The following is a 72,089-nucleotide window of genomic DNA, read 5'->3' on the forward strand; positions in this document are numbered from 1 at the left end:
TTTGAACTTATATAAAACAGACATATCAGTTCCATAGGGAAACAAGAATCTTTTGTAAAGCTCTGTCATAGCTGGAAGTGCGTGATCTATTTATGTATTTATTTTCCCCTCGGCTTCTGGGTGGTTTGAGTTAGTTGATTTTAAAAATGATTCTAACTGGAAAACTGCTACTACAGGACAGAAAACCCTTGTGCAGCTGTGGGCTTTGTATGGACATCCACAGATAACAAATAGTGGGATTAGTAACAAGAGTGTGGCATAGGCTAGAATATCAATTGAATCCTCTCATCTGCTCTTCTCTGCTGGCAGAAGTGTGGGTCGCATGTGGGAGTGCACAGTGAGTGGGAAATTAGCAAGAAGTAAAGCTACAGCCATACCAGCACAAAAAATATAGGGAAAGTCTACACATCAGGAGCTTGCGACTTGGTCCAGCTGATAAAGCAGAGCTTAGAGGTGTGAAAACAGCACTGAAGCACTGAGCCATACCATGCCTATGCAGACTTGTATGCTATGTGCGATTGTTTGATCCTGTGGCTAGAGAACAGGGCGAAAAAATAAAATAAAAATTGACAAGTAAACAGCAGAAATGTCTGGGAATTAATACAGACCAAAAATTTATTGATGATTTAATTTAATCTAAGAATGTGCACCTACTCACAAAAAGCCCACAAAACCTGAGGCAAAGAGAAGTCAGGCGGCTGGTCATTCTGCAGAAAATCCTAAGAACAGGTAATTGGTTACAGGAATGGCTATGGTACAATGGGACTGATGATTTGCTTTAACAGGATGCAAGGAGATGTACAGTGACATCCACTGGCAAAACAGATTCTATTCAAAACAGACCCTGTTCTATTCGCAACTTTCAAATCACCATGCCTGTCAAAGTTCATTGCAACCTCAAAATCAGCCCTAAATATTTGGATGTATGTGACTTTACACTGGAGATCCTGCTGAGCACAAAGCTCATGCGTGCACCTGGGACCAGAACTATCTGGATGAGCATACCACATATATGAACGGCACAGCAGACAGGGAGGTAAGGGCCACTCCGCAGCTATTTTTGCCTGCAGCCAGCTGAGCCCTGTAGCTTCTCTCTTGTTTCGTTGTAAAAGCACTGTTCACAAACTTCCTGATATTGTATAGTTTAAATTCCAATCTGAAAAGTACAAATAGGTCAACATACTCAAAAAGCTTTGAAATTACAACTGTATTGCTGGGGCTTCCTGGCAACACCAAAGCTGTAGAAACAGCAAAAGAGTGAGCCCTGACATCATTATCTCTGAAACTATTTTGCTCGTAGGTGCACTCACTGAAAATTAGACAACTTATTAGCTACAGAAATTCATGAAGTAATGAATTTATGTACTGTTGTGTTAGACTAGTCTATATGAAGAGGATTGAGCCTTAGTTTGATCTTTCTTTGGTTTTGGGTAGGTGTATGCTTTTATTATTTTTTTCACCCTCAATAGGTAATGAGCACGTAAATTAAAGTGCAACTTACAGGGTATATTTTTCCTGTAAATACTAGAGATTTCAATGGACAGTGACAGTGTATGCACATTCTCATATTTCAACAATCTGAGTCTGAGCAAGTTAAGAAAAGTGTTATTTTAATACTGAAAATTAAAGGTGGTGATTTCAATATTTCTGAATGTATAGCCAAGGATCATTGCGTTTATTTTTTTTTCCATAGCTATAAAATATAACAATATTAAACCATAAGGTATATTTTTAAGCAGATGATGTTGTCTCCAAGCATTATATTCCTTACATGTGTCAAAACTAGAAATCAGCCAAAAAACATCCTGAAATAAAGACACATGCGATGCAAATTATTTCCTGTCATAAATTATCTGGACATTTTTTTTTCCCTTTTACACTTATGTAGCCACATTTTTTTAAATATAAAATATTTGATGCAACACTCACTCACTTAAAAATTCCTATAGTTTCTACTATTTTTTGATAACTAAATCAATTAAACTGCAAAAATCATATAAAGTTGCATTTCTATTTTCGTGAAGAGAAATGTCTTACAGGTTTTGCTGCTTTTCATTTCTTTTTTCCTTTTGTTTGATTGTAAAATCTGTAAGACATACAAAAATAAAAACTTCTCCCACTGCATCACTTCAGTAATTCAAGTTTGTTAAGTACATTTTTGGAATCAAATTGAAATCACAACCACAATTTGTATTATATTGTGTTATCTTGAATTCCAATATCATATTTAGTAAAATTAAGTTTCCTTTTAAGATCATTGATGCTGCTCTGTCTTTAGGCCCAGATCCCATTTCCCCATTTCTAAACTTTTTTCTTCTTTAAACCATTTTCAGACTGCAATGATTGAAAGATAAACCCAGACTGATTGTTTTGTTTTTTGAAACAACAACCAACAACAAAAAACACCCCACCAACAAAAAACAGCCGAGTTATCCTTACTTATTATTCAAGGGGAGTAATACGTTTATTGCTTTTTACTTATTTTTCTTCCATTTCAAATGCAAAACAGACAGACAAACAGCAAAAATCACCACAAAGCACGCAATGATGGATTTAAGCCAGCTACACTCCTCAAATCTTCAATTGGATAAAAGTTGATATTTTTATGAGATTACGTTTATATATCTTCTGTGAGGGCCTACACACTCATCCATACATCAAGTACACAGATTTTAGAAAGAAATGCATTTTCTAACTTACTGAGATATGAACCTTGATTGCACATTGACAACATATGTTCAGTTGTGTAACTTTTCTACTTCTATTACTGCAAGTTTATTTGTTCCTTCTTTCCAAGAAATCAAAATGCTGGCAAGTGAAGAAGAAAAAAGTTCTTAAAGTGCACTTGCAGGATGCAAGAGAAACTCAAAGAAATCAATATGTGCTCTGCACAAGCCAGTTGAAATTTGAAAGTATAAATGTGATGAAATATTTAGTTTTTCACTATTTGGCTACATTTGAATCAAACAGCAAGCAGACAGCAACAATGGAATGTGCAAGATCAGAGAGAATCAATTAGTTTGGTTAGCGGGGTGGTGTAATCAGAGTACTGAGAGAAAGGCTGACATCCAGAGAGCCCAAAGAGAGACCAGATGATGAGTATTAGTATAGTGATGAGAAAGAAACCCCACAGAGAAAGACTTAAGGCTACCGGTTGGTGAAAGACCCAGTATGAGTTCAGGACATGTGCTTGCAGAATAAAAAACAAATAACAAACAGCACTATTGTATACCTGCCTTCTTTCATGCCTTATATGCCTTCAAATCAGTTGAAAAGTTTCCAGCAGATGGAATAAACTTTTAATCAATAAATTAACTCCTAACATTTTTCTAAAGCAAAGAGGCTGGTTAGAAAGTTAATTAAGTATCCCTTTGAAAAGAAAAGATGCTACATACACTCAAAGATTATTAGATATTTGAGAAATCCACACAGGTTTTCATAGCACTCAGAAACAGTCATAACTTGAATGGGGGAAGGTGGGGGGTGGGGGCAGGAAGGGAGTGTGATATTCTCTCAAAATAAATAATTACTATTACATTACTGTTGTCAACTGTTTTCTCAGTGGTTCCTGTTCCGAATAAATCACTATAGTTCTTTTTCATAGAATTACAGTGTTTGAAGGAGAACCTTTAAGATTACCTAATTCCACCATCCCTCCCACTGGCAGGGATTACTAGATCAGGTTGCCAAAGCCCCATCCAGCCTGGCCTTGAACACTTCCGGGTATGGGACTTCTACATCTTAAAAGGATGTGCCAGAAGAGAAACAGACTTCACTTCTCTGCAATCCTACCTGCTGTTCTCTTTTACTATTTTTCCCTAGTAATGAATAGGTTTTACTGTAAAAATGGTACATTTACATTACAAAACCATGACAGTGGTATTTCATTATTTTTGTGTCTTTTTAAGTGCAGGAATATATTTTATATCTTACAATAGAGTGAGATCCCATGCACATACAGATTCATAAAAAGACAACTTGGAAGGTAGTCACAGATTATAATAAGGCTAAAGACTGAACAAATCCTACTCTTTTTCCTTTTTGGCTGTCACTGTTAGTATAAGCAGTTTGTAGACTTCTTCAGGATGAGAGCCAGTATTATATACTCAATATGATTTAAGCTTATTGGTTAACATTAGTCATTACATATCATTTCAGTATCTTCCGAATTCTTTTACAGAGGCAAGCTTATATTTCTTTATGTCTCTGAAGTTATGTTCAAATACTTAGTGTCGAATATGGACAACATGAATTTGTATAGAGATATTGTCATTTAGTACCACTACTAGTCCACAAAAAGCTCAGAAATACTTCAATTGTTTACAGTATTTTCTTTCCCACATGAATGTTTTATTCTATTACAAATCTTCACAACATTTTAACCATAACTTCTCTATGCACAAGCCTGTAGTATTGATACTAATTTATTAGTCACTACACATGGAAAGAAAGTGTACAACAAGAGTATGCAAGGAGTATAGAATGTCACCGGTTTCCTAGACAAGCTCAAGGAAAACCTAGTATTAGACAGAAGCCAAATCAAGCCTTATCCCATACATCAGCTATTTGTGGTTTCTGTGTCAAGTTTGATTAGCTGGTTCACCACTGAAATTAGCTTTTAATAGAATAAAAAATGATTAAAAAATAAGGCAAATTCAAGTTACCAGGTAATTAGGATATGATTGAACAAACAGTGTTTTAGACGCATTTAAAGAGGTACACAAAATCTAGTGTAAATTTATGGACTACACAAGTAGCCAAGTCACCTTAGTTCTAATCTAATTCCACTTATTCCAAGTATAGGCACCTAGTCTTTATTAGTCAATTGAAAATGCATTAATTCTGAACAATTTAATATTCTCACTTTGAAAATGGAAAGTGATTTTTGTTAATGACCAGTCCAGCAAACTTTATATGATTTTCTGCTTTTGAGAAGACATCTCTCCATCTTTCTACAGTATCCATTTTTACTACTGTGACATCAACAGATGCATGAACAGAATAAATGCTCTTATTTCATAGAAGTATCACCATGGTTCACTTCCAGTTTAACAGCAAACCATATTTGAGAACAGTTACAGCAGGATAGACAGAACTTTTATAATTGTGGTTACATCAGACAACTGGTCAATGTCTGAGGGAAAAAACATCTTAGAGGTTAGACCATTTGGACTTGTACCTATTCCTTTTTCAAAATTCTTCCATACTTTTAGACAGGACTGGCTTCCTGTCTTCCCAGTTATCAGTGACTGATTACTCTGTCACCTTGAGAGATTTCTCCCTTTGCAAGGATAAATGACAAGACAAAGAGTTGCTACTGTATAATTAAAATTTCTTTGGTTATTATTGTGCTGAAAATAATCAGGATCTTGTGATGAGTAAAGCTGCCTAAAACCATAGGTTAATTTTGATAGCCGTTTGATGCGATATTGATCACTTTTTGTGGATTTTCCCTGAACTTTTGAGGGAAAGCTCCCTCTCTCCCAGAAAGAAATGTAGAAGGCTTCAGAAATGTATGGGAGTACACATCCAAGACATTCATCATTCACAAGGCTAGATCTACCTTTGGGCATGATATTAATAATCTGTTCTAGACATCTTTTTAAGACTTGCAAGCACTAAATTCAACTGAATAAGTAAAAATTGAAGGAGAAAACTAAAAGTCTCCTTCATTTTAATTTAGTAAGCCTATAAATGAATCTGAAGTAACTGGAACAAATATATTCAAGAAAGCTTTAAATAAGTTTATGGTAAGTTATTCAAACAGAAGATCGTTGTGTTGTGGTTTGGTTTTCAATAATTAGTTCCCTTTATCAGCCATTCATAACCTCAGCAATATACAATATAGCATTTTAAGATGAGTAGGAAAAATGTTAAATTTATCTTGGTGATTTTGTGAGAACCTCTGTAGTTTGTGATTGTTTACAGCCAGAATGTAAGATATTCACTTACTCCCAGACAGCTCTGAGAGCTTAAGAGAAGATCTGGTTTACTTTTTTTCCTCAGATTGTCCTATAAATCAGGTTAGTGGGCTTCTTTGAGTTTCAAAAGGATGGTGAGGCATTGAAACAGGTTGCCCAGAGGAAGTCTGAATGTCCCATACCTAGAGCTCCTGAAGGCCAGGTTGGATTGAGCCTGTTTCCAGATGCAACCTGTTGGATAATTAAAAGTATCACAAGTTTATATCACATCTCTTTACATTTTATATATTACTGAGTTAAAAAATGAGTTTTATCTGTATAGGTCCATTTTCTTCTATAGGCATTTTCCCCTCCCTTGTAACAAAACACTGAGTGGACATTATTTCCAGTGTGAAGATTAAAGCTCTGAATGTCCCCCCCGCCAAAAAAAAAGTTTAAAATCCTGCTTTTTAAAAAGCTCTCGGCAATACCTGGGAAGTATATAATGATATAAGATAACAAATCATTATGTTATACTTGTAATTATTCGTGATCTTTTTGTATGAAAAACATGACCTACTTTCAAAAGCAATTTCATAATACTGGGAGAAGGACAAAATTAATCACAGATATCTGACACTTTTTTTCCAGATAAAACATTCCAACAGTTAAGATACAAAACAATTTTTGTTCAAAACACTCACCAGTTTCCTGAGTGACACTGAGCAATCTCCCACCCACATAAGAATGCTCAAGAATATTTTGTTTTCTCTGGGTCAGAGCCTATTTCTTCAGCTTGCTCAACCACTCCAGTTCAGTTGGATAATAATTAACAGAATTCTGCTGTACAGAGATTCACTCAGTTTAATTGGAATAGTTTTAGAAGCCATTAGGTCTTTATAGAATTTTCTTTAAGGGGATTAATTCTTGGACATTTACACGTAATTAGTTTCAGTTATCCTTAACTATTGTAGTATATTAACATTAATAATCTTTTGTCTTTTAGTAGTTCAAGGGTTGGTGTTTTTTAATGGTGTCACATTATTTTATGATGATTCAAAACTCCACAAATATGAAGGAAATGTACTAAGAGATAATATATATCATCACAAAGGCCATAGTTCCACTGTTACAAGAATTATATAAAATAATCCATGAAGTACTGCGTATTATGTGGTAATGGTCACAAACATAGAGAAGCATGAATATCTTTATCTTCCCACTGCCTATAGAGGTAGGTAACACCAAAAGAGGTAAAAATCAATTGCATACGAAGTTACTGATCCTGGCTCCACTACAAAATTTATTTTGAATATTTTACTCCAGTCAGAAGAAGCTACCATCCTTTTGCCAAAAATGATACCTACCAAAGTTAAGGAGAAGCATTCAAGTAAACTGCAAATAGGTTAAAAAGCATTAAAGCAAAAACAAGAAGAGCTTTCTGGGCACTTCTTGCCTGGTATTCTTCCCTAGTATTCCTCCAGTTATGAGATTGACATTAAATATGGGATCTGGCATGAAACTTCTCTCATTTAACCTAATGTAAATCAGACCTAGAAGCAGCATGAGCCCAGAGAATCAGGCTGTTCAGGGAGGATCATTTTCACAATAAATCAGCCAATGATATATTACCACATAGACTAAAAATGGAACAGGAATAAAAGCGTACTTAGCTCAGAAACCTGCTTTTCCAGATGAACAAGGAATATGGTTTCTATCATGCCTTAACAGGAAATTACTTTCTAGATAACATTTCATTTTCTATATGTTAATATACCTCTATGTTATGTCAGTAAAATTAGGAACAAATTGACTTGCACAATCCTGTTAATACTCCATAAAAAAGTCACAGGAAAATGTTTGTTTTTTTGTTTTTTTTTTAAACAACTTAGAAAATTAAAGACCAAGTCCAAGCCCTCCAAAAAGGTTTGTGCAACAGGAATGGATTATAATAACAATAGAAGTGGTATTTAAAGCAGAAGATTCAAAGCTGAGAAATTGAAGAGTAAGGGCAAGGAACAGGCAATCATTACAGAGATGGACTCTATATAGGCACATGAGCTACAAATCAATCCATGCTAGGAAAACAAAACTCACAAACTGAAATTGATGATTTCAATTTCAGTGTTACCCAAGAGTTTGTTGTTTTCTCTATTTTGCTACAACATAGTTTAATATAAATGCAAATAAAGTCTTTATCTCTGTTTTCCAAGATACGTCCTTTAGAACCACTGCTTCTAGATGCAGTTTTTTTCTAGAAACTCCATCACAGAAGAATAATTACCTTTAGATCTACTGACACCTACTTAAGAAATGGATCGCACTTATGGGAGTGAATAGTACTGAATAATCAGGCCCCCAGTAATGATAATGACATAAGTAAAAGCAGCTTTCACATCTATATAAACAGTTTACAGGCAGAGAAGGAACTGCTTCCTCTTCCTAGAGGAGAGGAATGTTCCTCTCTAAAATAGCCCTCTGTGTTGTGTCCTGTGTTGCACAAACATGGATCTTTGGAACAGAAAGTTCATGCTTGCACAGCATTTTTAAAATTTATATATAAAGTACAGAAAAACTTTTAGTGCTCAAGGGGGGTTTGTTTGCAATTGGATGAAAATAAACCAAACCGTGAAAAGCTGCACAATACACTTCAGAGCACATGCTCATTTACATAGATAATTAACAAAGCCTGAATATTAATGTAAGGTTTGTGTTTCCCTTGGAATGTTGCTGCTAAATACTTCATTCAAGTGTACCACTCTAGTGACTTGCAATGGATATTTTAAAAAGTAAAAGCAACACTGAAATTCAAAATGTATACCTCATTGTTACAATATTTTTCAGCAATCCAAATAAAGCAAGATGAATTTAAATCTGCACTAGTAGTTTATCCTGATAGAAAGTTGCCCTTAATTTTTGTACATACTCACCAATGAACGTTCAGAGGAAATGTGTTAATTAAATTTTTTTTGGTAAAAATGTCAGTATTTTTTATTCTCAATATAGTTTGAAACATGATTTTATTGTTATTATTTATCTTTTGCAGATACTAAAGGGATAATAGTTATTAGGATGGAATTATTAATGTTGATCACAATTGCTAGTCTCTTGAGCCAACAGATTAGCCAACCAGCAGAACAGTAAATTTGTATGGTTTAAATGATTCCAAGATCAACACCCTTTGTTGCTGAACTCAGTGACAGTACTTTCAGTTTACCCATTACCAGCTACTTTATAGTATTTGTTTTCTGATGAATTTATACCTCAGGTCCACCTGAAGTCAATATTTAATTTGAAAGAATGGCCTCAGTTCAAAGCATACTACACACACATACATGAAAGTGACAGACATGTTAATTTTTCCTCCAATTTTTTTTTTTTTGCAGAATTATCAGGAACATTTAATGATATTGAGAGATATGCCTATTTCAATTAATGATACCAATAATTCTATGGAAATAATTTTATCTTCAGTATATTGTGTAAAGAAGTATATTCAAAATATTTCAGAAATGTAAATTTTTTAAACATAAATAATCTAGAAGAGGAGTTAGGCTTATAGCAATAAGATTACTGATACTAGAGTCTGCTTTACAAAATGGCTTTAAGAATTACTTCAAAGTAAGACAGACAAAACACAGCTAACTGTATATTCAGTAGGAGGGCTGTTAATCCTACTTGCTATATACATTTATTGAACTCATCAGAATTATTTTTGAAATTTGGCTCCTGGTTCTCAGTGGTGACAGATGGTCCATGCATTCTCACATCATCTGGGGTACAGCCTTTCAAATAATGACAAACTAGACACCTTTATCCAGAATCAGCAAATTGTAATACTAAAAAAATAATAATTCAATTAAGTATGATTATGTTGTATTTCCCACTTTTTTCTTATGCTATCTGATATTTTCTGAAGGAAATGAGGATTATATTAATTAGAAAAGAGAAATACTGAGACCACTTCCTAACAATAACATGCAATATGAACAGCTGCAAATAGTTCTCAGACACTAACTTTTAAAACATCAGTGATTAAAAACTATTAAGGATTTACCAGCATTGTCTACTTCAGGCATATTTCACAGAGTGATTCGAAAAAGAATTTCAGTATTGAGGTATACTTTCCTTAGTAAAGGGGTGGGGGGGAGGAAGCGAAAAGCTATGCTTAATAGAGTGTTAGTATTAATGTTACTTGGTGTCAGTATTTTTTACTGAATACTGCAGATTGTTTTCCTCTCCACTATCAGCATGATAGTAACCCAAAAGAAATATAAGAATTAATTATTAAATCCAATCTTAAAGACCCCTTACCCTCTGGATTTTCTAGGCTCCTCTTGCTTCTCAGAGTTACAGAAACGTGTATAAACAACAGAATTTCCTGCATCCTTTTCTCATCTGCACAGTATTGGGATTTGGCCAACAGTATTATTTACAACCTTAAGGCCACTTCACACTAACTTGAAAATGACTCCTATTGGCCAGGCTTTATCAAAACTAAAATCAAAATATTTTTCTTTTATGAACAAGTCATTTATCCAACAAAACATTATGCCATATTGTCCTTTGCTAAATATTACTTTCTTCAACTTGTATTCCTTCATATCTTTCAAAACTGAAGACTATGACCTCCTAATTATGCACAAGCTAAAATTAACTGTTCTAATCCCATTAATTAAGCACATGCACAAGACATAACCATAGTTTGTGAATTTTTATGCTACCCCTCACTCCTATTCAGATCCTGAGTTTCAAATACCTGATGATATTTCTCTCTGGATGACTATAATCTAGCAAATATATATATTTCTGTAATTAACTATGTAATTAACCAGACATTATGCAAATATTTATCTTAGATTATCATTTATATGAGAATGCAGCAAAGATGAAAAATTAAAAGCTTATTTCTGAAAAAATGAAATAATAATGAAATAATTCACATTAAAGTTCAGGGTTGTGGTATTAATACAGAAGGTAAGAAATATTCCTTCAAATCAGCACACCAGTTTTTGCAACTGACATATAACAATGTATGATGCCTCTGGTGTTCTGAAATTGATACTACAGGCCAACTACATAGCATGTGCTAGAGGTATAAAACTGATATCATTTCACATAGCTTATATTGTATTTGCCATAGCTTTGAACAGCTAAATATTCTCAATTACAAAAATCTCATTGTATCCTTTGCCAGGATTTCAGACTGAGAAGCCAGATTTCCTTATACACAGCTTTAAGGAACATGTTTACTTCCCTATTAATATTTTAGCATCTATTAATAACAAAAAGCAGTCTTTTCAACAAAAGTAGCAGCTATAGACACAAGACTCTTCACTTAAATAAGAGAATTCTCTGACAGTACATTTACTTTGAAGAAATGAACATACCTATCCTCCCACTCCTATCAATAACACTGTCACCATATGACATCCATGATGCAAAAGCTCTGCTACACTGACTGCAGAGAAAGGGCACTCAGTGGGACAGGGGTGGGGGGAGGAAATTGGAAAACTTAGATATTTCTATTAAAAACCTGCATCAAATTAAAAAAAGACTACTGTCTTATTGTGTCTTCCATGGCTCTTCCTACAGCCATATCTCATATCCCACTGGAATATTCTCTAATAACATCACCCATTCAGTCCTCATGTACAGATTATTACCTTTTTTTTTTCCCCCCACAGTAAATGAAACCTCAAATTACCTGTGAAACAGTTTTTACTAGAAAGCATTATTGTATATACTCAATAGTCAAATAGCAAGATCTTCAAACACTGTAAACATAGTTACTGCATTTAAAAAAAAAAAAAAGTATTTGTTTTTTAAAGGACATAAATAACAGTATCACTCTGGCATTACCATTCTCACTAATGTGAACAATTTGTGCCTTCAACATTTTGAGTTACAAAACTTGGCAATACTGAAAGCACTATGTTACTAATAAAAAGAGTATTTTCATTTAGGTTTCAGATTGTCTGGATTTCATCTCTAACCATTTCAGAAAAGGAACTCTCATAATTATGTCTTTAAAACAGCAAATTATATATTAAAAAAAAGAAACACACAAACAAGTATGTTTCTGATTTTTTCCTGTAGTCCAAAAACAAGATGAACATTGGCTGCATGCAGATGGTGAAAGTGTCTTAACAGTACTTATAGGCTTACAGCAATTAAAGAGGCCATAAAAACTATGAATATATTTAAGACCTCGTGCCATGCTATCGTGATGACTTTAAGTCAGTTGCCCCTACTCAAGATTAAATCAGAAGTAAAATCCAGATCACAGGGTGCACTTTTTTTTCCTGCTTTGTTGTTGTTGTTACAGTTTTTTTCAAAGTGATCATTGTACCATTTTTTCCCTTTTTAATACACAGTAACTACAGGAATGCAATATTTTCTCTTACTGTAGTATTTTTTATTTGTATCTACTTATCACCTCTCAAGTATTATAAAAAAAATATACTTTTGGATAATTCAGTAACAAATTTCAGTTTTAAAGCACTTTTCTCAGTTAGCAGCCCAAACAGAACTGCAGGAATATCTCCTTTACTTGCAAGCTGTTCCTCTACTTGCTTTTATTTTTTCTCTCCCCAGTTGCAGAAACTCATCACAGTTTCAAGGCAAACATTATTAATCACCCAAGACGATCATGTACAGGATGAGACAGTGCCATGAAGCGATATGCACGTTGCTCCCAAAATTATGGAGCATAGAAAAAAATAACTTGATCTGGGCAGAGTGTCAGGGAAATGTCTTGAATTAAATTGTAGTGAAAAAAAAAATAAATAAATAAATCACTTTTCAATTATTGTAGAAGGAACAGCATATGTGGTTATACTCAACTATTACAAATAATCTACAAGTATTATGCCATTGCATATCCAGGAATTGGTTGTGAAGAAAAAAGGGTTGATGTTAGTCTAAAGACAACAACGTTTATAATAGTTTTAAAATGCTCTCTCATTAAAGTACTTTGTCCAGTCTATTTGGTTCTTTACAAGTTGTCTCAAACCAACTGCCAGCTACAGTCTGAACTGATAAACACCCACTGCAAAACTGAGGGTTAAGATCATTGCAAATTTCTTGCATCTAAGATAGTTCTAAAGAAATTTTAAAAATCACTCACTAGCATAATCCTTCAGTAAGGAGAAGCCCCTTGGTAAATTGATCCATTCTAACTCCATATAACTGCCCAAAAGGTTAGCACATACTGAACTGACTGCAGATGGGTTAGCCTCATACCTACATTCACCTCCACAAAATTTACTAATATTACTATAGAACTTTACTTTTTCACTGAAAAGGAAAAAGACATTTCTTACTACTTGCATTTTGGGCTTAAAGTGCTTTTGTCATTTATAAAAGCATAGGAAAGACTGAAGTGTATAACAAAAATATTTACTCTCTCAACACTTTTAATTTCATGTTTTTTCAGTAGCACACTGCTCAGTAAATTTACTATCAGTAAATTACTTTGCTTAATCTTATTCTTTCCCTATCCTTAGCATTTTGTCATGCTTAAACACAAGAATACCTGGCAAAAAATGAAAAGGTGCATTTTCCCCAGTATCCAGGACCCTATCACAGATAAGCCAGATACACATACATACTGTACCATTTAACTTGATCCAAGTTGATGGCACAGATTTCTTCAGAAGAAAACAAAGACAGCAACATAAGAAAGCAGCAGAATAAAAGCTGTTATGCATGAACTTCTAAGTTACTGTAACTAAGACAAAATGTGAGAAACTATAAAAATTCAAAAATCCAAAATATTAATGACAACCCCTTAACTACTGGAATAGTTAAATAAAAATGAGAACAGCATAAGCGTATTGGAGGGAAGCAAAAAAAAGAAAAAATTACTGACATAAACATCTCAAGTAAGGTTTCCTTCACATTTATTCATTTGTATTCTATATTCATTTGTATTCTAAAAATACACATTTTTACTTACTGTGCAAGTGTCCACTCAAAAATAAGGTATTCTTAGGCAAAACTTCTCTTGTTTCTTTTTATGCTAAATCTCTGCTCCTTGCTTAAAGAAAGTCATTGCTAGAGTTGAGAGATGTCACTCTCTAAGCCTAAAGAAGTCGTTTCTCCACCCACCAGGCTTCTTCCAGAATTTATCTATGGCAATTGAGCTTCAACAATTGCTGAAAACTATGATGTTGTGGAATAAAAATAGGCTTCAAAAATGTAATTTTGCAATGAGAGAAAATATGCAAGCAAATTCTGATATCAGAATTAGAAACTGAAATCATCAATAAACTGATTTAGTAACTTCTGTAATCTCAGATTATTGTTGTTTTGTGGGGTATGTTTGTTCTATTTTTCTCTATTCTTTATTTTTATTTTTTCAGATGGGTGGGACTACCACTAGTCTGTCCCAGTAATAAGCCTTAAATATTTTACAGGCCTTAAGAACTCAGCTGCTCATCTTGTTTACAGACAGACTGAAAAATAAGGCTTGCCTAGTATCTGAGAAGGTGATCTGCCTTCACTTGTTAGAGTTCAGCAAGGGTTAGCATCCTTATGGATGTATTGCATTAGCCAAGAATTAATCAACTATAAGCTTCTAACACAAACTTGAAATTTTCTAAAGAACATAATCTTCATGGAATCATAAAATGGCCTGGGTTGAAAAGGACCACAATGAACACCTAGTTTCAACCACCCTCCTATGTGCAGTGTCACCAACCACCAGACCAGGCTGCCCAGAGCCATGTGCAGTCTGGCCTTGAATGCCTCAAGGGATGTGTTAAGTCACAGCCTGAACCACTGATTGATCACCTGGGGAAAGAACCCAGTCAAACCTGGGAGCACAGGTGAAGGCAAGATTCAGCTGTGTGACCAGAAGGGGTGGAGCCTGGCTGAACCTCTCTTAGACCCCATTTAAGGGCTGACTGCCCCTAGGGAAGGATCCCCAGGTGGAGATCTCACCTTTGTGGAGTACTTTCTGTAAGCAGAGATCTTTGGAGTAGCAGTGATCACAATTACTCTTCCTGTGAAATATCATCCTTTGGAGAGTAGTAAACACAATTACAATTCCTGTGACATATAATCCTATTTTTGTTGGTCCCCTTGCTTTTATATTGCTATATCCCTCTCCCACTTTGTTAATCTTTTTGATTGTAACTGGGCTCATTCGACTCATGTCATGGGAAAGTGACAAGATAAGGAGATGGGCCTAGGAGGAAAACAGTAGCAACATGCTAGAGAACAAAGCTTACTACATCTAACAATGATATGTGAGATAATACAATATAATACAACTGGAATTGAAGTGAATAAATAAAATGAGAGAGTTTCCAAAACAGAAGTCCTTATACTAATGCTGTATGCAAAATGACTAGGGAATACAGAGAGCAAAAAGCTAGTCTTGTGACTTACTAAGTCAGTTTTATCATTCCCTCCAAATGGGAAATGGAAAATGAAGTCTTCTGGGAAGCTGTAGTTCATTCATTCCCTTCTGGAAGCAAGAGACCAGAAATACTGACGTTTCATGGAACTACAGCATTAACTCTTTCAGCTTATGATGTGGAATACAAATAAAAATCACAAAATCACTATAAACTGTTTGGTATTATTATGTATTACATAACCTATTGTAACAGCTGTTTATCATCGTCAAAAGGTTTAGTGACAATATAAATTTAGTTTGAACAATTAAAAATCTAAACTATGCAAGGGTCTATAATGAAAATTAGATGTAATAAAATGTAGGTAGAATTGTGAAGGGATTTTATCAAGTGAAAAGAAAATTATGGGTTGACTTCACAAATAAACAAAACAAGAAACAGCTACAATTCTGCTCTCATAACAGAGAATATAATAACTTTTACCATAAGAGAAAGAAGAAATGACACTTTGAGTTAAATTTTCAGTACTAGCTTTTATTCAGATGGCAGTAAGTCACTGCTGAGAAGCGGAAGCAGTAAAAATTCCATACTTTTTCCTTTGACTAAGTAAAATCTGAACTTCAGTGGCTAATTGCTAACAGACCCATAACTGGAATAACAGATATACAGATAGCGCATTTTTTTTTTATTTTTTTTCTTCCATACGCACGTAATTTCTATGGTGGTGGGATTATTTTCTTTATCTGTGGCTGATTCCAGTCTATTGAAGTTCTTCTGAAGAAGGCAACCTGAATTTCCTTCACCTGTGTTAAATGGCTGACTCAGTCCTTACCCCAGATGATCAATCAGTGGCTCACGCCTTGACTCAACAGTTCCCATAAGGATCCACAGGAGCCTCAGCAGCCTGCAGAAGCGACTGTGCAGCTTACACAAACCACTACAGCCTGACTTACAGAACAAACTCTATCACCACAAAGTAGTTATAAAGCAGGTATGTTTTATTTGGAGACAGGTGCAGGGGGTATAATTTCTTCCTAGCCTGCACACTGAAAGCAGGTAAACATCTTTATTTATAGAAGGAATACATGCATATTCATGGTATTTCTAAAATGAGTGGATTTTTAACAATTAATTCTAGAAATTCATTACAATATTTCATGCCCAAACTCCACCCCTAATTAATGCTTCTACAAATGCATAGTACCTCCTGGTGTTCATGAGGATGAAGGCTGTATGTCATCCTTGCGGTGTTCTTCTGACCCTAGTGTAGTTTGAGGAAGTATTCCATCTTCAACTGGTTCAGTTTCTAGGATGGTTTCTGGGATGTGGCTCCTTGGACAAATCAGCAGGCTCCTTGGGTTATGGTTGAGGTATCATCATAGTATCATAGTCTCGTGCGGGTTGGACCCCATGTCTTTCCCACTGTTCATGCTTAACTACTTTTACAATTTTAACAGTATAACAAAATTAGCCCTTTATTCAGGCCCACAGTAGCTACGGCAGCCCACTGATGCTGTACCAGCTCATGGAAGCCGCCATGGTCCAGAATGTAGTAGTGGGGAGAAAACTATATATATACACAATATAACATATATAAAGGATATAATATTATATGTATAATATATAATAATGTAAAGATAATTGGAACAAACTAATGTTCATGCAGGAAGGGATCTACAATACATTAATTGATCTGATGGAAGATCAGCGCACACTGCTGATGCAGGGAAAATAAGAATGCAGGAGAAAAGTAAAAAACATGATGTAACACTATTCTTCCAATAATATCAGTACAAGCAGCTATAAGAGGAATGGATTATAGTGAGAGATAATAGGAGATTTAATTGAAGAGCAAATAGTCAAAATATCCTGTAAACACATGAGGAAAGCAATCTGCAGGACACAGCTCTACATAGTGTGGCTTTTACAGCACTTACTAATATAGATAAGGAATGGAACCAGGAAAATTGCAGTTTTGCAGCAAAATGAGATAACATATCTATTCTTACTACATTTAATATGTTTTTCATGCAACTGATAGAATGAGTGTTTTAATGAGATGTTGCTTCATTGGTTTGTTCTATTTTGTTGTTGTGTGTTTTTTTTCCCCTCAACAGTTCTGCAATATTGTTTATTGTTGACTGTTGGATCAATAAACATTACATTTTTATTCTTGTTTGGAATGTTAGAAAAGGGTAGTAATTCTAGATTTGTTTATAAAATGAAACGACAGATCAGGAAAGATCTCAGAAGAAGTGTTTGAAGAATTAAAAAAGTTCACAAAAACAGAATACAAATGAAAATGAATTCAGTCACAGAAGCCCACTTAAATAGAGCACCCGTATCTCACACTTTCTAGTGACTTAAAAACAACCTGTAGATAACCAGAAACAGGAACAACTTACAAAAGTTTTATGTTATCACAGATCACAAGAGAATACCATTATCACAATAGGAGACTCTTTAGAAAAATACTTTGTATTCTTACTGTTTGTTTCATCCCACAGCTGAAACACCTTCAAGAAAAGAAAACAGCTGCCATGATGATGCTGGGAAGGAGGTGGGTACAGAATGGGCTGGTCTGTGCTGCTTATGGACTACAGGTTGTGGGTTGGACATGCTAAAGCAGGTTCTGTGCAGTAGTTTGCACAGGGAAGTGTTAAGGTGAGTTGTGAATATCTCCAGAGAAGGATACTCCACAGCCTCTCTGGGCAGCTTGTTTCAGTGCTCTGTCATCCACTTTGCATAGCTTTTTTATTTTTTATTTTTAAAATTTTATTTATTTATTGTCTTGTGTTCATATGGAACTTCTTACAGTCCAGTTTGTACTCATTGCTTCTCGTTCTGTCACTGGGCATTGTTGTTAACTGGTCTCATCCACTTAACTCCTGCCCATTTGGTATTTATTAGCATATATGTTCTATTCTTTTTTGCACATTTATGTGGTACATTCTGGGTGTAATTTTTCTAGGTACTTAAGTAATTTTTCCAGTATTTTTTTCTAAGCATTTAGAAAGATATTGTCAACTGTACTCCTTGTAAGTTTGTATGGAAGAAGATCAAATCAACTCCTGTATCAAAACTTCTGTGATTTATTTAAGGACTTTCCCAGTAGGCTATTCTAATTGGAGGTAATGAAGTTTGAACAATGCATGCTAAAGGCATGTGTGCTTAAGAATAACTTGTATCAAACGAAGGGTAACAAAGAAATACAGATAAATAGTGAAATTACTTAATAAATTACTTATCCATAATGATGCTCACAGGACTGAATAATCAGTAACAAACACTATTCCGTGGAACATAATGTTCTTTTTGCACTGTGAGTCAGACTATAGTGTCCAAACTCAACACTACTGTATGATCACATACATCTGTTGTACTGTCAAAATAAGATGAAAACTCAAATGAATAATAAATAAATTAGCCAGGCCAACTCCTACCAACCCAGCCAGAAGCAGAGCAGATGGGTGGTGCAACAGGGTCACCCTAGCACACGGCCAGGCTAAGAATGGGCAAGAAGAGACTGTGGCTGGGCCCAACAATGCTTTGTGGGGGGGAGATCATAGCCCAGCTCTACTGCAGCCTCACTGGGTCTGTGGAGGAAGGCAAGTATGGGAATGGCTTGCAGTGCCTCAGAGCATCATCTAAACAATGTTTTTTTCTTTTCCTTCAGTCAATATTGAATATCTTAAAGAAATCAATATAAAACACAAAAGTGTTTTAGAAGTGAAATTTACTACATATGTGAATTAAAACAGAAAAAATTGTCTTTGATATCCTCAAATTCTCTTGGTAATTTGATGCCAACAGTATCTTTCATATATTTGATTGTTATCTTTCATCATTGTGCCATATTGTTCCCCATACAGGGACATGAAATTCAAAGTTATACTTTGATTAGAACCTATTCATACAATTTGGTTTAGCATCGTAAACCATTCACAGCATGATCTTCTGCCCATTTTTCCCATATCTAACTTCATTTCTCTGTTCTACTACTTTCTTGGCTTCTCTCTTGGTACCTTCTCATTCATCACCATATATTCCTGTGGTAGGGTTTGGCCATCTGAGAGAGTCATAACCCCTCCAGCTGACCTTGGCTCTAGCTTGCTGGGAAAATACTTGTTGAGATGTGAGAAAGTAAGTGAGTGAAAATGAGAATTGATAAGGAAAGTGAAAACAGATGGAGTGTAACCATTGAAACAGCAACACTTAACAGCCCTGGGACTTAAAGGAAAAAGAGCTGACTTAAAAATGTAAAACCTTTCCCCTGCTTTGGAGGAGCTTGGCTCTTCCCCAGCTGACTGATGGAGACCAGGGGACTCAGATTCTTTCTCTCCTAAGTCCAGGAGCTTAATGCTCCTAACTGATCATTACATATCACCCAACAAGTAACTTCTTCCTATTCCTCAGTATTGTTCAAGGAGGATGTACTGTTTCTTAAAAGGTTGCTGCATCCATGGCTAAGCTAGTGAAAACTTGGGAGAATTTAGACTAAAGTATATTGATTATCCAGAAAATAGTAATGTTCAAAAAGAAACAGAGGAAACATTCTGAAAGGATGAAATGCTAACACTGACTATCCTAATGTCATCTCAAATGAAAAAAATAGTGACTGAAAAAGTAAATCTATTTTATTCATTTTAAAAATTGTAAATTGTCCAATTGTTTAAAATTTAGTGTGTCCTTCCCCCCCCCCCCCCCCTTCTTTTCTTTACATGAATAAAAATCTGGTCTAAAACAATGCTTTTGCACCAACACTTCTGTTGATGTGTATTTTCAGTGCAAAGCATTTTGCTGAAAATTCCTGCCTAGGTATTTGTGCAATGAGTATTCCATTAAAGTAAAGCAGACTATGGCATGATAGCTGTAGAAAACTGAAGTTTTTAAAAATTGCATATTCTTCTAGCAACACTGTCAGAGAGTCCACAGAAACTAATTCACAATTACTGGCACCAGTGTTCTCAGTGTAAGCAGCTAATAAAAGTATACATAAATCAGCAAGGAATGACAGAAACAACTCTGATTATATCTGGCTAAGAAACTCCTGCATATCTCTAGAAACATAAGTTTCTCAGAATATCTAAATTCTTGCAGATTTATGTTAGCACATTATTTTTCTTCCTTGGAACTATGACATTAAAACACATTGGCTGTGACTTCTCAGAAAGAAAGTCTCTGGTAGAGCAGGATATTAAGTTCTGTCTTTTGATTCCTACTCCAGACCCTGGGAGTCTTCCTCTCACATTTTCCTTGATGCCTGTGGATGCTACAAATTCATTCATAATGTATGATGATATTTAACGTTACAACATTTTTATAAAGGCATTTTTTACAAATACAAAAATTATGCTGAACTACATTTTATAAGCAATGATATGAGGTGAAAATTAGTATTTCACATAAGTGAGTAGAATGTAAAAAAATTACTTCATGCAATATAGCTTATTTAACTCTAACTTGAAGCAAAAGTAAACCTTCCCAGAGTGAAGTTTTTAATTATATTCTTAGTTTATTAGATGTCCGCATTCTTCTGAGGTAATCTTTAAAATAATACACATTTTCTCTCATGAAACTTCGGACTAAAATAATATAGTGTGTGCTTGTCATGGTTCACAAATATTAGATTTCACAACATCCTTATAATAATTACATGTAGGTCACACTGACAGAAATGCCTCCTGTTTATTTCAATGGAAAATACAACAGATACAAAGAGCACAGTAACACTATTTGATTATTAGAATAACTCCTCAGCTACAAAACACCTCTTTTCAACATATTCACCATCATCAACTACGTATTTTCTCCAGCAATGAACAAGAGCTGGCATTCTATGCTTGTAAAAATATATGTGGCTGTCCAGAACGTGGCTTATCTTTCTCATTGCTGTCACCACTACTAAAATGTGCCACACATCACCTCACTGTGATTACACAGTTGGTCTCCATGAAAGTTCAGCAAGCATCAGTGAATGTCAATGGGTGCCATTTTTTCTATGTGGAGGAATTCAATTCCACACCTTCGCTTCATATGCACTCTTCAGTCAGATACAGTTTTGTCAGTTTGTGTGTGTGTATGTGTGTGTTTGTCCCCACCCCCACTACCATTTGTTACAGGGCAACAAAATGGAACAGAATATTGATGGGAAGGTTCAACCTCTACTGTCATACCACCATCTGCCTCTGAAATCATGGGCCAACATCATAATATAGGAACAGTATATTTTATGGGTCTTTGCAGATGAAGTAAATGCATACAATGTATGTAGCACAGGAAGTCAGTGACATAGATGATATGGAATTCAGACTCTTAGTCTCTGTTAGATTAGAATCTTTAAAAAAAAAAAAAAACAAAAAAAAACAAAGTGTGGAAACACAATTCTTAGATATAGTAGAAAAAGAGAGTGCCAAAACAAGCAAATAAATTTGAAAGAGTTTAATAAAAATGCTGGGAGCATTGTTTTTTGTTGTTGTTGTTTGTTTTAAAATTTAATCAAGATTATCTGACTGCCTACCATAACATGTTTTCAAATCAATAAAAGCAGAAGAGCTTCCCAAATGCTACAAGAACTGGAACAGACTAAGAGCAACATTAAAAAATATTTTTACCAGATATGTCATACTGCTGCTAATAATAATCACAAGATGCTGACATATCTACAAGTAGTTTCTGCCAATTCAAGCAAACTGTAGTAAGTACGCTGTAATTTACAGTCCCAAGATGTTGACAGACTGATTCATAAGCCAGCAAAAACCATTTTTTTTTTTTTTTTCAACTTTAAAGCCCAGAAGGAAGACAGAGAGTTCTGAGAAAATCAGTGAGATGCTGGGAAGCTAAGGAATAAGTTAAGCTCTTGAATACAAAGATGCTGGCCACCATTCCAGAGAGGAAATCACAGAACTGACTTCAACAAAGTATCTGACAACAGCATTGTTTTCTACACAGGCTGAGAAAAATATAGTGTATATATATATATAGTATATATATAGTATATTAATAATTTTAGATGATATTAAAGAAAAATAAAAATTGTGAGCCATGGGAAAACATTAACCTTAATTCTAAGACTCTAACCTCAGGACAATGGGAGATTACAAAATTAGGGTGGAGCAAAGGTCATGACAGCCCAGCACTGGATGACTACTGGCAGAAAAACTGTCTCTAAAAGAAAAATAATTATACTGTTATGTTCACTTGGATGTTTAATATACTCAGAATGACCTGTATGAGTTCTGCTACATCCTTCAATTCAAACAGAACAATCAGATTTGTGTACTGGAGCCTTATTTCTATCACAGAGCTGATGTAGTCTGAGGTTTATTTTTGAAATAATCTGTATACTTGAAGGAACAAAAATCCTTATATCATTAAAATAAATCTTACATTTACAACCTAACTTGTAATAATAGTAATAATAATAAAACCAATTACTCTTAATATTCTTTAATCGTGTAAGTTAAGTGGCAAAATTCCAGAAAAAATAAAAAAAAAAAAGGAAAGTCATCACAAGGTGGTATAACCTCTGCAGTTAATCTTCTGTAGCTCAGGAAACTCAACACCAATCCAAAAGAGGATAATGTTCTCTATGGGCAGGACAGCTATTCACTGTGCACCATGTGTGAGATCACACCAGTCTTGGTTATTGCTCGAAAGTAAGAAGAAACATCAAACTGTGATTTCCATGTTACATGGTGTTTTTTTCTTTTTTGGTCCAGAAATTATGTTGTGGCATGTATCAAAGAAATGGCAGGCATGATCACACCTTGACTTCTAAGCATACTGAGGTCTGGTAGAAGTTACTATGCATGTATTTATACACATAAGCTTAAAGCTTTTGGGAACTGCCATGGCCCTGAGGCTCTCAGCCCTGCCCACTCTGGTGTTCTCCTCAATCACCCAAACCTCAGCCCCCATGTCAGTCAGAAGCCATCAGTCCTAGTAAAGCTGTAGAAGGACTGGACTGGGTCCAGTCTTGCCTTGCTCGGGTCAAGTGGTTGACGGAGATCCTGGTGAGATTCACTTTAGCTGCCCATGGGCATCTATGGAAAGTCATCAAAGCTTTTGTTGATATACTGCATGAAAGATTATGAATGTAACAAAGTTCTNAGCTCCTTCAAAGAAGACAACTTTCCTTTTGCAGACAGTACACAGACAGGGATGCAATACTGAAATCAAAGTAACGAGCAGCCAAAGAAGTTGGTTTTCTTTAGTTCACTATCTGTTTTTTATCACAGCAGACTATATTAGTACCCCACAGACTACTTGCATCCTGCGAGCTCTCCAAAGAGATGTCTACAAGTGCTTGCTATTACCCATAATTTAGAAGGTATTTCACAAAAACAAAGCAAAAAAACCAACCCTGGGAAAAAAAGCACCCTCTTTGTCAGTGGGCCCTTGAAGAAACCAATCAAGTTATTTACCCATATCTGAGATAGTATGTTAACCTCAAATTGCAGAAGTACATGTTTACAAAAAACTATCTTATATCAGTAGCTTTGATATTTATATACATTTGCTTACTAATGACTATGAAATTTAATTTGGACACATAAAAATTCAAAACTGGTTCAAGTATATTTTAGGCAAACTAATTAAGAATGAAAACTAGGAACATTGTATTTTTCCCCCATAGTGCATATTGTTTTAATAGCTTAATAATTAGAAAATTTTACTAGCTACTTAGCTGCTAAAGCAGTCTGCTCAATTTCATAAGCATAAATAATTTATGCAGATATAAATTCTATGAAATTATTGTTAGCTTGACTCTTCACGCACAAAATATCCTTATTACAGAACAGGAGCAATAAGAATGAAGTAATATATGGCAAAAGCAGTAATTCAAAATAGGAAGAGCAGTCTTCACACTGCAAAATGTATGTGTGTTCAAAGTGGTATACTTAGCACCAGGGAAAAGATCTTTCCCATTATTTTGAAGATTTCTCCCTTTCAAATAGAACTCCACCATCTCACTTGTGTATGTATATACATATTTTTTTCCCAATGAAATGTATGTCTCAAACACCTAGCTGAGTGGGAACTTGTTAGAAATAATGCTAGTTCTGCCTATTGACATTTATTTATTTATTTTTACAGGGCTTTCTTACATACATGCTATGCACAGATAAGTTGCTTTCTATCTTTTGTGTCTCAGTTTCTTCATCTCCAAAATGGGAAAATGCGTAAGGAGATTCTGAGAATTTTATGATGTAGAAACCAGATTGGTCTAAAACATGTCTAGACAGAACATTCCTCAGGCTGTATCTCAACACTACATGATTGTTAATGTATTAACCACCATGCGTCAACTGGTTAGAGCATGATTTTTGCCCAGAGGGAATTCTTGGCCTCTTGGTGGAACTAGCTGAAGTAATCCTGTCCTGATTTGTTCCTTGTTCCTAGTATATACAGACTGGAATTTTTATGTAGTCTGCAGAACATTACATTTAGTCTATTTGTTTATTGCCCTAATGATCACTCGAGTGTGATTTGGGACTGATACTTACAGATACAGGCTACTGCTAACAGAAGCAGCCGAGAGCCACAGCAGTGGACACCAAAAGGCTGACAAGAGCATGCCTGTGCTCAGTAGTGGTGGTGACATAGTCCCCAGTGTCCATTGGAAGAACTACGCCAGCACAACAGAGAATTTGACCTGGAGCAAGCTCCCAAAGGAGCTGCAGCTCTGTGGGGTTGTGGCTTCAGAGATACATGGGGCCTCTTGCTGATATTGGGGCAGCAAAGAGTGGATGCCTTGCCTGCTTGCTCTTATCTTGGATATGTGTGGAGGATCTGTGTGTTGGAGTAAAACTGGTGTAATGGTATATGGAAGGGGAATGTGCCTACTTCATTTTGGTCACCTGATCAAGGACATTTTCAATGCAAAAGGTGATAATGAGTAAAGGGAGAAGTAATATACAGAGACACAAACCCGGTCACAAATGAGTAGTAATTCCAAGGACCAGAAGACTACAGTTGCTAATTGATGGACCATCAAGAAACTGCAGGTGCAGTTTTGGAGAGAGCCAATCTGTACCTTGTAACTGATAACAGGTGGGAAACAAGAGGAACATAAGGATTTAGAATATTGAAGGATAATCTGTAAGACTGTGCAAAGCTTTTGAAGGAATGGTTTTGAGAAAGCGGATGGGAAGGAACAAAGCAAAGGTAGAATGGGACCACTCATTTATAAAATATGGCCAAACAGTACTTGTATCTTACCGAGCCCTTCACCTGATTTCTCTAGTCTGTTCCATCTTCTAATTAGATCCTTTCTTAAATATCTTTGTGTGTGATCTCAGTAACTACCTTATATATGTGACAGCCGTGTCAGTATTTTTGCTCATCTGTATCTGTCTCTGGAACACATTCAGTTTTGCTGCAGGCTGAACATGCAAATGGGTAAGCAGCAGCCCTATCCATCACCTTATAACCGAGATCTGTGACAGTCTGGGCACACAGAGTGGGGCTCCAGTGGACAGGAAGGAAGAACTTCTGTGACCAGAGCTGGCAGAGGTGGTGGTCATTTACAACATTCCTTAAGAGCTGGATCTTCTCCAAAATCCTGCAGATATTAGAGCATGAACATTCAACAGTAATGATGGAGGTGTAGGTTGAGTCTGTCATTATCAGGGTGGAAAATGGAACCCTCATGCCCTTCATCACAGTTACATTTGTGTACTAGAATTAAACAGAAAGATACTTATGATTGTTCCTGGGTATTTTTGTTTGTCAGACTGATCTCTAGTATTATTATCGCCTTCAGAAGACTAACCAAATAAGTTGTTAGGACGATAGAAAAAAGCTTTGTAACACTGTTAATCAATGATGAACTACTGCTTTAATAACTCTGTCAACAACTGACATAATTGAAAAGTCTAAACTAGAAAAGATAATGAAACTTTTTTCTTTTTTTTTTTTTTTTTTTTTTTTTAACTGACACAACCTAGTAGGAAAGTCTATTCTAGTTTAACTATGCAAGTTCAGAGTATGTAAGTCACTTATTCTGTGCCACTGAGAATCATTCCCTTAGCAATTGAGTGGCAATAATGCAAGCTCACTTTCAGAACATGGAGTCTGCACAATTATATTAAGGTAAGGAACTTGCCAAATGAGCCAGTGTAAATTCCCAAAGCATTATTTCCCTGGATGCAACAGTTTTTCTCTGTTATTGAAACAACAACAAGAACTATAAAACATTCAGTTTTCCAGACAAAAAAAAAAACAAACCAAAACAAAACAAAAAAACATGAAAACATACAAGTAATCTTTAATTATTCTGAACCAGGTCCTTATGAATTCACAAATAACTTTCTTTCGTTTCAACTATTTGCCAGTCAACTAACCAGATTACAAGGCTCTTATTTGCCAGGCAGCATCTTGTACAACACCAAAAATAGTCCTAAATTTATCCGACTGCACCATTCCTAGTATGTTTTGACTTAAATTATACCACTGACTGTGTTAACTAACAGTAATTCAAAGCATACTTGATTTTTTTTTTTTTTAATTTTTAATTTTTTTTTTTTTTGTTCTTTCCCCCTAGATCTAGAAAAAGGTGTGACCAAGCTGGGGAGAAAGCTGTATTAAATAACTTCCTTTTCTTTTACTGTGCATCTCCAAAACACCACAAACCTGTTTTATTTGTATAGCCAGGGTGATAGGCAAGTTTTCTGGCAGACAGCAGAGAGTGAAAACTAAAGTACAATAAAGTTGTATCTTGTAATCTTGCTTAAAAGACAGCTTGCTGTAGCTCTGGAAGTGCAAACTATATACTATATCAAATTGCTGTTGCAACATGCAGAAAAACAATGAATTAAGCAAAACTGAAATTCAGGTGTGAAAACCACTCAACTGAAGTGCAACAACTGTTAATGATGCATAAATCACTTCAAAGTGTCTTTAAACTTTTTTTATGATTGCACTATAAATGATGAAGACAGGAATAATATATATTTTTTATATATAATTTTTATATATAATATATATAAAATTTGTATGTGTATGTATATATATTTGCGTATATATATATTTCATGCCTTCATCATTTATATATATATATATATAATTTGTAAATATACTCAAAGACCACCAGAGGTCTCTATAATAAAAATAATGTAAAAATGTAACATTAAAAATATTCTCCCTAAACCCACTACAAACAAGCAGTTAAACAAACAGAAAACTATTGAACAATTTAAACAGTTATAAAAACTACAGCCATATGGGAATGTGAAATGTTAAATAAATCCTGTTGCCAGTGTCAACTGTATTTATTAATACCATCAAAATCAATATTCTAATTCAGATCGTACTTCATGTTGCAGTTTACAAATGTATTCATGACAAGCATGCAAGAAAAGGAACATGTGCAATTGTTCCTCACATTAGACAATAAATTATTACATTACAAAATTATTTAGAACTGAATTCAGATTAATGACAACCATATAAGTGATTCAGTTACTTTTTTTTGAAACAGACTAAGGCCAGAGTTGAAGAGGTACAAACCCACTATCATAGATACAGTAATTATGGCAAGATGCTAATATATCAGTGAAACTTATTTATCTAATGGAAGACACAAAGTTACTCAGGGCAAGGGTGGAGAACCTGCACAGTCTGAAAACAGTGCAACAGCTGAAAAGCTCTGACAAAGTAGCCTTTAGTAGGCCAAGCAGCAAAATTTATGTTGCCTTTTTTGAACCTACCTATTAGATTCAAAAAAGAATTATCCAGGAGGACTATTAAATCTTCCTGCAGAGCTGGAGACTTTGAAACCTTGTATGTGAACATGCCTTTTTAATTTCCAGCCCTTCATTAATTGCTGACCTCCCAACAGTATTCTCTGTGCTTCTTATTCCTCATCCTTTTTTTTTTATTATTTTTTTTTTTTTTTTTTTTTTTTAATCATCTGTCCTGCTTAGTTTCCATATTTTCCAAGTAATCCCTTTTCTTGTCTAGTTATCTTTCTTACATTGAGTACCAGTGAGTTAAGTAAAATACAAACAGTAATCTATTAATCTTATATATACATATATTTTAATAAAATGTTCACAGTAGATATAATAAATGGAAAAAAACCTTGAATTTTCTATAGAACACACCTATCATTATCCTATTTCTTTTGCATTTCGCATGCTTTTTCCATGATGCTTTGTTATTTGCCTTCAGTGCAAGACCTATAATATTCATAGCATATTTTAGGAAATAAACCTGCACTATAAATTGCGTGAGTAGATACAGTGCAGCAGTGTGTATGTCGGTACAACAAATTTAGTTACAAAGAAGAAAATATAGTGACTCCTTAAATCTCATAATAATCAAGTTCTAGAAAATCGTAGCTGATTGCCTCAGACAAAATTTAGCTCTCAAATGCAAAAGTCATAGAAATAATATTGTTACTTGCAGAAAGAATAAACCTCAAAGATGACAAACAGGACTTAAGAATGTGCAAATAGTTTTCATCAACTCTATATCAAATTATACAAAGTGAATCTGTAAACTGTCTGAGTAAGAGAATAGGATTATACTACTTTAAAGTTATCTGGCTAGTCCCATTTTCTCCTGTATGGATTTTTATGCTAAAGAATTGATGAGGTAAATTGTTTTCATTGTCTCAGGCTAGACAGCAGCTAGATTAGGATCAAGACAGACGTCAGTTCTCATCTGGTCAGGCATACGTTGTCAGTGCTTAGCTAATGCCAGTACACAAAAAGTGAAATGCTGTTGAACAGAAATTTCTATGTGTTCTGTGAATAACTGTCTGTTTATTCATTACAGATGTCAGCAATTCATTAGTTGTCTCCTTAGCTTTATAAAAAATAAAATAGGAAATGGTCTTATTAAGGGGCATGATGCTACATAATTTTTCAGACAAACTCAGTAAGAGAAAGATAAGTCTATCTGGACAGAGTCAGATAACTTGAATTTTAATGTGAGCTGTGACATATGTTCTCAGGTCTTGACCTATTTTTCTGTCAATAAACCAATGACCCAGAAACTGGTCTATCCAAAGGGCTGGACGATTCTGCAGATTATCCGATGAGTCCAATATGCTAAACAGAAAAAAAACATTAGATGAAACAGAGATACTGAATATCCAGTTCGCTTTTAGGCTAGTACATGTATTTGTACACTTATCTGGCTGACACACACAGGAGCCCAAAGGTGAGGCAACTGGAATGTTTGCTCCTTACTTGTAGATCTCTCCATTAAATAAAGTGTCTGGAAGACTTAAGTCAGAGGAACTGAATTTTCACTGGAAACAGTCTCTCCATCTCCTCGTTGCTTGTACAGATTCAGGGAGTAATTCCAATATGGAGGAGAAAGGCAAAACTGAAAAGGAACAGATATCAGAATCCCAGCATGGCTGAGGCAGGCAGGGCCCTCTGGGTCCCCCAGTCCCAGCCCCGCTGCAGCAGGGCCACCCAGAGCAGGGTGCCCAGGCCCACGGCCAGGCGGCTTCTGGAGACCTCCAAGGAGGAGACCCCACAGCCTCTGGGCAGCTTGTGCCAGTGCTCCATCACCTGCACAGCACAGCAGTTCAGAGGGAGCCTCCTGTGCTACAGTTTGTGCCCATGGCCTCTTGAGCTGGCACTGGGCACCACTAAAAGGAGGCTGGCTGTCCTCTATAAACCTGCAGGAGTTTGGATATAGTAATAAGATTCCCTGTGATGTCTCAAAATAAGGCTAAACATTTCCAGATGAAAAGCTGGATTACTTGCCCTTTCAAGACCTGCAAATCTGCACTGAAAGCAAGCCAGAGGATGGGAAAGAGAACAATAAAACTGATATTGGAATGAGCCTGTGTTTTTCTTAAACATGATGGAGGGCTTCTGATGGAACAGTAAGTGGTTGAGTATGGGATTCTACCCATCAAAGACCTCTGGATGGTGCAGATCTATCAAAATTCACATTTTAAGGAGCAGGAACACTGTTTTTACTCAATGAGCAGATGGAGGCCGCTGGGACATCACAGTGCCAGGTTTGTTCAGAAGGCTCTGCTGAGTCCTGCCCAGCTAGGCAGTGAACAACCTCAAAAACAGGCAAAAGCTTTCCATCTGCAACTCCAGGCCAGAGACCTGGAGACGTATGAAAGACCGGGAAGAACCCTAACCCTCTGTGTTCCCGTAGGAGCAACTCGAACGTGGCGGCTTCCTCGGGAAGCGTAGGAACGAGCTCTACCTAGGCAACGGGCGCACACCAAGCTGCACCCAGACATCACGCCAAGATGTCAGGATTCCCTCTTCTTCGTCTTCTGCCTTCGAAGGGCGGCTCTCCATGGCCCTGAAAGACGCAGACATGCAAACAGCTGCCACCCCACGCCGCCGTTAATCCTATGGCAAAGACTACGCCGCTCCGCTCGCCCATGCGCAGTGAGGGAAGGTCGGCGCTGCGCCGTGCCGTTTCCCCTTCCGGCTGTGCCTGGTCTGCTGTCAACATGGCAGCGTTGGGCGGGCGGCGGTGTCTGTGGGCGGCGGCAGGTAACGGCCGTGCGGGATGCGCCCGGTGCAGGGACCGGGGGAGAGCGACGAGCCCTGGGGCGGGAGAAGGGCCCAGGGGAGGCTGGTAGTGCCGCGGAGTGAGGAGGCGGCGGCGGGTGGTGCGGGCACGGGGAGCCGCTGTGGGGGTGAGGGCTGGGAGAGGGCCCCGGATCGCACGAAGGACTCTTGAGTGGGCACCCCCTGCCCTGCCGGGGGTCACTCATAGTTCTTCTCTCCCAGCAGTGGTTGCGCTGGCGTTGGCATCAGAAGCGGCTTTTGTGGAGGATCTGGATGAATCGTAAGTACTGGGTGTGATTTGCAGTGCTAATTAAAAATCACTCGGTTTTCTGTGTCAGGACAGGGGAAGTGGGTGGTGGTTCTCAGGCCAACAGCTCTGTGCAGTGTAAGGCTGTCCAGAACATTGCTCGGGAAAAGTGCTTATTCCTCTTAGAAGGAATGATAGAAATTCTGGGGCTTGCATTTATTAGGTGCCATCAACTAAGCCAGGGAGTGTTTTAATTTTGTGGTTTTGTTTTAAGCTGTTATTTCAGGAGCTGTCAGGACTTTATTCTTCTTTCTCCCTCTTTTTTTTTTTTTTTTTTTTGGTGGAATAAAAACATTGGTGGGCAGATAGCTACCCCAAGTTAAAGCAGATTGTGTTCAAGTAGATTTTCATTCTGCTGCGTAGTTGCAACAAGGAGTTGGAAGAGAAAGTGCATTGATGCGTGGCCAGAAAGGGAAGAAGAATAAGGCAGGCTTGCTGGACTGGTTCATGACTGGTTTGTGGAGTGATGCTTATGTTCCTGGGCAAAAATATGCTTTTACAGCAAGTTTAGCCTTAGTACTGTGAGTGTGTTGAAATGCATAGTCCTGCTCTGGTCAGTCTTAGAGGTCTTTTCCAACCTTAATGATTCTATGGATCCAATTGCAGTTCTATCTAAAAACTGACTTTCTACAGTTGAATGTAACTTTTTGTTAGATCAGCAGATTTATTTGAAGTACTACAAGGCAGCACAATTATTGAAATAGAAAGTATAGAAGATACTTCCTGAGAAGATTAGGAGGGAGAGAGCGTATTAGATAGCTGTTTTGTGATCAATTTTTGTCGGTCACAGATAGTGATTTTATGAGAGTTCGATGCATGATGGCTTCCTTTATGTAGTTGAACAGTCAGAAAACTACTTTGTTTTTTCTTTTAACATACTGCTGATTCATCTGGAGCAGTTAATCATGGGATCAAGTGAGGTGTGGTGAAATAATGGGGTAGGAAATGGGAATGTATTGAGAGGGTATCAAAGAGAGATACTTCAGAATCTCTGCCGCATGTTCAAAGTGTTGTTAAATAAAAGCACAGTAACTACTTGGAGTTGATTTTCAAAGCTGGTTTGTGATCCTTCCCTCGTATTCTCAGAGACTGAGGATAAAGAGTTTGCGTGAATAAAATAATGGGCATCTGTGCACCCACATCATGTTGTCATATTGTGTGTTTCTTCAGATGTAAGTTTAAATGTAATCGTTGTTGGGAGTGAAAAAGAATAGTTCTGTAGTTATGTCGTGTAACTTTTGTGGAATAGCTGATAATTGAAAATCCAGTTTTAGAATGCTTTGCTTTTTCAGCTATAACAGATGCTGTATTTGCAGTTGGAAATGGGAATTAAGTTGTGACTTGTTCAGGAAAGTCTTTTCTTTTTAGCTGCTCGGCAAATGGTGAGAAAAGTAATAAGAAAAATGTTTGGGAGCTGTGACTGATGAAAGCTTCTAGTTTCCCTCTTTACAGATACATGCTATGGAGCTCTTGCTGATAATGCAAACTTGTTTATTGCCAATTTTAATTTTAATTTTTTATTTTTGTGATTGCAAACAATGCCTGTTAGCACGTGCAAGTCCCTTCCCCAAGTTTTTAGGACGGGGGAAAACAAGTAGCAAAGAATAACTAACAGAGATACAAGTTACTCAGCTGACTGGGCCATTGAAGGCGTGCAAACTAAGAGCAATGGTTCTTGTCTGTTTCTTCTGACCTTAACTAGTGCTACCTCAGATTAGTTGCTCATCTTGCAGTATTTGCAGAGTTGTTCCAATGTGATAATGAAACAGGTCTGTAACCTTACTCAAAATTAAGTATTTTTTCTATCTGTGAGGATGCTGTGGGAGCTCAGCCCAGGATCGGAAATGGTGTAAGGGGATTGAGAAAGGAGAGAGAGGAGTGGAAGCAGCAGCTTCCGATTTAAGTGGAAGCTTAAAACGCTTAAAGCTTCCGCTTTAAGTCCTTTGGAATTGAGTCCTTCATCTTTAGTTTGATTTCATGCTGATTTCTTTTTACAGTAAATAATTCAATGTGTATGTATATTAAGTGGAGACTGAGGTAGCACTTGATCACAGAGTTCAAGGTGTTGTGAGGTTATATGTCTTTGAGACAAATCATGTTTTTCAAGGAAATGGGATTCCTGTATCATTTTTCCACCAGTGTGACTGTGCCTGTGGCTGCTTGACAGCGAGAGGGCTGTGCAGGGCAGTTAACAAAAAGCACTGGCATTTTACTTTTGGAAATGTGTTTACAGGACCTAGAAACAGCACCTTCAGAATATGCTGAAATACCTGTTTTTACAGATACCTCATTTTTTCTCCAGCTGTGTGGTTAGCTTCTTTATTAAAGTCTAATAATTTAATCATTAACAAAAAATAACTTTCTGAACTCAAACTTGTTTGGGTAATGTTGAGGTTTGGATTTTAGTTCCTTGAGTTAATATTTTAACTAAATATGAGCCTTTAAATGAGTTGTACAGCTTATGCTACATTTTTAACAGTAATAAAATTTCTCTTACAATATATTAGGCCCAGTGAATATGCTGTCAGAATTATAAAATTCAATTGGAATGTAGAGTCTTCAGATATTTCTTTTCTGTCATTCTTTTTCTTGCTGTGTGTCATCATGTAAGATTACAGCTTACCTCCTAAGTGCTTTAATGTTCTATGTAATTTCCTATTAAAGTACCATTCCTTTGAATACAGTCTTATGTGACAGGGTGGAGAAAAATTCATTGTAAATTCTTGTTTTACAAAGCAAAGGTGATATTCTAAATATGTAGGTTGCTTCAAAAATAATTTTTACTCTTTATTTCCAGGGAAACCACAACAGATACAAAAAGCGCACTAGCACTGTTTGAGCTAATTCTCAGCTACAAAATGCTGTTTTTCAACATAGTCACAGCCATTAGTCGAGTTGTATAGATGAATTGGTAGAGATGTTCTTCATTTCAGGGTATAACAGCTGTACATGGCCATCCAGAATGTGGCTTGTCTTTAACTGTGTTGCCACCACTGCTGAAATGCACCACCCACAACCTCACTGTGCTCAAATCCACGATTTTGTTTCCATAAACGTGTTGATGGATATCAAATAGTGCCATTTTTTCCAAATGGAGGAATTCAGTTCCATACCTTTGTTTCATGCACACTCCCATGTCAGACACCATTCTGTCGGACTGCTCCTCTGCTGCCCTCTGTTACATGGCAACAAGATGTAATGGAGCACTGATGATAAGTTCAGCCTTGTCTGCTGTTGTACCACCAATGCTTTCCTCTGACATTGTAGACCAATGTAATAAAATAGGCATTACTTTTGGTGCAGCCCTCATACAAATGCGGCCCAGTATCTGATGATTCAGTAGCTGGTTTCTACTTCTTGCATCATAGCCAATTATTTGTCTTTGTAGTGGGAATTCAGCTAGAGCTTCATTAGAGTTCTCATGAGATGCTAGGCTCCTCCTAGTTCTTTTGCTTACTCTGCATGTTTTTTGTGAGGTAGGAAATTCAAGCAATTGTAACTTAAAAGATACTTTCCTGAAGCTGTTAGTTATGTTAGTCACTCACCATAACTTTTCTGAGGGTTCAGTTAACCACTGAAATTCTGCAGTTAAAAGTTTCAAACATTCAGCTCTAATTTTTCCCGAATGTATTTGCTTTTATGAAAGCTCATCTCTTTATTAAAAGAAACAACCTTACATAAGGATTCCAGTTTATTTAATTTTCAACATAAGAACAATTAAGTAATAAGGGTATAATTTCCATGGTTTTGTTGTAGTGACAACTCTGTGGTAAAATACATAAGTATCTTTTCAGGAGATACCAAGAGATTTTGATTTAGTGTGTTCAATTTTATTTTATTTCTATATTTTTATGCTTTTAATGACAAGCTTACAGTTTGTCATTCAGTTTGTTAGGATGTCATTGCTCTAACTTTAAAAGTATTTAATAGTACCGTGACTTCTAATATTTTACTTTCAAATTGACTGTCTTCCAATAAGGTGGTTTTTTTGTGTGTGTGTGTAATTTGTATAAAAAACTGAACGGATGTCCTTGTAGTGGAGCAGATGAAGTAGAGAGGTAGAACTTCGAAGGAAGCTGAACAAAAATTGCCTTGTGTGTTAACATAAGGATAATTTAGTCAGTGTACACTCAGTAAAGCTAGGATTAACAGTGTAAACCAGTGCTACAGGAAGATGAATACTATGTATTCTGAACAGTTATCAACATGCAGTGTTTAGGATAACTGTAATACCTGAAGAATACTTTTCTTCCTTGGATTCATATCATAATCAAAGAGTTTTTGTGGAATTTAGGTATGCTTTCTGGGTTCTGTGTGGTTTTACTGTTTGTTGTTGGTTATTTTGGCATTGGTAAATGGTTATAAAAGTATAATTGATAAAGATTGTGCATGTGGTATCATGGGACTATTTAATTAAGAATAACTTTGCTCCTCCAAAGAAGAAATAAACTGCAATCTAATGTCTGTAGATTTTAAATCTAATTATAGACTTTTACTAATATATTAATTTTATTTTGTTCCCTTCTAGGTTTAAAGAAAACCGCAAAGATGATATTTGGCTTGTAGATGTGAGTATGGAAGGAATAATTGAAAGTGTTGTCCATGAGATCACACCAAGCTAGTTGAACTCAAAACACAAAGTGTGCATTGTTACGCTCTGTAGTGGGGCTGCTTCATCTTTTGGAAAAACATTTGTATGTGGTGCAGAAAAGTAACATGTCTAGTTCTTCTGGCAGGATGGATAAGCCATTCTCAACTAACTTTTGCTAGATGTTTACCATTACCACATCAAAAATATGAAATGGTCCATTCTTTCTTATATATTTGGAAAGAGATGTGATACTTTTCAGGAGGGAAAACTGTAAATGCAGTTTCAAGATAGATAAGTAATGTACAGGAAGATAAAATCCAACTTTGTCAACCTGTGGCCTGATCACATTTCCAAAATGCTGGAATCTTCTCTGTTAATTTTACTGGGGCATTATAGCAAAATAAATAAAATGGAGTTTCACATCTCCAACCTTGAAAAAACAGAATTGATTTTACACTGTGTTTGTATAAAAGTAGTTGCATGAAAAAATGAGATCCAGAGAACAGCTTTGGAAGTATGTGCACGCATGTGTCTATACACATATACAGTCTCCTTTTCAAAAAAATTGTGTATATATATATATTTATATTTATATATATATATAAATTTGCTTATATAAATAGGCAAATTAACTTTATATTCCTGGATAGACTGATTGTATGCTTTAACTTCACACACACACAAAATGAAAATACTTCAAGACTGTTTATTTTAATATGTTGCTACACAGTCTGTTTGGGGGGGTATAAAAGGGCTAAGACTGAGTATATTGTTTTATAACATTGTTTTATAACAATCCGATGGCGCAGTGGTAGGAATGCCGCTTGCAACACTGGAGGGCCCGGGTTCGAATCCCCCCTGTGGCGCAAGTGGTAGAAGTGCCGCTCTGCTACACAGGAGGCTCAAATCCAGGGGGGTTGGGCTCGATGATCTCTAAGGTCCCTTCCAACCTGCAACAGCCTGTGATACTGTGATAACTCCTGCTTTCGTATCAAATTACTAGCAAATCTTAAGAGCTCACTTGATCACTCTATCTTTGTAAGTAACTTTCAGGTTTATTTTCATACAACTTAATGAAGAACAAAGTTGGAAAATAAACCTTGCCAATGTATCTGGCTTTTTATTTAATCCAATGTATTTGCTTCTCAGTTTTATGCGCCGTGGTGTGGTCACTGCAAGAAATTAGAGCCTGTGTGGAATGAAGTGGGTATGGAAATGAGAAACATGGGCTCTCCAGTAAAAGTTGGGAAGATGGATGCAACTTCCTTCTCTAGTAAGTATGGTTTGATTGAAGATAATTTTCTAATGGATTCAAGACAGAAGCTATTCTTACTTCTTTTCATTAGTCATTATATTGTTCTGTAACATGTTCACGTAAAAGCAGTTACTGGGAAACAATCTCCTGATTTTTCTTTCTGAAAGTGACAACATGCTGTGTGTACTTTTTTATTGTACTTACTGCTGGTTGTGTGGGGGGTTCTTAGCAAATGGAAGGTGAAAGCTTTTAAAAGATATCCTTTTTGATATGCTTCTTAGAATACCTTTATACAAATGTTTCTGAGTAGTGCTTTTCTTGACAACATCCAATTTAACCACACTTTATATTCCTTGTATTACTGTTGGGCAAGTGTTTTTGTTCTCACTGTTATTCTTTTTAGGTCATTACTCCTTGAAACATTAAACTAAAAACCAACTGAAATCACTAAAGTCATTATGTTAATGTTGAGCCAATTTCTCCCCATGCTTCTCTATAAACGTTTTCTTGAAGAACCTGTTTGAGCTATATTAATGCATTCATTTTTGATGATACCTTTCAATGTACCGACTCTAGAGTGTTTTAAGGAATAGAAACTAGCAAAATTTCAGGTGTTCAAAGAAGTGGTTTTGGTAGAGGCGAGATTTTTTTTGCCTGTTTTCTTAGCATTGTCTATTTTCGTTTCATTTAAATCTGAGGGAGGGTATAGGGAATAGTAGGGTCCACGTGATACCTGTGTGCAGTTAAAACCAAGTGTTCAGGACTGTTATATTTACATAAAATTTTAAACAGAGTTTCTTCAGCGACAATTGAATTTCTTCATACGTAATATAGCAGTGGGGCACATATAAGTGGCAGAAAAGAATATGGAGGTTGTGTGTAACTAGTTTTGTGTTTCTAATAGGAACATGAAGCAACGTGAAAAGTCTGAATTTTGGGTAGCTTGCCATCAGAATGTTGTGATTGAAACTACACAGAGCATCTAATAAATGCAGTGGTTGTGCTAACAGAACCGTTATTTGGTGTATTGGTTGAATTTTTGTGCCTTAACGTCCATTGAATGTTATCAGGACAGAAATAAATTGCCCTCAGTGCTAGCATAATTGCTGTTATTTCCCTGTACAGTGTTCTTTGTATTAACAAGTGACACTGGTGCTGCAGATAAATCACTTGAGAGGATTTCAGTAATCTCCATGGAAGGGATGTTTTTAAAAACAAAACAGAAAAACAAGCTGTCTATTCTGTAGTTTTCTTGAAGGTACTGAAGAGTTCTGCGGGGAGAGATAAACTGTCTAGTGATAACCCTTGTGATTAAACATATTAACACACATCTTAATGGATTCTAGTTTTTAATGAAATAAATATAAGAGGAAAGGATCAGAATGAAATGAGCACAGTGTTCCTCTGAGTGAGAAGCTAATATGTGAGCTGCAAATATTATTGGCAGTTCTGTACAAACTGCGTTGACCTCAGCAAACAATTTTAGAGTCAGATATTCTAAACTGTTATTCAGAGTCCTGCATGTGATCCTCCTACATCTGCTACCATGGCATGTGGTTGTTAGCTTCAGAATGTTCATATTTTAGAATGTTTTGGTGCATTTTTAGCTCTTCTTTCATTCTGCACATTGTGAGGGAACTGCAGAGACATTATCATCAGTTCAGACATGCTAGGTTTTTCTTCTTTAAGGAGTACTTATTTTAACTTCTGGAAAACATTGAATTGCTTGGAAGCTATTGTTAAAAGTGGCAGTTGCTACCATCACAACTGTAAAGGATGTTCCAAATATCAAGATACAACATTTTCAGCAAATGTGAGGTGGGGTGGGGATGGTTGTTTACAGACCCTACATCCATGATACTTAATTCTTACCTCAAATATTTCCAGCTGGTTGTACATGTGGTTCATATTAAAAGCATAATACCTTGTAGTGAAAATTGACTAAACACTTATGTTTAGAGGATTCTCATGCCATTTCAATTCTGACATGTAAATTGTGAACCTCTGCATTTATTTAAGTGCCTTGAATGGGAAGCTGCTTATACCTTAAGATGGGTGAGTGAACAAGACTTAGTTCAGTTTGGCTTTAATGCATATGTTTCAGGTATTGCATCTGAATTCGGAGTGCGAGGCTATCCAACAATTAAGCTGTAAGTTGATGTTTCTTGCTGAATTATCTTGAACTTGATCTTTCCCTACATGTATTTGATAAGTGTGAAAGATGGAGTTTTCCATTTTAAAAAGCAACAAAGCTAACAGAAAACATTACCCAAATTGTTTGGGAAAAAAAAAAAAAAAGAGTGTAGTAGTTTTGGAATTCATTTTGCTGCTGTTTTAAATGCAACTTTAAAAGTGTGTATGTATATTTATATGAAATACTAAAAGGAATTTCATGTACCAACTGATCTAAAGTCTCGAGAGTGATCCAGGCAGTAACTGCACATCTAAGTCTTTCCATTGACTTCTCTAAGCTATTAATTTCACTTTCTTATTTTCAATTACCCTTCTCTTCCCTTCGGTGTTCCTGAAAATTTTATGTAACTGACGGTGGTTATTGGGTTACTGTATAGGTAAAAGTGTGAGAGCGGTTGTTTGACAGTGGATGCACAGGTAGCTTGTCTTCTTGCATCACTAATTGAAAAGTTAATGTAGGTTAGCGTTTATTTAAGGAAAGAAAAAAAAATCAAGCCAGAATGGTATTATACGTACTCACTCTTAATGCATGTAGTGCACAGTCCAATACAAAGTCATATCGAATAGTAATGTGGATCACTTTTCACTAGTTATATAGGGCTTGTTTACAGTGTATGCTTGTTTCAGCATAAGATTCATTATATCTAATAGATTTTTAAATCACATTTCTCAAAAATGGCTCAATTATTGAGCATATTAATTGTAAGGGAAAATAAATGTATTGCCATATAAAAGCATAGAAATCTGTGTTTTATGACTACTTTTTTCACATGGGCTCCTTAAACTTGCTTGGCTTCCAAGAAAGCCTCTTGGGATGTAGTAAACCATAATTAAATACACATATGTCAGGAAGGTACAATAAATTCACAAGCAGTTTGTGGAATCTTTAATGCATACGTTTAGGAAGTTTTGCAAATCATTTGGTACTTCTCAATTACCAAATAGAAGAAAAAAAACATGTTGGATTTGTTTTAGTTGTTTTGAGTTTATAAGCGAACATTCCTAGCAGCTTCTGTATTTATGAAGTAAATGATGTCTGTACACCAGAAAAAAAATCATAAAAGAATGGTAAATGTTTTTAGATATTATTTTTAGATATTATTATATATTGTATAAATAGGCTTTTACACTATTGCATCACTGATTTTTATTTTTTTTTTTTCAAATTGCTTGCTGTTGATAAGCAAAATTATTTTTCAAATATTCATCATTTGCTAACAAGTGACTAGTAAAAGTTTGAGTAATTCGGCATGTGTGGATAAAACTTGTTTGATTTTAATTTTGTTCTTCAGAATCTGTGGCTTCTTAATATGGGCTAATTCTTTCTTCCTTCTGGCTTTTTTTTTGTTTGTTTGTTTGTTTTGGTTTGTTGTTTCTCTTTGCCTTTCCCGTTTATCTAGCTTAAAAGGCGACTTGGCATATAACTACAGAGGACCTAGGACCAAAGATGATATAATTGAATTTGCTAATAGAGTAGCAGGGTAAGTGTACATTTCCTTGAGGCTGCTTCTTACTTCAGACTTCCATAGTATTTTGAGCTGGGCCAAAAATGCAAGGGATTTAAAAATGATAAAAAAAAATAAAATACCTTGACTTTAAACATTTTATACAGCGTGCATGTAGTTGCCTGTGAGTTTCATGTTGAGTGACGTGAAGAAGGCAAATAGGAACTGACTAGTCATAGTTGTAATTCTTTATCATGCAAGATCTAGGGCTTTTCAAAGTAGTAGACACTATGGACAAATGAAATTCATAGTAGCCACAGACAAAACTTACTGACATAAATGTGTTTTAATATATGGATGTCATTACGAAGACAGAATCTGTTTGATACTCCAGGTTTCCTTAAAAATCTGTAAAATGTATGCTTGTGCATCAGCAAAGCTGTGGCAGTTAGCAGCATAAGGAAATTACTTTTAAAGAATTGTTCACAACAATTTCTGATGTTCATAATTTCTTCTTTCCTTCTGGTGGCCCACAGCCTCCAAATCTTTGAGTAGAAAAAAAAGGACGCTTCTTCCTTTCATCCTTAGATACAATTAAGTGATATTCATATAGTCCTATGATACTAACTATATGAAATCGTTGAAAAATCTGTAGTGTAGAAGTATCAGTGATCTCTAATAGCTTATAAATTTTTTAAAGAATGTTTCTAAGACCATATCTGCTGTACTTCAATTCAGAAATTTTTCTCTCAAACGATTGTGCAGCTGGTAAGTGGCTTCAATAGTAACATCATAGCAACATTTTGTTCTAAGATGCTGATCTAAAATGTTTGTGTATAGTTTAGGGAGGACAGTGAGTTTATTGTGAGAGACAGGATTTTTATTTTCTTTCTCTGATAGAAGTTAAAAAACTGGGTAAATTTGGATTGGGAAATTTCAGAAACAAAACTACCTGTATTGCATTTTCTTGGGGATTTCTATTTGTGATTTGGCAGACTGCAGGAATTAAGATTTTTCTTTATCTTCTTTCTTTTTTTTTTTTTTTTTCCAGACCTCTTATCAGGCCACTTCCTAGCCAGCATATGTTTGAGCACGTGCGAAAGAGGCATCGTGTACTATTTGTATATGTTGGTGGGGAATCTCCTTTAAAGGTTTGAAACTAGATTAAATTTATTTTAAAAGTTATTCCTTTGTACTCTCCACAGACATACTGTAAAATAACTTCTAGAAAGTTCAAAGACTGGAATTGATTTTTACGGTTTTGTGCCATAACCATATTTCCTAATGAATCTTTTGTAGATAAGGTATGTTGCTGAACTTTAAAGCATCCTAAGGGCTAAACCATTAAATAAAAAATGTTTGTATTTTTGCAGGAAAAATACATTGAAGTTGCTTCAGAACTAATTGTTTATACATACTTTTTTTCTGCCTCAGAAGATGTGCTACCTGAGGTAAGCTGTTCACTTCTTACTATGTCCATAAAAATCTTATAGTTCTTCTTTTGCTGTTTTGGTGGTATAGAGATGGCTTCCTGCAATGCATCTGTCCTTGATAGATTTCAAATAATTCCACTGTTAAGTTTTTATGAGTCTACATGCTTTGTATTGACAAAATGACTTGCTCAGTAATATTAATAAACCAATTAAACCTTGTTAATAAAATTAAAGAGATGTACAGACATGTACAGCTCACATTGAATTCTGCATAAGCTTCCCAAAAATTTGCATGCTTCCATTTCTATCCATTACAAAGCTCTTGTTGCTCCTGAAAAACTTTTCACCAGCCACTTTCAGAACTAGTTCAAGTGTTTATAGCATGGGATACCATACTATCAGGGAGTTCAGTGAAAACATAAGTTCATTCCAGATTGTGTGATACAGCTGATCAGTTCTCTGATCGTTTGTCGAGGTATCAACCAGTCCAGTCTGCTGGCTGCAGAATAATACTGTATTCTCTTGTTTGTGGGAGAGATATTATGTGATAGAAAGGAAGTCATTTGTGTTTAATCAAAAAGATGAAAAGTTTCTAACTGTTGTTACTTAAATATTGAAGTGATGTCTCTCTTATGAGGAAAGGCTGAAGGAGCTGGGTCTCTTCAGTTTGAATGAGACTGAGGGGTGACCTCATCAATGTTTGTAAATATGTAGAGGATGAGTGTCACAAGGATGCAGCTAGGCTCTTCTCAGTGACATCCAATGACAGGACAAGGGGCAATGGGTGCAAGCTGGAACATAGGAGGTTTCACATAATGTGACAAAAACCTTCTTTACAGTAAGGGTGACAGAACACTGGAATAGGCTGCCTAGAGAGGTTGTGGGATCTCCTTCTCTGGAAACAATCAAAACCTGCCTGGATCTAGCAGGGGGATTGGACTAGATGGTCTTTCAGGGTCCCTTCTAATCCCTGATTCTATGTGATCAGTAGTCTTTTTCATTTCTAGTTATCTCCAAACAGGAGCTGAGGCTGCTGAGTCTGACAACACATGACTTTGAAATTAGTTTAGGATTAGCAGTGTGAGAACTAGCGTATTTATTTTTTTAGATATCTTCATATTCCAAAATTATGATAAGTAGAATAGACTTCATTATAAATAGCATATTGTTTGATTTCTGGGAGTCTTTTATCAAAAATTACTTCCATTTGAATATTGCGGTTTACACTTTAGCTGCTACTGATCAAGAATGTAAAAGATAGGAAATCTCTGTGATGTAAGCAATGAGCTGTTCTTTCTACCCAATGTAATTTGCCACAAATGTTACATCATTGTAACTGAAGTACTGACAGTACACTGTTTCTTTTCAGAGTAGCAAAAATGTTATGAAGTTACAGGTTGCTTCTTGTAATGAGGTTTTTCCTGATGGGATGTGATGTTCATTGCTAGGCTTTGTTTTGTCATCTTAACTCATCCTGTTTCAAGCTATAGGTGTGTGCTGTAAGGTGGACATATGCTGATTTGATCTTTAAAGATGCTAAACTATGCTTGTGGTGAATAAGAGAATAAAGCATTCTCTAGAATCAATCTTCTTCTTGATCATGCGTATGAGCTCTTACGTTAGAAACCTACTGATTTTGCATTTACTTTGGAGATAAGAGAATGATTACAAAAGGCATGTTATTTGGAAAAGTACTCATTATACCATTCTTATATTTCTCCAAACCATTAATAAATTAGAGACATGATTCATCATCATCTCACCAGGACTAAAATTATGATAGTCTTTTATTAATCATAGTTTCTATTCTACAGTTCTAAAATTGTAACTTAGAATGATAGCTAACAGTAAGGACTAGATGCAGCGTTTTTTTTGTTGTGTTTTATTGAGTTCACTGTGATTCTTTATCTTTAAAAGGTTTTTATAGCTTGTGTATTTTTGAGTATATTGCTGACCGAATGAATCCTAGTAGCATGTTTAGGATGGTGATGTATGTGTTCATTGTTCTGTGTGCTTATATTGAAGGCTGTTTTCAGGCTTGACTGCTGAAATGTCTTTGTATTTCCATCAGCCTGAACACAGAAAATGACCCTTATTTAGTGGGGCATGTTATCAATATAATTCTCTTTAAGTCTCCTGTATTATTGACTGTCCATTCAGTAAAAGTTTATGTATGGCAGATATACTGACAACAGCACAAATTGAAAGCAGAGAACAGTGCAAGCTTGTCGATACCCTTAAGTTATGACCTATTTAAAGATCATGTCAAATTTTAGTAAAACTTTCTGACAGTGCTGCAGATACATGTAAAACATCCTGTTTGGTTTATATTTTATGAGACCTACCTGTTGAGGATAGGTTTATGTTTTCTTAGTTGTTAATAATGCAGAAGATAGAATGCTTGTATTTAAAAATGTAGGTAGAGTGTGTTTAAATGTACTTGAATATTTTCCCCATGGTGTATATTCCACATTTTGGATATGTTTGTTTAAAAAAACAAAAAAAACTTCCAATTTATTATGGATTAACTGAAGAACACCTCTCTTTCAGTATCTGACCTTGCCTGAACTACCTGCTGTTGTTGTATTCAAAGATGGAACTTACTTTGTGTATGATGGTAAGTAAAAGTGTACTTTACTTTAAAAGAAGATTCTGAAAGCAAACGTGGAGAAACTAGAGCAGGTGGGGTTGTTTATTTTAAGGCAAGATGGAGCAGTTCTGTACAGTTATACAGTCAGTAGGTAAACAGAGGTTAAACAGATGTTCTGTATAAAAGATTATTGTGGCAGAAAGATAATCTATGATAAGTGGAAAATGCTCACCGATGTTGAAGGTAAGCAGTGAAGTCCACAAAGGAGCAGTCTCCAGAGAAAGATCCTGCCTTAGTGGTAGTCAGCCCTTAAATGAGATCTGGGAGAGGTGGAGCCAAGCCACCTCTTCCATTAGCGGAATTACCTTCACCTGTGCTCCCGCAGCTAACTCATTGCTTGCCTCAGGTGGTTAATCAGAGTTTCAGGCTTTGATCAGCAGTTTTCCGATACAAGTGAGAAGTGCACCAATAATTTTGTGATAAACAACAGCCCTTTCATGACAGCACAGGGAAAAGTTTGCTTACAGAATAAAATACATCAGAGGAGGAGTTGTTTTTGTCAGTACTGATGTTAAGAAGTTTACTTTGTATTATTCACTAATATGTAGCTTCCAGTGGTATTGCTTTGCCTGCACCAAAATACTTAGATATTCTCCTTTACTCACTGTACAAATCAGAAAGTAAATGAACAACAGTTTTCATACCTGATAGATGACTTTTACTGTTCAAAATACATACAGATGTTTCAGGTATGAGAGCGAAGTACTGCTTGACATAATTCTGTTTCCTCATGGTGCCCCCAAAAAATGGGGGTGAAAAAAGTGGTATTTTCTCATTCACACAATGTGTGTTCAACTTTCATCATTTTTTTTTGTGTGTTTTTAGAGTATGAAGATGGTGATTTGTCGTCCTGGATAAATCGAGAAAGATTTCAAGGTTATCTTACTGTAGATGGCTTTACACTGTATGAACTTGGAGATACAGGTGAGATGATGCTATGTTTGAACATTGTTATCACTAAAATTAAACATTAAGAAAAAGCAAAGGGCAGTAAGAAAGGATACTTTTTATAAAACAAAACAAACAAACAAAAAAACCTACTTAATCTGAAAGCTAAAAGAGTTGATGATGTTGAACCAACTTCAAAAACAGGAGACCTTTGATATGTATTAGAGGCTTCATCCAAAGCCTGTGCTAGCCCCTTGATAACAGAATAAATATGTCTAATTTCAGTATTCACAAAAACTTTCAATTTAACAATGATTTAGGTTTTATATAAATCATAAATTCCTGAAAAAACATCAGAGTTTTATAAACAGATTTTAAAATGTCATATGTGGATGGACTTATTCAGGTAAGTATGTTATATAAGTTACTTAGTAGCTGGTTCAATTATCTTAAGAGTAAATATGGTGAGCTAGGAAGATGAACGTCTGTTGAAACGGACTTGTCCCAGAATAGCTCTGTGTTTGGTGAAATTTCTTGGAAGACAAATGAAAACTTTGCATCTGAGTAACTTCTGTATTGCTGTTAAAGTATGCATATGCTTAGGAAGCCATGGATATGCTGAGTTGTTTTTTTTTACCAGGTCAGGATAACTTATAATCTACTTCCCACATAAAAACAAATTTATACTCGATTCCGCATTGTTTTCTTTGAGGTTCTAAAGATACAGAATGCCTGGGTACTCACATGTTTGTGAAAGTAATGTTATATTTTCAAAAGGCATTTACTGAAGTGCTGTTACAAATGGTGCAGATGTTGGCACATATTCCATCTGAAAATGCAATTTCTTTTTAAATGGTTTCAAGTACTGTATTCCTTTTTTAGGCAAACTTGTGGCTATTGCAGTCATTGATGACAAAAACTCTTCAGTGGAACATACCAGGTACAGGGTTGAGTACTGGTGACATGGAGGAACGTGGTGGTATGGTGGAGAACTAATTCATTGACTTATAAAATTTTGACAGTTTCTGGGAATTCCTTAAAAATTCAGAAATACTAGACTAAATGAAAAGTTTTAATATTATGTTCTCTAGATAGTGACATCATTATGACTTTGTTTATGGCCCTGTTGAAGTCCATGTAGTTCCAAAGGGAGACTTTCAGTGAGATCACATGAGCAGTGATTGCATAGTTCTTTAAGCCATTGTGTAACCTTTTTAAAAACTTGTGAACTCATATACCCTCACTTTTTTAATATGGAAGAGAGTACTTCAGTTTAGATGATTTTAAGATAAATTTATTAATTTTAAACAAGAGACTGTACTTCAGTTCAACTGCATTAAAATGAATTTAGCAATCGCAGAATCACCAAGGTTGGAAAAGTCCAACCATCCACCAATCACCAATAGTTCTCACTAAACCATGTCCCTCAACACAACATCCAAACATTCCTTGAACACCTCCAGAGTCAGTGACTCCACCACCTCTGTGGGCAGCCCATTTTACTGTCTGATCACTCTTTCAGAGGGGGTAGTATTTCCCAACCTGAACCTCCCCTGGCAGAGCTTGAAACCATTCCTTCTAGTCCTATCACCAGTTACATGAGAGGAGAGGCTGACCCCTAGTTCAGTATAACCTCCCTTCAGGTAGTTATAGAGGAGCTTCCCTGAGCCTCCTCTTCTCCAGACTGAACAATCCCAGCTCCTGCAGCTGCTCCTCATAAAGCCTGTGCTCCAGACCCCTCACCAGCTTTGTTGCCCTTCTTTGAACATGCTCCAGGGCCTCAGTGTCTTTCTTGCACTGAGGGTCCCAAAACTGGACACAGTACTCAAGATGTGGCCACACCAGAGCTGAGTACAGGGAGACAATCACTTCCCTGTTTCTGCTGGCAGCTCTGTTTCTTTCTGATGGAAGCCAGGATGCCATTGGCCTTCTTGGCCACTTGGGCACACTGCTGGCTCATGTTCAGCCAAGCATCAGTCAATATCCCTGGGTCCGTTTCCTGTACACAGTCTTCCAGCCACTCTGCCTCAAGCCTGTAACGCTGCCTGGGGTTGTTGTGGCCAAAGTGCACAACCCAGCACTTGGCCTTGTTGAACCTCATCCCCTTGGCTTCAGCCCAGCTATCCAGCCTGTCCATATCCCTCTGTATAGCCTCGCTGCCCCCAGGCAGATCGACACTTCCAGCCAGCTTGATTTCATCTGCAAACTTAATGAGGGTGCACTCACTGCACTCATCCAGGTCATCAGTAAAGATATCGAAGAGGACAAACCTCAGCACTGAACCCAAATGAGGTTTAGCTATTAAAGTTGTGTAGAATTTGGTTGAAAATACATTCTTAATGCGAGTCAGAATTTGCTAGAGATTTGGAAGAAGACAACTTTTCTCTGTTACTATATGACTGTATATGGAAGCAATGAAAATACTGTCCGAGTAGTGTGTATACTGTCTTGACAGATCATCTTTGGATTTTCTTCAAGGTCACGATGTTATATGTTCAGATGATAATAAGATGATAATAGATACAGCAAAGCAGTCTGACACTTTTTCCTGTTGATGCTGTATGCTAGATAGCCTTTAAAGTCGAGGAAAATTAAGATTTTTTTGTTGATAGAGTAGGCAATTCGTATTGCTTATGAGATGCTATTTGCTACCCAGTGGGGAAATATCAATGTTTAAATTTTGACAAAGTATGTCTTGGATTGACAGACTATTGGTTTTTTTTGTTGTTTTTTTTCCCCCTCCAGACTGAAGTCTATTATTCAGGAAGTTGCAAGAGATTATCGGGATCACTTTCACAGGTGTGCACACATTTCTACAATATCTTAAATGAACTTCTCCATTAACCTTTTCAAGGCAGCAGTTACTTTTCTTTTTTCTACCTGAGAAATTGTATAGTCTGTTTTTTAACCATGCACTGACATTAGTTGACTGTTTCATTAACTGTGTTTTGCGTAGCTGATTCTCCTGCAGCATTGCCTTTTTATTTATTTTTTTGTTTATTTTTGCATTATAATGCTGATTGTATACAATAAAATAAAAATATTTAGGACAAACTTTTTTTAATGCTGAGACTCATCACTTAACTTGTTTTGTTTTATATTGTTTATAATTGCATTTCTTGCAGGGATTTCCAGTTTGGCCATATGGATGGAAATGATTACATCAATAGCTTACTAATGGAGTAAGTACATGTGTATTTCATAGAATCATAGAATGGTTTGGGTTGGAAGGAACCTTTTAAGATCATCTAGTTCCTATTCCTGTGCTACAGGCAGGGACACCTCCCTCTAGACAAGGTTGCTCAAAGCCCCCATCCACCCTGATGTTCAGTGCTTCCATGTCCAATGCAACCTCACTGGGCAACCTGTTCCAGTATCTCACCACCCACACAGTTAAGAACGTTTTCCTGATATCTAGTCTAAATTTACTACTCTATTAGATCTGTATGTTGTGGGGTTCTTTGTCTGTCATTGGTTAAATTTACAGGACACTATAAAAATTAGAAGTTTTATGTTTCCTGTTAGAAATTTATGTATGTTTATACTTTAGCTTTGAGGTTGTTTTTTTATTTCTGGTTAAGCATATTTTAGTCTTAGTAGGGCATTTTCAAAACTGAAGCTTTTTGAAGTGGATCTTGCTTAATGTGCCCTTACTTTCTGAGAAGCAGTTGAAAAGTAAAGTACAGTATTTGCCTGAGATTGTGTAAGAGGTCTTCCTAAAAACAGACAGGTGTCTATTACCATTTTAGAAGCTGGCACTGGGGCATCACTTAGCAGATAGCACGGATTCATGGTTCCACTATGGATTTGTAGAGCTGAAAGGCAGAGATAATGTGTATCTGTAGAGGAACAGCTTAAAATGTTTAAAAGATGCAGTCTGTCTTCTTGTGGTATGAACTTAATACCTTTTGAAATATATAAGTAGCCTAACAAGATGCTTAATGTTTGTCCTTCCTGTGCAAGATCTGTCACTACAGAGTTTCAGTTGGTTGGTGTTTACTGTTGATTTGTTCTAGTCTGGCCTTCTAAATTAAGGAAGGGCATAACAGAAATAAATATGTCAGCTTTGTACTGGAGGAGTATTCTGAGTCCCTTTCTTGTTGATTAAACGATGAGCATCTGCAGTATTCTGCAGTATCCATTTTCTACAGTGTCTGGTATCCATCTGGTCTTGCGGCTCTTGTGGATGTTAGATCTAAGGCCACAACAGGACTACAAGGTCAAAAGTAAGAAAACAAGGTAGATGTACAAATACTCTATTATAAACCTGTGCCACTAAAAGTTTTAGGAGATTCATGAGGATTCCAGAAGTACTAGGTTGGTATTTCTGTGGAATGCCACTAGATTTGGTTTAGTACCTGAATACAAGTAGTTTGAAAACATCTGTCAATTGGAGCTAAATAGTGTGATTATTGATTCAGTACCCTCTAGTTGCCAAAAAAAATGAGACCCTCTGCTCTTCATTACTTTATTTCCTGTATAAGCTCTGCACTGTTTGCTGAGCTTCTTCTCTTTATCTGGCAAAAAAATTGTTTCATTTTTCTGGTTAGGAGAAGTAGAGAGGTATTTTACTTATCCAACAAAATCCTAACTGTTTTAACTCATCACAGTCTGCTGAGCACTAGAATTGATGTGCAAAAAAACAAGGAGAAAATGAGTTCCCTAGGAGGAAGAAAATGAAGGGGAAGAACAAGCATTATTTACAGCAGTAGTGATCTGGTAATAACTGTAAGATCTGTTCAGTTGGATTATTAATCTACAAAATGCCTTAATTTATCATTTGTTGTGTATGGAAAACTGCGATTGAACTATTTTCAGTCTTTTAGTTTATTTTCTAAATGAAACATGCATTTCCAGTATAACTGGAAATCAGCAAAATACATTGAGTACAAGTATTTGCTGTTTACCTGATTGCTGGAATATTTTGAGTAAAATAATATTGCCAGGCCTTCAATTTTCCACTAGGTGGCAGCAAATGGAAACAGGTGGAAAAAGCCTCTTGAAATAGGAGAAATCTACTACAGAGTATGTTTTATTCTTCTAGATGTGCATAACAAAAAATACCCTTTCTTGACAAAGGACAAAATTATTCTATCAGTTGTCCCTAGTAGAAATACACTTGCAGACTAAGATGTAGAATCATAGATGAATCACAGTAGATGCCAGTACTGCATTTGTAATGCAAGGCTGGTCTCTGAAATCTCATACTAATTGGAACATCACAAGGTACTTTATTTGCGGTCACTGTAGGTATACTTAAAATATAGTAAGCTTTCAGTAGCTTTACTCACACAGGCAAGAATAAAAAGTATTAAATGAGAAACATGCTTGTACCATTACAGTAATTCTGTTTCTCCTTCCTTCGTTAATTTAAGAAACTGGTATTTGAGGTGCACATGGAGAAGATTTATGATGTACAATGTCCTTAAATGATGTAGAAGTCATTTAAATTGCAATGGTAATTTTTTACATGTCTAACCTTTTTTATGTTTCCAGTGACTTGACAATTCCTACTATCGTTGTTTTGAATACCTCCAATCAGCAATACTTTCTACCAGATAGGCACATTGAGAACACAGAAGACATGGTTCAGTTTATTAACAACATCTTGGATGGTACAGCTGAAGTAAGTCTTCATTGTGACTTCAAATACGTTGTTGGTGTTTATTTTACAAGATGTTGAAGTAGGGAAAAAAGGTTGCTCTGATTGTCATGTTATATGCTTCATCTTCTTTTCTGTCTTCTTGTCTTGGACACTGTCCGATGTGTGATCTGAGTTCAGGGTGTTCTTTTGCTCAGATTTCTGACTGCGGAACCTCTACTAGCAAGCAAATGTAGTTTTATTTTATACAGTTTATCAAATTATCTTGAGATTGCTTTTACTGTTGTCACTGATAAATTGAGAGCTTTTAATTCTCTTCCTGGTTTCCTTTAAATTTATTTTTGGTGAATTTAATTTGGTTCTATGCTTTCTTTTGGGCAATAACTCAATAAATCTAGCAACTTCATGGATGATATGTTCTGATTCAGAGTGGTGGTGTGCTTCCTTTGCGTATTTCAGATGCAAGCTTGCTCTTCCCTAGCTGCTCTTAATGACTTTTTAACAAACCTAATCAATCCACATACAGTTGATGGCTTGGACAGGTTTGTTTTTTTTTTTGTGTGTGTGTGTGGACTGTAAGTTGAGCAAAAGGCTGCGTTGTGGGGATAAGGAAAGACTGTATCAGAGCTCTCATTTGTGCTCACAGGGCAAGATGGCTTCTCAATTGAAAGAAGGCAGTGCTGACAAATCATCCTGCTGCCTCCTGGAAGGCACTTTACGTTGAATGCTGTGTTAGTTGAATCTCGCATCACGTTGTGTCAACAGTTTTAGGATGCTGAATAGTAATAACAAGTAAGGCTGTAGGCTGTTTCAGTCACATAGGATAATTTGGTTTATTTAGTCTGACAGATTAATACATCAACAGCACAGTACGGGTGGTTTTGCTTGCTGTTGGTGACTTTACTGGCTAAGTATCCAAACACAAGGCAAGGGATATTCCAAGTAAATTCCTTAGTTGCATTTCTTTCTTCAGTTCTCAATTCTTTAATATCTTTAATTGCACTTGAAAGCCTGAATTGTTTTTATTAGCATCTGTTTAACATTGTTTAAATATAGCTTTGTTTAAATATAACAGATTAAATTATTTTGTCTGGTTTTTAACTTTGAGTAATTCTGTATTTGTGATGCTCTCTGTTTTTTCTTGTACTGTCACTTGTGTCTTTGTATGTTTTGTTTTACAGTATTTTAGCTAGAATGATTAAATGCCTGTCTGAGTTAACATCTTCTGTATGTATGTGAGAGAACTAATACAAGATAGAACTTCATTTAAGCTAAATAATGTCTGTAGGCATAAAACAGCATTACTACAGATATGTTTAGACTCAAGAAATTGTCAGTCTTTAAAGTACATTGGTAAAAAGCAATAGAATGTAAGGTTTCTGAATCACAGCAAAATTTATGAGAAATGTGACAGTCCCTACCTCCTTTATTTGGAGGCTGTTGGAATATACACCTTATTATTCCGTATGGTCTCTGTAGCCTTCTCTGAGTCCTTCATTTTTGAAATTTGCACTTTAAGGGTATTTGGTTGGGATCACTTTATGGTCAGTTGATTTTCTCCAAAATGTAGATTCTAATCCTATTTGTTTCTCTGGCATCTTGAGGCAGGTGAAGACTGGTCTTATTCAGCACACAGATTAGGTTCAGATTCATTTAGTATTTTGGAAGTTTTTCTAATTTTGGTAGTAATGCAGATAGCCTGATACTGCTTGCCACAAGCTATTTTTCATTACACACTTGTATTTTTTTGTTACTTTTTAGATTTTTCTAGCTGTTTCAGCTTTTTCCATAAATAAATACCCATCAGCTTACAGGAAGGTTCAGAAGTTCTCTTCAATTTTATAATTGTTACACTGGGACAGTTTTAGTTTTTCCTTGTGTTTTCCTATGGTAAGAGGTGTTTAAGAATGCTGTTAACTAGTTGCTTAAAATAATTGTGGGAAAATTTTTCTTGAGACTATTGATATGTTTGACCACACTAGAAAAGCTGGAGTGTCTGGGCATTGTGAGATTCAGGAGTAATTACTTTTCATTTCCTTCTAAAGGGACTTAAGATTTCAAGGTCTGAAGAATGAACTTTTGGAATCATAACTGAAAAGTGTCAGCAGTTTTGACATGGTTCCGTTTGAAATTTCAGGCACAAGGTGGTGATGGAGTTCTGCAGCGAATCAAGAGAATAGTCTATGATGCCAAGTCTACTGTAGTGGTAAGTTTTATATTTTGTAAATTACATAGTGTGGAGCAACAGAAGGCAACGGTAATGCCTTCTACTAGGACAGGAGCATGCTTATGAAGGTATTTGTTAAGATTTAGTTTAAAAAGCTAATTTGAACAAGGAGGCTCATCCTTTCCAGAGACAGGTGACATCTTGAGAAGAGTATCATTTCTGCTAACCTGTAAATGAGGGTAACGACCCTGAGTCCACCCCTTCTGGTTGCTCAGGTGCATTGCTTGCCCTTGAGCTCTCTGGCTTAGCCATGCCTTATCACCTGGTGCTCAGTCATTAGTTCAAACTATGACCTAGCAATTCCCATACAGATGGTAACCTTATCAATCAAGATTCGTATGTTTTCTTAGGATTTACAAATCTTTTTATATAAATCTGCTCATATATATGCTCAGTCACACACATATATGCATTAGGTTTAAGCCTAATTTACTTCTCGATGTAAGTCTCTTAATTACATTTTCTAGTGTGCTAAATATTCAGCATGCAGACAATTTTTATTTTCTCACTCCCTTTCTGTATTAAAATCTGATGAATGTTTTAAGGGATAGAACAGGAAGAATTCAAAATGTTTTTCTTGACCCTCTTTTCTTTTCATTGAAAGCGATAGCACTTTTACATTCCGAGGAGAGCTGTTTAGGGCATAAAGAGATTAAATACCATACTTGGTGTGGTTTTAAAACAAATATTTTATCATTCTTGGAGAACATAAAATTTTCTCTGCTTGTCATACACAAACAAAAAAATCTTTGCTGTGAATTTGAATTCACGTTTGTGTGTTTATGTGGCTTCCAATGTTCTGTCAGCATGCAGCATTCATGCATCATTTTCTGAAACTAGAAGCCCTTCCTCTTGTGCAATAAGGTCTTTCAAGCTATTCTTTAATAGGAAGCTCCCTAATAACAGATGGCTTCTCCAGATCCCTTATGATGACTCAAACTCATTTTTGAGAAAGAGACACAAATGAGAGTTTAAACTGGTTGTTTTAAAATGTAATTTTAGCATTATTAGCACAATGGTTTCTCAAGCTTCAAACAATGAGTCGAATTTGTAGCTAGTATGTTAACATTAGTCATCCTATTGGAACATTGTAATATTAATCTGAGAGGATTTTTTAATAAGCTTACAGTTGTGTGGCTAAAGTGACTGCTTTGACCTTCTTAAGAAAACTGACTCAGTTCAGACATTAGTAAATAAATATGCAAAATAATAAGTAATGAGGTGAATTTGTATGTTTAATGGAAGTGTTTTTGACTTTGAATCTGTGTTCCAACAGTCAGTATTCAAGAGTTCACCACTTCTGGGATGCTTTCTCTTTGGGTTGCCCCTGGGTGTCATCAGCATAATGTGTTATGGAATCTGCACAGCTGATACAGATGGAGGTGTAGATGAACACGAGGCAGTTAAAAAGGAAAACAGCGATCGGGAGCTCACAGATGATGGCAGTGAGGAAGATCAAGAGGAGGAAAAGAATGGAAAATATACAGAACTTTCAGATGGAGAGCTTAAGCACAAAGACCTATTGGAAAAGAAAAAAGACTAATGTGTTGAACTAAAAATCTCTAGAATTTCCAAATAGACTTATTTATTGATGATCTTCATGAAAGAGGACCTATATGTGTCTGCGTTATGGTAGTTTTGACTTGCATGTGTTCAAATTTTCTCAGATAATGACAGGAAAAAGAACTGCAATAGGGATGTTCTCTCAGTTGTCTTTAATGATTTTCAAAGGAATACGAAGGAACTTGCAGGTACTTTTGGGGAGGTTTTTTATTGTTCGTTTCTAGAACAATGAGATAATGTTACTTGACCTTAGTATACCTGATGAACTGATAATAGTACAGCCCAGCCAAACACTCAAAATTAAGGCTGTATATTAAGAAAATTTAAGAAATCTGTAATGTCTTTCAGAACCCTGATAGTTAAAGACAAGTTACGGTTTTTCCAGGAACTCACATATTCTATTGTTGCACATTATTTTAGAAAAAGTAATTTTTTGTTATCAAGTTAAATGTAAATTGTTATAAACCAGAGGACTGTTTTATTATGTACTAATGTAATTACTGGCAGTCAGGAACATCTCTGTGATATACAACTTGTTAGCAGCTAAAAATTATCGGCGAACTACATTTTAAAACTTCTTAAACAAGGTTACACGTTAAATCATTTTATGCTTACATAAACTTTTATCACAAATGATCATTTGTATTAAAAGTTTTCTGAAACTACAGTACAACTTGATAAGGGATGACAAGCACTCTTGACTGTTTTGCCAGAATCCCACATGACGAGCTTTTTGACAGATGTGAATATGTTTACAGTGTTTAATTTAGATTGCTATAAGCCTTTGAGATGGTTGGTGTTGATACTGATATTTGAGACTGTTACCTAGAGAGTTAATGGAGCATAATATTAACTTTCATACAGATTGATCGGTATAATGCATTTTTAATATCTATTTAGTCATAAAAGTCACTTTTAGTATGATCCTTTGAAAATGACTAGTTTGTGTCCAGGGTTAAAATCTCCAAGGCCTTTGACACTGATGCTATGAAGAGTACCATACAAACAGAACTTCCGTTGTTCCTCATCTTGGTATTCGCGCTGTTTGTTTTTATTCCTCTTTTAAAATAATATTACTGTATAATACAGATGAAGTCCTCTGTATAAGGCAGCTACATCACATGAAAAATTACTATGCTGTAACTCTAACACATTTTAAATTAGGACATTGGTAAACGTAAGTAATCAAGTTCTGAGTTGAAGCAAACAACAACATAAAATGTAACTAAGAAAAATGAATTGCATCCTTTTTCGTTGTAGGAAGGAAATTTGTTCTTTAGTTTAAGTAGGTTGGTATTATTTGGCTTCATGTTGTGGGGCAGGGTACAATATATAGATGACTGTTATCGTTATAAACATGGTCTAAATTTAGGAAATATTTTTCAGAAAAAAAAGTGATTTTTAGGCAACCCCTTTTTCTTTCAGAACAAGAAGAAAAGATGAGTTCTTATAGTTTTGAATAGCAGGTGTCAGAGAAGCTTTTTTTGGTTCTTGTTTTCTCCTTTTTACTTCTGTGAATCGTGTTTTTCCTTTTTTTCCCATTATATCTGCATTATATTTGAGCTGGTTGTAAATAGTAGGTTGATTTTTCCTTGCTTTTTTAATGTTTGTGTTTTTTTCATTATGCAGGATACTTTGAGGTATGTTTTTAGCATATACGTGAAGAGTGAGATGCTTAAAAACTTATTTAGAGTCATTTTTAATATGATCTAGAGCCGTTGAATTGCATTTTAAACCAATAATCGCCCAAGGACAAAGCTGTAAGTTCCTTTGGAATTCAACATGTCAGTGGTAATAATCAAGACATAGGACTATTAATATAGTAACATGTTTTCTTGATTTGTCTGTTGTTATGAGATTTCAAATACAAATCAATTACATATTTAATTTTGGCTTAGGCTGGAGACATGCAACTTTTGACAAAAGATGGATGTGATCAGTGGAAGGCCGCCCTTCATTCTGTAGTATGTAATTAAGAAATCAGCCAAAAAAAACTGACCAACAAAAGTAAAAAGAATCCCCATGAATTTTGCTGCATTACAAAGAACTGCTTTATTTGTGACTTTTTGTTTTTGTGGTTATTTTTTATGTTTGTAATCAAAATATTAGCCCAATATCTTGCTGAGAAATCTTCTGTGATACAAAGCTGAAAATGATAAATGCTGTGTAAGAAACACATTACACTGGGTTCTGATACAACTGTAACATTCAGCTGCTGAAGAAGAAAATGTACCTCAGTCACTTCTGAACTGTAATATCAATCTGATGTGTACTGAGCTATTGAAAATCAAGCTTGAAATATACTGCTGTTTTCACCAAGTCCTTGTCTCAGCTATGTTCAACAAGGCACAGGGAAAAGAAGAGCATATGAATCACAAACTGAGTATAAGAAGTGATATGCAATTACGGGAACTTACTGCAGTCATGCAAATAATTTAGAGTGTTGTCTGAGGAGAATCTGTCACTTTATTCTTTTCTCAAATCTCTCGAGGTTTCCTAAACTTTACTGTCATAACCTCTTTTGAATTCATGAAATAATGCTGCTTATTGAATTCAAGTGTAAGCCTTTTGTTTTTCTATAATAAAAACACATAAAAGCACTTGTCTGCTTTGTTTAATTTATGGTGTGTTGAGGTGCTGCGTGTTCTGTAGGAGGCAGCATTTCGTGCAACTTGTAAGCATGCATTAAGCCTGAGTAGCTCAGTTCAGAGCTGCAGGTGGCAGCTTTTGAAAAAGCTGACACCTCTTCAGTATATTGAAACAGTTCTCCAGTTTTTGGAGTGAGTGGTTTCTTTATACTGAATGCTCACTGAGTAAAACAAATACATCTCTTAGAAAAGGAATTTTAAATACTAACACATGCCATTAGCATACTTGCAGGTTTCTGCAGCAGTGACTGTAGCAAAGGGAACTTGAGGTGAACTGTTGCATAATACTTTTCTTTCTGAAAGAATTTTCAGTAGTGTTGACATTTGGCCATGTGCACTGTCTTACAGCTTCGGTGTTTGAACTGTCTTAACAAGAACTTTCCACAGTGTGGTGCTCTGTGCTTAAAGGATGGCATGGTTATGTTTTGATTGATCCAGCGTGTCAAAGGTGGCACAGAAGTGCTTCATTCTCATGAAATGCTTAAGGAAAAGGTTTAGCTTGCTCTGGTTTTGTCCAGAATTAATTTACCCATTTCTGTTTTGTCAGCGTGTTTGTAGAAGAGCTGTTTGGAGGGGTGGAAGGGCTCAGAGTTCTAGTGGAAATCAAAAGCTCATTGAAAAGGGTGCAGAACCAGAATGTGCTTCCCTAAAGCTTTCTTAATATACAGCAAGACTACAGACATTTCAGGTTGTATTATGCTGAGTGTCAGTGGTTCTGGTTCTCAGATCTTTTCAGGAAATGCAGCAGCTTTCTGCTTTTTTGTTGTCTTCTTGGAATACACTGAATCACGTTGAAACTGCTGTGTGTTGTATTGATATAACCGGCGGAGACAGTTTTGACAGTCCTGTGTTGAATGCTTTGTTGAACTCTTAAATTGAAAGGTTTCTGTAGTCTGCCTAGGCAGCGTAAGTATTCCCAAAACAATTATCTTTCTCTGGTTTCTGAAATTGTAACCATTTTAAAGGATTACTCATACTAACCTGTATTTTGATTCTCTGACATAGAGCACCATTTAGCAGCTGATGTGAAAGGTCCTGTTTCTAGCAGACTTCATTCTGCTCATAAGTCAAGGAGCATAGAAGTGTTTGCAGCTGAAGAATAAATAAAGCTATTTTAAACAGAGCATTTTTGAATGGAGGATTGTGTCTCTTAACAACAAAACCTAAAACATTTTCAAGATCCTTTGAAGAGGAACAAGTAAACCCTAAGGGTTATTATACAGGAATAATGTTTTCTGTCTGGGTTTATGTATAAGTTTGCATTGAAGAAGAGAGAATATGAGTCCACAGAATGAGTGTGCAACTTGTCGGCAAATTTTACTGACATTCAGTGTTCCTTTCTGAGTGTGCAGTGATTTCACTGCATCAGTTCTGGTACTCAGCTGCCTTTATTGCTAGTTGACATAATCTTTGGCTGGATTAGTGATTGTCCTGACCAAACCAGTGGGTGGTTTTATACTGCATTAAGAGGTTGAACATTTGAGGGCTGACTATGAGGTGGATAAAAAAGCATGGACAGGAGAAGTGGGAATGGAGCAGGATCCACTTATATCCATAATTTATGTTTTGATATAGCTGAGCTGCATTCAACGTATATTGTCTGCATAGCTAATCAACATTTAAGTCATTTCAAAAGAAATCTTAAATCTCTGCTTACTTTTCATAGTTACATTTTCATTCGGTTTTTTACCTACAAAGTAAAAAACTTTTGACTGGGCAAATTTCCCTGGCACAGTGGGTAGCATTACAATCCAGTCACCATTATTTGGGAATGTTTGTGCTGTTTGTCCACAGAAGCATGCACTGCAAGTCATTCACAATAATATATAGTTTTGTGTTCTTTGTTTGAGATAAAAAACAGCTCCTCTGTTCTGTGTTAAGTTGCTACACCTCTAATTTAAAGGAACGGTGAATTAGAGTATAATTAAATATTGGCAATGTTGGCGACTTGTAGTCTAAATGCTTTCAGGAATTAGGGACTTAATCAATAATGTGAGATTTGCATTTTCACCTTCAAAGCTTGCTGCAATTTCATTCTTGTTACTTCCACAGTTGATGTTGACTTCTAATCCAAAGCAGACAATGCACTGTTGACAGACTGAAGACTTAAGTGATTCGGCATTTAAATAAATAAAGAACCTGTGGGAGTGGCTTAAAACCTGAGGGTAAAGAAAGGAATCTGACTTCAGCATCAGTGTTTCTGAACTACTACAGAAGTCATTTTTTTTCTTTTACCACTGAATGGTTGTTCATGATGAACAGCAACTTTTAGGTAAAATAATACTAAAAGACTCTAACAGAACCTGAATATCCTGACATTATGCTGTACATTAAAAATAAATGAAGTTGAAACGTAGACTGTTCTGGTTGGTCACTGGCTAATTTTATTTTCTCTTTGCTTTGGTAAAATTACTTTTTTGATCTTTCACTTCCCTATCAAGGCAATTGAGCTCCATAAAGCCTCTTTCAGGCCTCACTGAACTTGTCATATATTAATATGATGATGTCTTCAGTTCTATGTTAAAAGTAATCAGATGATATTTTATAAAGGCAAACTCTAATGAATAAATACATTATATCATTTAGGATCTATCAAAATGTCAGAGTATTTTCATAAGGTATTTGTTGAGATTGTTTTTGTCACCAAACATGTAAATCTTTAACTTCAATCAGGGTACATTTTCTGTCTCAAAATAGATTAGTTAGGAGGAAGTACAGAAAATGCAGTGGTCCTAAAGTAGAGTGCATCTCAGGAAGGTAAAGACTTGTAGGTATTCTTTACAGAAGCTTATTTTCTAGAAAGAGACTTTCCATTTGGGGTAAGAGATCTCCTTTTATGTAAGGTAGCTTTAGCTTTCTTATTTGTAATTGCTGTGAGATTTACATCATGGGGTATTCCCTGCTTATTTAGAAGTTGGCAGAAATATGCATTGGTCCAGACAAGTCCTTGGCAATTCATTAGTTGCACCTGAGCTAGTGAAAAGAGCCTAATTGCCTTCAGCAGATTTACCATTCATAGCTGTGTCCAAGTTTCAGTATTGAAAAATATAAATTAGGCTATTCTGTCATGCGAAACTGTTTTATATGCAAAGATAAATTTTTTGTATGAGTTAATCTTTGAGGTAGCAATACTGTAGTGCATATCTCACCTTCTTTCCCCCTCAGCCTTTTAAAAGTATATATTAAGACAATCGAGAAAAACCCAAAACATATGTGTAGTTTAATTTTTCATCTCATTTATGAAATCCCAAAACACTTTAATCACAACCCAAGTGCCACAGGTTGCTGAAGATAAGGCAGAATTGTTGCATTATTAACTTGTCAAAATGTACCTGGTCCTAGAAGTTATTTCATTAAGAAGTATGATGAACTTATCAAAGGGTGCTGAAGGAGAAGAGGAATTGTTTTCCAAAAGGTAAGCAAGTGTTGTTCTGTGGTGAATGCCTCTGACAGATAGTTGTGCCACAGTTTGAAACATACATATTTAAGTACCTGAGAGCTTCTTGCACTGTTATGCTTTCAAATAAACAAGTTTTTAGCAGAGCGAGTTTAAAGCTAGATTTTTAGAATAGGTTTTAAATGCATAGGTATCTTGGCCTGTATATAGCATGGTTATGTATTTACACTTTGCATCGTGCACTGTCAAAATTTAATTGGGTTTCAAGATGAAATTTGTCAATGCATTCAGTGAAGCTGTGTTAAGTTTGTTTCCTTCAAGCTCCTAGAATTCAAGCCTGGTGCAAAAACACAGTAGGTCATAACTGTGCATTTGCTTTAGACAGTGAAGAAATAATTTGCTGATACATCTATTATCAGAAATGTAAATGCTGAGATGTACTAGAAAGAAAACCTCCAACTGCTTGCCTAGTTTTGCGCTCAAGCTACATATAGAAAAATAATCAAATTGTTGTCTAATGGAAAATGATTATCTGCAGCTTAATCCTAAGAACAAGGAACGAGTTATGAGCCTTTTTTCAGTTTTGTAAATAATGACTGTGAGATGGGAGAAAAAATTTCACACTGACGTCTGTAACTGTGAGGTTCAAAAGGTGTGACGTTGCCTAGAAATGTGCAGCAAGGCTCAGGGGAATGAAGCTCCCAGTGAGGACTAACTGATTACTGAAAGTAAGAATACTCCTCATATTAAGGTGCTGCAGGGACAGGGAAATAGATAGAAACAGTGTGGAATAAAATAACAAAACTTGTAAAATTCACATTCAAATAGTACATCATGCCAGTCTTAAAAGAATGTTTATAAGCCTGAACCGGCATTGGAATATTATGCACTATGTTGGAAAGAAACAGCAAAGTGTTTCGTTATCATTGGAAGTTCTTTCTTTTAAAAGAAGTACCCCAGTGCAGATCCTTGGTGTGAGGCTGTGCTCCAACACTTGATTCTTGTCCCATGTCATTCCTCAGAACCAGGAGCTCTTCTGCAAGGGCTTCCTTTGCCTCCACCAAAGAGGCATGAGTAGCCCCATTGGTCTTCAGAAAGCACTGGATGTTGAGCACAGTGAGCCAAAGATTTCAGGAGCCTGAGCTTTGACACGTAAGCCATGTGCTGCTCTGTGTGGTTTTAATGCCTGATTTAAATTTCTGATTTCAGTTCTAATGACTGAAGACATAGGGAAATGGACTCTTTAAAAAAAAGCAAAACCACTTGAAGTAATCATTGTGTTGCTGTGGTGATGTATCATAAAGAGAGGAAGAACATAGGAGCTATGGAGATGTGCAGGCACAAAAGCCTGTGGGGTGTTTCTGCCGTTCAGGCCTGTACAAGCTTGGCTGACGTGAGGACAAGGCCACTCTGCTTTGGGGACAGTGAGCTCATGATCACAGATGCTGGCTTGTCTTTGGGCAGTAAACTTGCCCTGTCATGCTTAAATTAGAGCGTAGACATGCCATAAAGCACTAAGCTCAGTTTCTGGTCATTTTCTTTTAACTTGGAGTGCAGTTTTAGGCAAGTTACTTAGGCTGTAGTTTCATTATACAGCAACATGAATGACAATGCTGGCCTCAGGAGTTACTGTCTTCCTGCCTTTGTATGCTCTCTTTCAAATTAGGGCTGTATAAGCTGCTGAAAATGTAATGCTGTGCACAGGTAAATGAACTGATCTGGGTGAGTATATCTCCTTGGACACAACAGCATGGCAGAGTATGAGACAGCATCATGGATTTGGAAGTAGCTAAAATAGTGGGAAACTCCTTAGGCATTTTTCATGATAATCTGGATTTGTTGACATAGGTATTAATTTCATCCCTTGATTACTTCATCAGAAAAACAAAAGGGGGGGCCGAAGGGGGGGGGTGATTGTTATTTGGCTGAGTCTCTACAGAAAGGACTCTGCAGGTTGGTATTTCACAATCCCTCTCAACACTGCAGCAGTATGTCTGTGCTTGCCAGGAGATGGTTAAAATGGAAGAGTGAAAATATGAGCCTTGCCATATTCAGCAGAATGCATCTTGCACAGAGTAGAACAACACTGAATGGGAAGGACACACTTCACAGGGTGTAACCATGGGCAGTCACTGTCATAGTGACAGGATGACTCACTGAGTTTTACATTTGTAGACAAGTTCTGCTTTACAGTTTTGCAAGTACATTTAAGCCCGTGGAGCTGGATGTCTGAGACTAGATACAGCATTCTTTCCTATTTGTGCATGGCTACCTATGCAGATAACTAAGAGAAATAGGAGTTGAAATATAAAAAGAATACAGTTTTCAGACTTGTATTTTTACAAGAGAAACTGGTCTCGTGTAGAGAGAGAACAGTTTTGGTGAAACTTCCTGTGTGGAAATCTAAGACCTTTGTGAGGTGGACAGGTTTAAGAACTGGTGCATGAAAGGGTGGAATAAAGATCTGAACTATCTACAATGCTTTTTTCCAGGTTACATGAGAACATTGTGGTTGTTGTAACCCTTGAGAAGCATCAGATACTAAAGACATGTTCCTAGTAACTTTAAAGAAATCAAAAGACACCATTATCCATCAGTGGCCAGAGATATGCAGTGATGAACTAAGTGACAGCCTCTACCAGTCCTTTTGGGTAAAAACACTTTCCTTCAACTATTCACTTGCCTATTATTTTTATTAATTTATTCTCTTTGATTTCCCTTCTTCTACTTTTCATAGAATTAGGGAATCATAGAATGGTTTGGGTTGGGAGGGACCTTTAAGATCACCTATTTCCAACCCCCTGCTATAGGCAGGGACACCTTCCACTGCACCAGGTTACTCAGAGCCCCATCCAGCCTGGTCTCAAATACACCCAGGGAGGGGAATTCACAACCTCACTGGGCAACCTGTTCCAGTGTCTCACCACTCTCACAATAAAGGATTGCTCACTAGTCTAAATCTACTGTCTTCCAGTTTAAAGCCAGTTTCTGTTGCTGCCATTATAAAAAGTCCCTCCCCAGCTTTCCTGTAGGCCCCCTTCAGGTACTGGAAGGCCACTATAAGGGATCCTCAGAGACTTCTCCAGGCTTAAGAGCTCCAGCTTTCTCATCTTGTCTGTGTAGGGAAGGTGCTCCAGCCCTCTCATCATCCTCATTGCCCTCCTCTGGACCTGCTCCAACAACTCCTTGTCAGTTTTTCTTTCTTTTATATTGAATCCTCTAACAATTTTGTCATTTTCTAGTATTTTGATTTTCTTTAATTTCCTTCTCTTGACGCCAGCAGTCAAAAATGCACAGAAAATATGAGATGATGAAGAAACAATCTGTAGTTAAAAATCTTCATTTGGACTACTATGCGGCCTTTCAGGATGCGTCACTTTATAATGATGTTGCTCTATCAGTGACCAATTGCACTCATTATTCTGGTACCTTACATAGGTTCGTACATTAGTTTGGACTGGTGAAGATGGAATTAATAAGATACTTTATTAAAATAAGGGTAAAGTGATTATGCAAATGGATTTGGGTTTTAACGTATTTGTATGCAATACATAAAAATTTTTCTTTAAGCCTTGCCTTTGGGGAGTTGACAAATTTTAGCACTATATTTAGAAAGCTAATATTTTAAAATATTCTTTTGAATTTTTCCTACATTTGAGAAAGACTTTAAGACTCTCAGTGCAGACCATACAGGTAAGCAGCTGCTTATTCTGTTTTGACCTCAGATGATAAACATGCTGTTGCAAAATTCCTTCCTTACTTCTAACCAAATATTAATATATATCATTATAATATAATGGATGCAAACTAATGTGCTACTCCTGTTGTTCACATAGTTAATCTTTGGATCATCAATTGATGTCCAGTAACTTAATTATAAATACATAAATTGTATAAATACATAGATTGATGCAAGGAATGTATTTTTCAGACTGAAAAAACTCTGATTTCTTTCAGAGAGCTTTTATTTTCTCCTTATCTTCTGCTCTTATGGGAAAGTAGACACAAATGCAATCTCAAAGTGAGATGTCTATGGCAAAATAAATAAATAAAATAATATTCTTACCTATTCCAGAATGCCAAAATTGGCACTCCAATTTAAGCTATATTCATTGAAACGTGTTTCTCCTTCCCATATTGTGCAGAAGTAAATATCAGTACAGAAACAATCTAATGGGCCTGTACAACTGATAGCTGCGTAGGCAGTTCTCATAATGGAAATCTCTTCTTGCTTGTTTTACACATGGCCAATGCTTCTGTAATAATTATGAGAATAACTCCCAATTAATTCATGTTTTATACTTGGGCAGAAGTTTATGGATTCTTCAAAGCTTTCTACCATTGTAGTTTGCTACCTTTTGCCTTGAGTTTGCTATCTCTTATCTAGTTTCTAAATTTCTGTTTGCCTACAAAAATGGAAAGCAAAAATAATGATTCTGCAAACTCTCCCTTTTAGACTTCAAGTCATAAACATCGCAAATTAGAAGTTAGTTTGGCTGTGATTATTAAAATTTAATCATTAGGACTGCTGGTTCACATAATTTCCAATTAGATAAGTGCATATGTCTGCTGCAATGATCTGAAATGGTTGATTTAATGTAAACAAAACAATAAGTGAAGTTTACTTGTGCCACAACTCAATTGTCTTAGAAAAAAAATTGTATTAATCTGTTCCTTAACACTAAGACTGATGTCTGATTACCTGTAATTCATTTAAATATTTGAAACATGGTCTCCAGAGATGAAAGACTAAGGCAACACTTAAATTTAACCGATGTTGGTTCATAGATTGCTAAACAAAAATACCCTTAATATATATATAAGACAATACTCTTATATCTCTTTGTGTTCGGATCCCAATGATTGCTGCATTGTTCAGCTTTGTTTCAGAGTAACTTGTTGTGTAATGGTAAATAATAATCAATAATGATTTATAAATTTATAGGCTCTGTGTATGTATCACTATGTGACTATCACCATGTGATTTTAGACGCAATCTAAAACTGAGAAATAAATTGATCACCAATTAAATAAAATTCCTTACACCACAGATCACACAAATATTATTATAAAGTAATAATGATAATATGCTTCTTTAATATTTATATCTTTTTTGTTTCACTTATTAATTCATTAGATCAATATTTGAAAATCATTTAATTATCCATTCTTTCAGTTGTCTGAGATCAGGAAAGTAATCACACTGGTGAATATAAAGGGAAAAATATTGTAACTATCCATTTCCTGTGTATTTCAAGTTTTTATCAGCATGTGACACAATTACTAAGGAGGTTAATAGGGAAAATGTAGATTTTATTCCTTGACAAATAGATTGAAAATACCACGGGTGGTCTGGTCCACAGAAAATTAAAAGAACGTCTCAGAATTTAACATTATGCATTTTTAAATAACAACTAAGACCATTCCTTATGAAAACAGACTATTGAATTTAATTAGGATTTCAAGTCTTAACCTTCTAGCAGTGCTTCTCTGTTAATATGGCAATATTAGTAAATGCCAAGTCCTGAATATAACTCAGTATGTTAATGTGAGTTCTTAATAATTAACAGCCTAATCCAATCCTTCTGGAGCAAGTCCACTGGAAGTCTCTGAAATATAATTACACGTTTAGAAATAATTTGATGGGGAAAAAAACCAGTGTTTTTCAAAAGAATTTTCAAAAAAAATATTTTCAAGTCTCTGCCTTTAATGCTCTCTCTTTGCAAATTCTTCTAACACATTCGCCTCTTGAGCCCCACTACTCAGTGGGGTAGAAAGTGTTTTGTGACTCAGCATTCACTGGGGATTAGTAAAACTGAGAAGTGGGTTTCAGCGTTTTATATTTGAAAATAATTAGACTATGCAGTGTAAAATTTGAATACATACATTTGACAGGAAACAACCCTACTAATCAAAAGAGAGATTATGTTAGAAAAGAAATTCTTTGCAGTAGGGATGATCAAACACTGCAATGAGCTTCATAGAGAGATGCTGTCGCCCCATGCCTGTTAGTGTTCAGGCATTTGGATAATGCCCTCAATAATACGCTTTAACTTTTGGCTAGCCCTGAAGTGGTCAGATAGTGGGACTAGATAGTCTTTGAATGTCCCTTTCAATGGAGCAATTGTATTCTTACTATAATGAATCATGAATTTGGTTCAGCTCTATTGTAGTTTGAGGCACAGTGTGTTGAACTGACAGAGGTTTAATCCAATGTAATATTACTTGTAGAGCCAAGTTATCTGCTGCAGTTCATACAGTTCATTTATATGATTTTTATTAACAAATTTGCTAATACATGCTGATTAACATATTGAACTGTTGCCTGAGTAACCCAGAATAACATGTTACTGTGGACAGGCAATGATTGTAATACTAACCTAAATGGTAATTTTGCTTTAAAATTATTTTGCTGTGGAATTCCAAGTGCTGCACGTCGAGAAGATTCCATTTCCAGCCAAAAAAAAAATAAAAGAGAAAAGAAAAAGAAATCACAAACCAGTCATAATTTTTTCCAGAGTGCATTTCTTTTCCTATTGTTGCCCTTCCACGAACACATTATTTTTTTCCATAGTGGAATACTCTTCAACTCTCTGTTTAGAATGGAGGCAGTAAAACAAAGTGGACTACATTTAAATAGCTATTAGTTTCAGTATTTTTCTACTCAGCTGCAGTTTGTGAACACAAAGTATTTGGATAATGACCAGTGTATGATTTACCTACAGCACCTACTGGAAAGATAACGTAAGTATCTGAAACAGTGAAAGCTTTTATTTTATTTTTTTTCTTCTAATACTTACTTTGGTGTTGGCTTCATGAACATTTTCTGTGTTATGATCATTGTCAGCTTCCTCTGTCCAAATGTATAATAATCAAGGTGGACAAAGAAGTTACCGCAAGGTTCAACAATGTGCCCTATATGCCTTACTTCACTACATTTTTTTTTCTCTTCTGATTATAATAAGGACTTATTATTGTATCACAGCTTTTTTAAAAAAGGGAATTTTTGTTCTTGTTGTTTAGATTCACATTTAAGTTCAGTGCAGTATTAAATAAATAATAATAATAATAAAAAAGAGGTAAAATTAGGTTCTAGTTTACAATCTAATTAGCACTATATGTTGATAATCATTACTTGACTGCTTAGTCTCTTTATATTTCTCTTTTCTAAAGTGTGGGAAGTAAAAGTCAGTTTAATAATGTCTAGTAAGGAAGAACGCTATTTTTATCTTTTGTGCATTCATTTTTAGTTTTAATGCTCCAAGAATTTCTGAGTGTATCTATAAAAATGAATTTGAAAGAGTGTCAGCTGAGCATTTCATGAAGTGAAGTTCTTAACATGCCAGAAATATCCAAACTTTTGTATGATTTGTAATTTGCTGGTGAGTTGTCACAACTGATATTTTTCAAAGGATAATAGCAAAATGCAGATTTAAATGCAGATTTTTCATAGTATAATCAAAGAAAGATTAATTTATATCAATAAACACTGAGGCACATTATCTAACATTTGACAGATTACAAGAATCCAAACCAAGTAACTGATATGTAACTTCATTATGGTTTTGCTGAAGTTTTAATTAAGGATTGAAAATGTATAGGAAAATTACATGAAGAATGTCTTGTAGTAAGGTATATAGGCAGTATTTCAAGATGTATTCAATATACCTTATTAAAAGATTTAATAAACCTGTTTTTCAGTGTGGAAAATCTATTGCAGCTTTGTTACATAGACAAAAGAGTGAAAAGGGCACTGGGAGATGGACGTTCATTGAGTACTGGAAAAGACTGGTAAAGTGTATATTTGTGCTAGTATAGCACATATAATATACGATGTGTTTGTCCATATAAATAAATTATATTATTTTAAATACTGTCATAATGAAAAAACAGTTCTCAAATCCAGATCGGCCCCAGTGTTTTCTGAGATTGGAAGCCCTTTGATGTCTTGATAAAGGCAAATGGAATTTTGGTATAAATGTAGGACCTGTTCTACAGGAATGCTCTGTTGACCACGGCAAATGACAAATATTAGATAGCAAAGACTTAGCACCTCTCTCAGATGTGGCTGGACCTCTTCTTTCTGTGCATGTGGCTTTTATGAAGTGTTTACTGTTGCACACAGCTGAAATAGAATATCTTTGTAATTACAGTTTTGTATGCTAGACATCAAGCAGTTAAAAAAATATATAACTGGTTATTGTTATGGGATTAAACCATGAGCTGTGTTATTAGCTTGCTTGTAGAACTTAATGCAAGCTGTAAGGTGTTTGCAAATCTTGCATAATACTTTGACACATTATTATTCTAATCTTGTGTCATATCTTTTTATAAAATTTTACTGGGCTATTGTTTAAATTATACTGCTGTGGAGCGTTATCACTTTTAGAGTTTTTTTATATCATGAATTTCAGGCATCTCACCTTTGGAATTTCTTCAAAGTGAGCAGTAGCCTTCTTCAGGGATACGTACAAACCTGCTTCATCATGGTGAGGTTGATGGAATTATGTGTTCCTTTGTGTCTTAACATGCCTGTGGTCTTTTTCATGCAGTGTGTTGGTTAACAAATGCAAAGCCAGACCTACATTATTGCTTTCAGGAAGAAAAACAAATGCTTGTAAGAAGAATCACTTTAAACTGATGTTTCATCTCCATTCGTACTTAAAAATTAAAAATTTATTTTTTATTTATATATTTATATATAAATATATATATATATATATTATTTTTATATATAAATATATATAAATATATAAATATATAGTATTTATAAAGAAGGAAATATCTTCTCTTATTTTAATTAAACAGTAGTATTATTTCCTACTGCAGTGGCATAGTGATAAAAGCCAGAGAATCTTTCTCATTCTTCTTGTAATTAGTTCTCACTAGCACACAAATATTAAAAAATGATATGGCTAGAAAAAAGGGAAGCTGGCTAGGATTTTTAGTTCCAGACTCTGTGCTCTTAGGTGTTTACATAAATTATTATGATAGATATGAGGCTAGTTTTGTTATATCGGAAGTCTTTCACTCTCTTTGCTCCTCATGAAAATGGTAGTCTAATTCAGAGATGCTTTTCTCAATCAAAAAAAATTGAGTGGAACATGGATGATTTTTCTTAGGTAGTACCAATAATAAAATACAAGATAAATTAGATTAATTCATTTTCTTCCCCAAAGAACCATGAAGAAATTTAACTTTTGATTTCTCACCGTTTTCTCTTAGGAAGGAAAAGACTGAGTTTGGAACTGGTGCACAAGGCTGATGACAGACTCTATCCACACCCTTTGCCATTTTCCTTTTAATGATTTTCTCTTTGGATGATCATTAGATGTAAAGGAAAAAATGTTTCCATAAGCATACAAGACATCCAGGCTCATATCCCTAATTACTATTCTCTGGAAAGATGACAGCACATTGCACTGTAATTATAGCTCAGCTGGATGTGTTCTTATGAAAAAAGGACTCATTTTGGATTGTTGTAAAAGATGTTAGCATGGCGTTCTCTAATGCATGGTATGTGAAACCAGCAAAGAATAGACTTGATATTCTTACTGATTTCTAAGGAGAGCAAAATTATTTGCAATGGATCTCATGAATATTTATTTTCCTTTTAGAGAAACTAAGAAACTTGATGTTTAAAAAAAACAACAGCAACAAAAAAAGAAAAAAAAAAAAGTATATTGAATAAGGGATATTAGACAAAGATATTACTGAAGACAGTTGGTTAGCTGAAAAGACAGCAAATGAAGTCTATAGCTGCTGTAACTTTAACAAACAGAGAATCTACACTTGTATGTAGAAAACTAGCCAAAAGCATTTCTGTGAGTCCTTAGAGTACAGTCCTATTTAGACCAGAAAAACTGGAAGTGCTGCTTGAAGTATGGGCGTGTAGATTTCTCCTTGCTTATTTTCATGATGCAATTAAGTTGTCATTCCACTTTTTTTTTTTTTTTTTTTTTTTTTCCTTTTACTGAGTTATTGAAATATTTTTCACTGTTCTGTTAAAGTGCTCAGATGAAAGCTGTGAGCTGGATTTCTCTCTCTGTAACAGCTGAAATATGGGAAATTTGTGCACTTAGAAATTTATTAAAACAACTATAAAAGTATAAGAAACTAGACTATCTCTCCTAAATGAACAATTCAGTATTACAATTATTGTACTCAGATATGCTAGGTGAAGAAGTTGTGTCAATATAATGGGAAACAGTATTCAGACTCAATCCACAAAGACAGTTCCAATATCTGAGAGCAGCAGTTACCTTTAGCTTATACCCTGCCTGCCTCTACCTCAACCAACACTTCCAGCTCTATGTCCTGCTCCATCACCTTTCATTCTGTATCTTGCTCTGTACCTCTACTCCTGCAAAGAAAGTTCCATGCTTCACTAAAACCTGTTACTAATCCTCCATCATTGTGAATGTTCTGGAAGCTCATGCAAATGTCATTAGAGCCACGCCACTGCATGACATTCCAGCTAATGTGTTAGTTTGTACACCAAAACTTTCTGTCCATTAACTCCTGAATAAGTAGAGAAATCACTAGCTGCAAATGATCTGAAACATATTTTTGTCTTTAATCCACTCACCATCCCCAAATAAAAGTCTTTGTAGTATTGGAGCCTACAAAAAAACAGTAGTGTCTCATTGAAGAAAGAGTGTGTGTCTGGATTTAAATGTGCATATATATATGTATATTTAAAGAATAATACAATTTGGTTTTGCATCTCCTATCCATGGGGTCTTCCTTACTCTTTGTAAAAAATATTATCTTCTATCTATACCATGTTTGGCAGATGTGGAAGATACACTGTGTATATATTTGAAACCAGACAAAGAATTTTAATAATTTCTTCCTGTTAATATTAACTCTTGGTTCTTTCACTCTCAGGTGTTTAAAATATAACATAAAAGAACTGCATTTTTTAAACCTCACAATGAATAATTCATGGGAAATCTTAGAAATCCTGAAAAGACCATGTAAGACAGTTACTGAACTCAAGTTGTTAGAGCCAGAATGTCTCATTTCTGTTTTTATGATTAGACAGTCCCCAAGTGAAAACGAAAGATCATTTTATTGTAAATATTTCCTTCTTTCTTTCTTTCTTTCTTTCTTTCTT

At 35.7% G+C, this 72,089-nt stretch overlaps 2 protein-coding genes and 1 long non-coding RNA gene across 6 annotated transcripts in view; 1 reads left to right on the forward strand and 2 right to left on the reverse strand.

The window, feature by feature from the left end:
- The window catches only part of CCDC102B (coiled-coil domain containing 102B), a 123,907-nt gene extending 113,610 nt beyond the window's left edge, over window positions 1-10,297 (reverse strand). For 2 of the 3 annotated variants that reach the window (XM_015855189.1, XM_015855193.2), the window contains exons 1-2: window positions 10,215-10,297; window positions 6,104-6,152 (exon numbers count right to left, since the gene is read on the reverse strand). The gene's annotated coding sequence lies outside the window, so the exon portion shown is untranslated. Of the gene's footprint in view, window positions 1-6,103; window positions 6,153-6,604; window positions 6,680-10,214 lie in introns of those variants that run through there. The other variant, XM_015855190.2, reaches the window with a different exon arrangement.
- A 16,487-nt stretch (window positions 10,298-26,784) lies between these two features.
- LOC107309958 lies at window positions 26,785-30,566 on the reverse strand. The gene is made up of 2 exons (XR_001553409.1): window positions 30,455-30,566; window positions 26,785-29,605 (listed from the first exon to the last, which is right to left on the reverse strand). It is a non-coding gene; the product is annotated as an uncharacterized LOC107309958 (long non-coding RNA).
- TMX3 (thioredoxin related transmembrane protein 3) lies at window positions 30,513-57,525 on the forward strand. 2 transcript variants are annotated; one of them, XM_015855161.2, is made up of 16 exons: window positions 30,513-30,753; window positions 30,997-31,051; window positions 35,607-35,646; window positions 36,819-36,942; window positions 39,029-39,074; window positions 40,518-40,598; window positions 41,614-41,713; window positions 41,936-42,013; window positions 44,546-44,612; window positions 45,471-45,569; window positions 46,416-46,473; window positions 48,279-48,332; window positions 48,659-48,715; window positions 51,030-51,159; window positions 53,273-53,341; window positions 54,639-57,244. In XM_015855161.2, exons 1-16 carry the CDS (start codon window positions 30,609-30,611, stop codon window positions 54,903-54,905), a joined length of 1,470 nt encoding a protein of 489 aa, XP_015710647.2. In that variant the 5' UTR covers window positions 30,513-30,608; the 3' UTR covers window positions 54,906-57,244. The 2 variants fall into 2 exon arrangements, with proteins under 2 accessions (XP_015710647.2, XP_015710646.1); XM_015855160.1 differs by having other exon boundaries at window positions 30,624-30,753; window positions 30,994-31,051; window positions 54,639-57,525.
- The last annotated feature ends 14,564 nt before the right edge of the window (window positions 57,526-72,089 follow it).

The sequence above is a fragment of the Coturnix japonica genome, chromosome 2, assembly GCF_001577835.2.
Source record: "Coturnix japonica isolate 7356 chromosome 2, Coturnix japonica 2.1, whole genome shotgun sequence".
Classification (NCBI taxonomy): Eukaryota; Metazoa; Chordata; class Aves; order Galliformes; family Phasianidae; genus Coturnix; species Coturnix japonica.

Coding starts and splice junctions, on each gene's coding strand:
- TMX3 (XM_015855161.2), top strand. CDS start 30,609: ATGGCAAAGACTACGCCGCTCCGCTCGCCCATGCGCAGTGAGGGAAGG. Junction 35,647..36,818: donor ATGATATTTGGCTTGTAGAT/GTGAGTATGGAA, acceptor TTTGCTTCTCAG/TTTTATGCGCCGTGGTGTGG. Junction 45,570..46,415: donor GTATGAACTTGGAGATACAG/GTGAGATGATGC, acceptor TTCCTTTTTTAG/GCAAACTTGTGGCTATTGCA.